This window comes from Arachis hypogaea, chromosome 8, assembly GCF_003086295.3.
Source record: "Arachis hypogaea cultivar Tifrunner chromosome 8, arahy.Tifrunner.gnm2.J5K5, whole genome shotgun sequence".
NCBI lineage: Eukaryota > Viridiplantae > Streptophyta > Magnoliopsida > Fabales > Fabaceae > Arachis > Arachis hypogaea.
Window position 1 is genome coordinate 8770095 of NC_092043.1, and position 69842 is coordinate 8839936.

General features: G+C 35.8%; 9 protein-coding genes across 18 annotated transcripts; 3 read left to right on the forward strand and 6 right to left on the reverse strand.

Annotated features, from left to right (window-relative positions):
* Positions 1–8232: 8232 nt before the first annotated feature.
* Positions 8233–10175, forward strand: LOC112705966 (glycolipid transfer protein 3). Its single transcript, XM_025757014.3, has 6 exons — positions 8233–8776; positions 8888–8943; positions 9045–9175; positions 9305–9440; positions 9588–9731; positions 9825–10175. Exons 1-6 carry the CDS (start codon positions 8581–8583, stop codon positions 9858–9860), a joined length of 699 nt encoding a protein of 232 aa, XP_025612799.1. The 5' UTR covers positions 8233–8580; the 3' UTR covers positions 9861–10175.
* A 621-nt stretch (positions 10176–10796) lies between these two features.
* Positions 10797–13527, reverse strand: LOC112705967 (endoglucanase 25-like). The gene is made up of 5 exons (XM_072200540.1): positions 13084–13527; positions 12679–12983; positions 11877–12353; positions 11669–11798; positions 10797–11582 (listed from the first exon to the last, which is right to left on the reverse strand). The coding sequence occupies exons 1-5, from the start codon at positions 13385–13387 to the stop codon at positions 11395–11397; spliced, it is 1404 nt and encodes a 467-aa protein (XP_072056641.1). The 5' UTR covers positions 13388–13527; the 3' UTR covers positions 10797–11394.
* On the reverse strand, positions 10932–11394 carry LOC140174648 (endoglucanase 9-like). The gene is made up of 2 exons (XM_072200132.1): positions 11377–11394; positions 10932–11270 (listed from the first exon to the last, which is right to left on the reverse strand). The coding sequence occupies exons 1-2, from the start codon at positions 11392–11394 to the stop codon at positions 10932–10934; spliced, it is 357 nt and encodes a 118-aa protein (XP_072056233.1).
* Positions 13528–27441: 13914 nt separating the features above from the next.
* Positions 27442–32892, reverse strand: LOC112705968 (pathogen-related protein). 2 transcript variants are annotated; one of them, XR_011864519.1, is made up of 5 exons: positions 32522–32892; positions 32315–32447; positions 31553–31854; positions 30919–31127; positions 27442–30447 (listed from the first exon to the last, which is right to left on the reverse strand). XR_011864519.1 is itself a non-coding variant. In XM_025757018.3 (4 exons), the coding sequence occupies exons 1-4, from the start codon at positions 32648–32650 to the stop codon at positions 30984–30986; spliced, it is 708 nt and encodes a 235-aa protein (XP_025612803.1). In that variant the 5' UTR covers positions 32651–32892; the 3' UTR covers positions 30813–30983. The 2 variants fall into 2 exon arrangements, 1 of the variants encoding a protein (XP_025612803.1); XM_025757018.3 differs by lacking the exon at positions 27442–30447 and having other exon boundaries at positions 30813–31127.
* An 835-nt stretch (positions 32893–33727) lies between these two features.
* Positions 33728–34447, reverse strand: LOC140174649 (uncharacterized). The gene has a single exon (XM_072200133.1). It carries the CDS (start codon positions 34445–34447, stop codon positions 33728–33730), a length of 720 nt encoding a protein of 239 aa, XP_072056234.1.
* Positions 34448–36623: 2176 nt separating this feature from the next.
* On the reverse strand, positions 36624–37340 carry LOC140174650 (uncharacterized). Its single transcript, XM_072200134.1, has 2 exons — positions 37002–37340; positions 36624–36956 (listed from the first exon to the last, which is right to left on the reverse strand). Exons 1-2 carry the CDS (start codon positions 37338–37340, stop codon positions 36624–36626), a joined length of 672 nt encoding a protein of 223 aa, XP_072056235.1.
* A 2752-nt stretch (positions 37341–40092) lies between these two features.
* On the forward strand, positions 40093–43581 carry LOC112705969 (WAT1-related protein At3g28050). 3 transcript variants are annotated; one of them, XM_025757019.3, is made up of 8 exons: positions 40093–40400; positions 40494–40758; positions 40861–40923; positions 41108–41221; positions 42254–42488; positions 42620–42778; positions 42864–43015; positions 43115–43581. In XM_025757019.3, exons 2-8 carry the CDS (start codon positions 40583–40585, stop codon positions 43251–43253), a joined length of 1038 nt encoding a protein of 345 aa, XP_025612804.1. In that variant the 5' UTR covers positions 40093–40400; positions 40494–40582; the 3' UTR covers positions 43254–43581. The 3 variants fall into 3 exon arrangements, with proteins under 3 accessions (XP_025612804.1, XP_025612807.1, XP_025612805.1); XM_025757022.2 differs by having other exon boundaries at positions 40243–40400; positions 41097–41221; XM_025757020.3 differs by lacking the exon at positions 40093–40400 and having other exon boundaries at positions 40431–40758.
* Positions 43582–45811: 2230 nt separating this feature from the next.
* On the forward strand, positions 45812–49363 carry LOC112705970 (WAT1-related protein At1g70260). The gene is made up of 7 exons (XM_025757024.3): positions 45812–46198; positions 46349–46414; positions 46510–46626; positions 47077–47347; positions 48313–48474; positions 48560–48711; positions 48889–49363. Exons 1-7 carry the CDS (start codon positions 45993–45995, stop codon positions 49034–49036), a joined length of 1122 nt encoding a protein of 373 aa, XP_025612809.1. The 5' UTR covers positions 45812–45992; the 3' UTR covers positions 49037–49363.
* Positions 49364–50552: 1189 nt separating this feature from the next.
* LOC112705971 (protein LAZ1 homolog 1) lies at positions 50553–55094 on the reverse strand. Of its 7 annotated transcripts, none has more exons than XM_025757027.2 (9): positions 54749–55094; positions 53507–53958; positions 53305–53361; positions 52594–52702; positions 52187–52371; positions 51987–52075; positions 51466–51721; positions 51055–51300; positions 50553–50952 (listed from the first exon to the last, which is right to left on the reverse strand). In XM_025757027.2, exons 2-9 carry the CDS (start codon positions 53720–53722, stop codon positions 50662–50664), a joined length of 1449 nt encoding a protein of 482 aa, XP_025612812.1. In that variant the 5' UTR covers positions 53723–53958; positions 54749–55094; the 3' UTR covers positions 50553–50661. The 7 variants fall into 7 exon arrangements, with proteins under 7 accessions (XP_025612812.1, XP_025612810.1, XP_072056643.1 ...); XM_025757025.2 differs by having other exon boundaries at positions 52172–52371; XM_072200542.1 differs by having other exon boundaries at positions 53478–53958; positions 54749–55061.
* Positions 55095–69842: the final 14748 nt, after the last annotated feature.

Consider the following 69842-nt stretch of genomic DNA (forward strand, 5'->3'; position numbering starts at 1 on the left):
ACATTCTCTCCCCCTTAAGAAATTCGCTCCCCGAATTTCAAACCCATAAACTATGATAAGTGTGATAGTTACCTTTAGACTCAAACAAATACAGATATTTGTCGCGCATTGCATCATCCACTTCCCAAGTTGCTTCTTCTACCGAATGATTCTTCCAAATAACTTTCACAAATGCTATCTCTTTAGAACGTAGTTTCTTTACTTAGCGATCTATTATAGCCACCGGTTCCTCTTCAAATGATAAATCTTCGTTTATCTCTATGGCTTGTGGTGCAAGCACATGAGATGGGTCGGGAAGGTATTTGCGCAACATTGATACATGAAAGACTGGATGAATCATAGACAACTCAGACGGCAATGCCAAGCGGTAAGCAACTGCACCTATTCTGTTCAGTATCTCAAATGGACCAATGTATCAAGGATTAAGCTTGCCTCTTTTCCCAAACCTCATCATTCCTTTCATAGGCGACACTCTCAGAAATACCTGATCACCCACTGAAAACTCTAAGTTACGTCTTCTATCATCAACATAAGCCTTCTGCCTACTCTGAGCTGCTAATAAACGTTCTCTTATTATGCAAACCTTCTCAACCGCATCTTGTACCAAATTTGGCCCCAAAAGCTTAACCTCACCAACCTCAAACCACCCAATAGGTGACCTGCATCTTCTCCCATAAAGAGCCTCAAATGGTGCCATTTGAATGCTGACTTGATAACTATTATTATAAAAGAACTTGATCAAAGATAGATAGCTGTCCCAATTTTCACCAAAATCTAGAACACAACACCTTAACATGTCTTCCAATATCTGGATCGTCCTCTCTGATTGCCCATCGGTTTGAGGGTGAAAATCTGTGCTAAGATCTAGACGAGTTCCTAACGTTTTTTGAAAAGATTTCCAAAAATGAGAGGTAAACTGGGGCCCGCGATCTGAAATAATGGACACTGGAATTTCATGTAGCTTAACTATCTCATCAACATAAAGTTGAGCATACCGAGCTGCACTGAAAGTTGTTTTCACCGGAAGAAAGTGAGCTGACTTCGTCATTCTATCCACAATTATCCAAATTAAATCAAAACCTTTAAAACTACGAGGTAAACCTGTTACAAAATCTATTGTAATCCTTTCCCACTTCCATTCAGGTATCTCAATCTGTTGTAATAACCCAGCAGGTCTTTGATGTTCAGCTTTAACTTGTTGGCAAGTTAAGCAATGAGAAACAAAAACTCCTATGTCTTTCTTCATGCCTTCCCACCAAAACAATTGTTTCAAATCTTGATACATCTTATTGGAGCCTGGATGAACGGTATACTTAGAATTGTGAGCCTCCTCCAAAATAGCTTTCTTCAAGTCGGGGTTATCTGGCACACATAAGCGTTGACCACAACGCAATACATCTTGATCAAGAGAAAAGTCTGAGTTCCTCCCATTGCGAACATCTTCCATAAGCTTTCTTAGTTTCGGATCATCACTTTGTGCAACCTTGATCTGTTCTATTAGGGAAGATTGTGCTCGAACATGTGCTAAGAAAATTCCTGATTCTCCGAGGTCAAATTGAATTTCACCGGCCTCCAATTGATGGACTTCTTCAACAATTGGTCTCCTTCCAAGAGTGATATGGACCAAGCTACCCATAGATTTTCTACTGAGGGCATCTGCTACAACATTTGCCTTTCCAGGATGATACAAAATGGTACAATCATAATCTTTTAGCAACTCTATCCATCTCTGTTGCCTCAAATTTAAATCCTTCTGTTGAAATGTATACTTCAAATTCTTGTGATTCGTATAGATTTCACAGGTCTCACCATAAAGGTAGTGTCTCTAAATCTTTAAAGCAAAGATGACCGCTGCCATTTCCAGGTCATAAGTTGGATAATTCTGCTCATGCTTCTTGAGTTGTCGCGAGGCATAGGTAATGACACGGCCATGCTGCATTAATACAGAACCAAGTCCTATCCGAGATGCATCGCAAAAGGCTGAGAATCCCCCAGACCCAGAAGGTAAAACAAGAACTGGTGCTGAGGTTAGACAAGACTTAAGTGTCTGAAAACTTCCCTCACAAGTTTCTGACCATTGAAACTTCACATTCTTCTGAGTTAACTTGGTTAATGGTGCCAAAATTCTCGAGAAGTCCTTGATGAATCACCGATAGTAGCCGGCCAACCCTAGAAAGCTACGAATTTCTGTCACTGTAGTAGGCCTTGGCCACTTTTGAACGGCTTCAACCTTCTTTGGATCCACCATGATTCCATCTTTTGATACCACATGCCCCAAGAATGTCACTTGATGAAGCCAAAACTCACATTTAGAAAACGAAGCATAGAGCTTATGATCCCTTAAGGTTTGTAATACAATCCTCAAATGATACTCATGCTCCGTAGCACTTTTCGAATACACCAAGATATCATTGATGAAGACGATAACAAAGCGATCTAAGAAAGGTTTGAAGACTCGATTCATTAAGTCCATGAAAGCTGTAGGCGCATTCGTCAGACCAAAGGACATTACTAAGAACTCATAGTGCCCATAGCGAGTACAAAAGGAAGTTTTTGGAATGTCTTCCTTTTTTATCTTTAATTGATGGTACCCTGAACGCAGGTCAATTTTTGAGAAACAGGTAGCTCCTTGAAGTTGATCAAACAAATCATCAATCCTGGGCAATGGATACTTGTTGCGAACAGTTATCTTATTGAGCTGACGATAATTCACACATAGTCACATCGTTCCATCCTTCTTCCTTACGAATAGAACAAGAGCTCCCCACGGAGAAGTGCTAGGACGAATGAATCCTTTCTCTAGCATATCTTCCAATTGAACTTTTAATTCTCGTAACTCAGTTGGAGCCATACGATAGGGAGGAATGGACACAGGTTGGACTCCCGGAGCCAATTCTATGGAAAACTCAACTTCACGGTCAGGCGGCATCCCCGGTAGCTCATCAGGGAACACGTCAGGGAATTCTCTAACAATAGGAACCTGATCAAGACTAGGCACTTTGGCATCAACATCTCTAACAACTGCCAGAAATCCTTGGTTTCCCTTATCCATCAATTGCATAGCTCTCATAGATGAGATGATGCTAGCTAAAGTGGGACAGTCATCACCCTTAAAAACAAAAGGTGAGATACCCGGTATGTCAAACTTCACAGTTTTGGAGTAATAGCCCACATCAGCATGACAAGCTGCTAACCAATCCATGCCTAAGATGACATCAATATCTTCCATTGGTTCTAAAAGGATCAAATCAGCTAAGGTTTCAACGGTATTAATTCTAACAACACAAAACTGAAATACGACTCGAACTATCGTGGAGACTCCAAGCGGAGTGCCAATATGAAATGGGTGGGATAACAGTTCAGGTTGTTTATCGAAACGAGATGCAAGATGTGGAGATACATATGAATAATGAGAACCCGTATCAAATAACACTCGAGCATCTAAAGAACAAACTTGTAAAGTACCTGCCACCACAGCATGAGAAGCTTGAGCATCTTGATGTGTTAAAGCATACACACATGCCTGACCTCTTCCTCTTTGGCTCCCTCCTCTGTTATAAGTCTGATCCCTGCCACCTGCTCCTCTGCCACTAGGACCAGAAGAATTTCCAATAGACATAGCTGAAGATGATGGCATTGGTGTTGTAGGACATGCAATTCCTAGAGCAAAGCCTCCTCTAGGATTTGGACAATCCCTCCTAAGATGACCAGATTGACCACAACCAAAACATGCACCAGTAGCCTTGAAACATATACCAGAATGGTAACTCCCACACTGAAGACAATAGGGCTGAGCTGGCCTTGTCTGATTTGAACCCTGTGCACTAGATTGAGAGGTGCTCTTAACAAAAGGTCTGGGATTCGAAACACTCATGGGAGCAGATCCAGAAGAAGCAACCCCACCAAAAGATGCTTGAGGACGAGCTCGATACCCCGAATAATCTTGCTGATTAGTTTGACCATGATGAGACTTAAATCCTCCTAAACTAGATCCACCAGAAAATTGTCCCTTCATCTTGGGCTTTTTACCAACATCCTTAAAAGCATTTCTCTCTGCTATCCCAGCTTTAATTCCATAGGCAGAGTTTAGGACATCCTTAAAAGACATGCATCAGACTTCAGGCATAAGAGTAGTGAACATAGGTTCTGCCAATCCACGAATGAAACGACGAACTTTCATCTCTTCTGAATTCACCAAGTATGGAGCACTCTTAGAAAGCCTAGTAAACTCCTTAGCATACTCAGTCACTGTTATATTCTCTTGCCTTAATCTTTCAAAGGCAATTGCATCTTCTGCTTGCTTGTTAGCTGGATAAAATCGAGCAAGAAACTCTTCAGTAAACTCTTCCCAAGAAGGAGGAGGAAGTCTAGCTGCTTCTTTGCTCTCAAGAAGAGACTCATACCAATATCTTGCTGAACCACGCAAGTTGTAGGATACTAACTCAACAGCCCATTCTTTGGTGCACTTGAGAGCTCGAATAGCTTTCTTTGCATCCTCTAGATATTGTTGTGGATCTTCATCCAATGAATCTCCATTGAAAGTGGACGAATTCAACTTCAAATACTTTTCAATTGGCGGCTCTTGATCCCCAAACAATTGATGAACCCTATGAGGCTCAGGATTTGGCGCATTAGGAAGTCTCGCTTCACCCTTATTTTGATTTGTTAGAACCTGTAACACCGTATTAAGAGTTTGATTCATTCCCCTCAATTCAGCTGCTAAGTTCGGTTGACCCTCTCTTACTGCGGGGTTCTCTTGAACTCTCTCGCGGGGTATCTCTCCTTCGTGCCTATCAGCTATCCTTTGGCTCCTTGGCCTTTGTCGAAGCGCTCCAAGTGGCGGAGAAACTGCCCTACTGGATTCAGTAGTATCAGGAGCACCAACAGCTCCACCACGTCTTTTCTTAGGTGGCATCTTCCACCTATCGAGTAAGTAGAGCGATTGAATCACCAACGACATATGTATATGGAGTTCGAAGACAATAGGACAGACAGAAAGAATTATGAGACCAAAAGATTGAGGACAACTTCCTATAGGCCTCTAGTAACATCACACTTTGTGAAAATGGGCCGGCTTCCATTTGCACAATTGTGATCTTACTGAAGGATACTTGCTCCATATTACACAGAAAAACCTAAAGCTCTGATACCACTTCGTCATGACCCGAATCAAGCCATGACTGGCGCTCAAGAGACAAGTCCCTCAGCAAGGCAAACGACCAAATTTTCAGAAAAACGGACAGAATCTCCTCTGTTTCTAGGACCTTACCAATATAAATATTAACTTCCTGTATTAATAATAAACCTCCATTTTCAAAGACAACAACAACAACGTACTCCAAATTATATCCACAACCAAATATATCCAAAATACGCATCATATATATATATATATATATATATATATATATATATATATATATATATATATATATATATATCAAGTTGATAACTAGAGTATATAGTTAAAACCATAAGTCTTACATAACCAAATCATAATCACTATCTAAACAGTTCAAGATTCAAAATAACATAACCCACACGAGGATCCTGCCTGTGACATATGGAGCATTGACATAATCTAAATTTTGAGCAAAGGTTCCATTACATAATTACTTAGTCCTTGGAAAGAAGAAGAGCTCACCAAAATGACTAAGATCTACTGAGGGGCTGGTGGAATGAAACCTGGAATGACTCCTGTATCTGAAAAATATGGGAATATAATAGGGTGAGTTTTGCAACTCAGTGAGCAAACATTACATCTATAACCCACACGAGACAATACAGAGTTTACCTTGAAAATTATATTTCTTTTCAGAGATGGGAAATTCATATTAATTAATTATACAAACAATAGATAATTACTTAAGCGGATGAACTGAAATGGGAGTTCTCATTCCAGAAGTCAAATCAAATCAAATATTACACACCTAGGGCGGCTCCACCTATAAGGGTAGTCCTTTCCTCTAGTGTGTCCGTACGGTATAACAGATCTAACGTGTGGCCTACACGTTAGACTAGCAACGCCCTTGCTAGCTGAGGTCTGAGCCAGATGCATCTAGGTTAACGTCATAACCGCCGTTAACTACGGTTTTTTAGTCAGAGTCTCCCAAACCAATCCAAACCAAATCACTTATAAAAATCTCTAGTGCTTATAACATACTACTAAATTCCATAGCAAATCAATATATATAGGATTGCATACTAAAATTTAATTAAAATTTAAATAAGGTCAAATAAGAAAACATTTATACTTTACAAAATATATAAATATCGTCTCGTGTGTATTTTTATAAAATTGTAAGTTTCACAAATCAATATTTATTTTCAAAAATTCAGAAATCACAATAATAAAATTTTTTCAAACTCCAAAATTAATTATTCAACATAGATATTGATAATAATATATTTAAAAACAATTATAGATATAATATCCACTCACAACTTGATTCCAAAGAACCGGAAGCAACTCTGACCGCGTCAACGAGCTACCAAATGATGTCCAATAATTCTACAACTCTAGAAATATGACAATAAAGATAATTGTGAGCTATTAATATTGTCAATTAACATAATCTTACTCACCTTGACAAAAGTCCCAAATTTTCTAACCGTTAATAACCCTAATTTGGATTTATATATACCCATAAATATAAAGATGAAAAAAATTGGAGATATGGCTAATTATTGAGTCAAAGAGTTACCTTGACGCCTCAATAATAACCAGGACCCAAAGTTGAATGCTTCCTTCACTCATTAAGTTGAAATTTTTTTATTTGGAGATTTTGAGAAAATGAGATTTGAATAAATGGAGATAGAATAGAGAATAAAATGAAGCAAGATGATGAAGGTGAATTTGATGATATTGAGTGGTTGGTTGCAAGGAGAAGACATTAAGAAATCTAGTTGGTAAGAGGAGAAAAATGAGGGTTTTACATTTTGATTTTTTGAAAGAAAATGAAAGAGAAGGAGAACAGAGAGGGAGGGGATGTGTCGAAGAAGATGAGAAAAGAGAAAAAAAATTTTAAGAGGGGGCATATGCCCCCCACGTGTTCTCAACCTCTTTTTCTTTTCTTTTTTTTTTCCTCACACTCTCGGTTATTACACTCCTTCTCCTCGAAGCATAAGCAGCGCTGCTATTTCTCTCATCTCTAACGGTTCGGACTGCATTGTGTCGGAAAAAAAGGAAATGGAACCTTGGGGATTCATGGGTTGAAAGTGCTCTTATGCATGATTGATTGTACCATCATGTGTTCTAAAGACATAAATTTAATCCACTAAAAAGATTTTCTAGAGAAAAAATATAAAGTTTAGGGCTGAGCGTGTGATTTACATATTTAATATAATTATTTAATAAATTATAATTTAATATAATTATTTATTTTAAAGATAACTTGTCATATAGTAAGTTATTGTTAGATACCACAAGTTCCTCTAAGAAGAAATTTCTTCTCTTCGAAGCATGAGCAGGGATATTATTTCTCTCTTCTCTAACGGTTCAGACGGCATTGTATCAGAAAAAAGAAAATGGAATTTTGGGAATTCATGAGTTGAAAGTGCTCTTATGCATCATCGATTGCACCAATGTATTCTAAAGACATAAATTTAATTTACTAAAAAAGTTTTCTAGAAAAAAAAATATAAAGCTTAGGACTAAGTGTGTGATTTGCGTTTTTATTATCATTTTGTGAAGAAAATAAAAAATATAAGATGAAAAAATATCACATCTAATTTAAAATTTTAAAATATTTAAATTAATACACTTCTTATCTTATAAATTTCTTAATTTTTTTTGTTTTTTTTACGTGAAACTAAGTTTATACGCTTTTTACACTTACAACATTACCATAAGGCACATAATAACTAAACTCCATTCTGTAATAGTTGCAATTCAGAACAATAACAATCAATGCAATTGTTGATCTGAGCCATTAATTTAATTTATTTAAACTCAAAAGATACTAATCAATAATCATGGAATATCTTAGGCTCCCAAAGTACTAGCAGACCCAATGATTAAAGTATATCATAGTACTGCTCCCAAGGCCCAATAATGAAGCTAATTACTTAACACAAATAGCAAGATCAAGCATGTATAATATCAAAGCACCACATGGTAGTTCATCACAGACGGTTAGATTGTAAAGCCCTTGTCTATTTCAAGTATGGGACCTACATGGACTTGATTTATTCAGATAACGTTTTATTGTTTTCTTTAATATAAGGTTAGATGATAAACCCAAGGTCAAATATAATGTCACAATCAAATAGTTCATTGGAGATTAAAAAAAAAAATTGATAGCTCAAGAGTTTTATTACCGTAGAAATTAAAAGAACAATGATGTAACTAGATGTGTAGAACAACAATTTAATAATTGATGGCACAGCAAGATTAGTTTAGTTCTTCTATTTCCAGCAACTTGTGATCAAAATATAGGAAGCTTCATTGCTATTCATCTCTCTTTCTATCTATCTATTTCCATATGCATATAAAGTATTTGATAAAAGTCCAAGCTTAGTTTTATATATATAAGAGAGAAGAGGAAGAGGGACAAGGAAGGAACATAGCATAGGTGAGAGATGAAGAGGAAAAGGGATATGGAGAAGAAGAGTTCAGAGATAAGCTCTGCCATTGAAGAGTTATCTATGATGGTTGTTGTTAAACCTTCTGCAGTTGGAGGGAATCATGAACATCATGAAGATGGTGCTTCTGCTACAGAACAAATCCCCACAAAGCCTTTTCTATCTATATGTCACTTGGTTCTACAAGTTCTTGGTTGGTTTTTCACTCTCTTTGTTTTCTCAAAAACATGAATAGTAGGAATGTGATGTAGCAACTAACACACACATTGTCCTTTTGCTTCTTTTTTTTTTTATGCTCTTGTAGATAAGATAGGGCCAACCATGGCTGTCTTGAGACAAGACATTCACCAGAATATTAAGGTAAAAATAGTCAATGCTTAACCTTGAAAGGAGGGAAAATCTGTTACTGTATGGTAACTTTTGGCACTATCTAAACTGTTTTAAGTTCTTTTTCACTGCAGAGATTGGAATTGATGTATGAATCAAACCCATCATTGAATTCAAATTTGGTTGAGATGTTGAAATTAGAAGCTAGTAAAGGCACTGCAAGGAAGAGGTGTAGTTGTAGTAAAGCCCTTGTTTGGCTCACAAGGTTAGCAACTACAAAATTTGCATAATCAGCTCATAAGATTGTTCAGGAAAAGAAAAAGGGTCAATTAGTTTACTTGCTTTCGATATTTTAAGTTGCGTAAGTTTTACTTAGAGAGGTGGCACTCTGCAGATCCCTTGATTTTGCCATGGCTCTGTTACAGTCACTTGCAAAAGATCCTAACAAGAGTATGGAACAAGTAGTTGAAGAATCTTATGCTGCAACTTTGACTCCATGGCATGGATGGATTTCCTCAGCTGCTTTTAGAGTAATAATTTCCATTTGTTCAATCAAAATTTTTCTTTTATGATTCTAGTTGGATTCCACAGGCTACCCTTCAATCATATAAAAGCTTGCAATTGCATAGTTTAGCATGGTGGCTAAACTTGATAGAAATGACACTATTTATTTGCAGGTGGCTATAAAACTAGTCCCAGATCGCAAAACTTTCATGAATCTCCTTAGAGAAAAAGATGAAACTTGTGAGGCCCTAAAGGAGAAAATGCAGATGTTGGTTTCTTTGCTTGTTCCTTTTCTTGAAGATATCCATTGTATTCTAGTAAGCCTCAATTTTCATTCTTCATAACATATTGTTCATATCATAGTGATACCAATTTTAGTGTTAGGTGCTTACAAATATTTATTTTTGCAGAAAGTGTATAACTTGGACAGGCTGAAGTCAACCTGAAGTCAAATAAGAATCAAGAATCCATGTATAGTTTATCTTTATCATGTAAATGGCTTGTACAGTGAAATTTGTATCCAAACAACTCTGTAGTTGCAAGTTTGCAAAAGGCTGATTAGCATAGAAAGTTTTAACAAATTATACATCAAAGTTTTGTTAGTTGAGTTTGAATCCCAATCTATTTGCTTGGTGGATCCAATTTAAGGCTATGCTACGTCCAAAAGGGGCAAACTTGATAGTTTAAATGATACGTGTCAAAATTTGTACACACAAGAGAAGAGTGAATTGTCTTATTTAAGGCTGTGTTTGGTTGCTGTCTATGCCTATCTTAGACATAAATATTTAGAAAGACACACTCACGTACAAAATACATGTATTTAGTATCTTGCTAGAAAGTTGACACAGATATTAGACATGAGACATAGTTTTTTATTACAATTTTATCCTTTCAAAATTTTTAAAATTCTACTTTCTACTCTCATCACCTTGATCACCAACAACTTCTTCCTTATTGGAGGTAAAATTGGCTTTTAATGATAAATGTGTATATATCTTCTAGTGTTATAACAACCAAACAGACTACATGTATTCATGTATGTGTTTGCGTTCATGTATGTCTGTGTCTGCATTTTTATTGTTCTGAGATAATAAGCAAATATAGCGTTAATATACATGGAAAGATTACGTTACAGTTTAATATGCATGTTTGACAAATTAAGTCCCTTACAAATTTTATTGTAAGATAATTAGGCCCACAAAAAATATCATTATAAGATGAATTACTCCTTTTTAAAATGACAGAGAACTATATATATGACGGAAGTAAGTATTGAAGACTTCTAGAGAATAAAAATTTGTTGAAGAGTAAAATCTCTAATCTAAAATTTCTTGAAGACCAATTTAAGTGTTTACTTACTATAAAACATAAAAAGCTCTCCATTGGTGAATATCTTATTTATAAAATCTTTTGCTCTGTTCTTCTCACAAAATTGGACATGAAATTTACACTAAGATCAAAAGATTGTGTAAAAATGAAACCAATTTGATCAAACATAGTATAGCAAACGGAGAAGTTCAAAATGAATCTTTCAAGCCACTTGAGTTATCAGAAAGTGCAATAAGTGCTGCAACTAAACCAGCATTGCTTGCTATGTTTGGCTCAGTGAACCTTGAATTGTTCCTTTGATCTATGAAACCATCATGCATGTCTGGCCCTCCCACCATGGCTCCAACAAGAACTTGCAGATTCGGATCCTTCGAGTTGAGCCATTTCTTGCCACCATCACAACTATAATGCTTCTTATCATCCCATGGAATTGATGCACTTCTGTGATGAACTTGCACTGGAAATTTGTCACCATGTCCCACTAAGTAACTCATCTTCAAAGGATTCTGTCCCAATATGTAGTTAACCTGAGGAGCAAGTAACACAAGGAATCAACATTATAGTATAGTTTTTAGAATTATGCTATTTTAAATGGAAAGTGTTACATGAAAAACATAATTAGAATATTTGTACTCTTTTATCTATGATCATTTAATAGGAATTTGCCTGAGAACTAGCAAATTCGCGAAGCATAGCCACCGAAAACACATTACTCTTGCATTTTGCACCAGAGAACTTGAGATGATGAAGATAATCACTATACAATTTACTGAGGAATGATGCTGTTGCAGCATACTCTAGTAATGGCCCATTATCATCTTTCATGATAATCAATCCACCTACAATTATCATGAATCATATAAATAGATAATGAACACTAATTACACACATGAAAATCTATTGATAGAGCAACTTTAGAATTTACCAGGTGTCCTGCTAAAATCATTGAACAGCAAAGAGCACATGAGGGAGTGTGTTGAGTTTGATGAGAGCCTCAAAGCATGTTCATACAATCCTCCAGGATCACGAAAATATCGAATTCTTGTTAGCAAAACCTGCCAAGAATCCAAGATCAGTACATTAGAATTTCAAGTGTAAGTAGTTTAGTCCTACATCAGTTAATTTTAGATTACCGCGAGCGCATTGAGCTTGTTGTTCCAATCAAAGGTTCCATTATCAAAATCTGATTCATTGTTCTTGGCAGATTTAAAAGTCTCAGTAGCATAATCAAGGTAAGTTAAGTTTCCAGTAGCAAGAAACAACCATGTTCCTCCCCATGCCAATTCATCTTTGTAACTTGATGATTTGTAGAAATCTCTTGCTTGTTTTCCACATGCATCAACCATTGTGTAAGTTCCTTGCTTCTTTGGATCTTCACTTGTGACTAACTTGTGTAGAGTTTCTGCTGCTTTGACTAGTTTCATTGAGTATTCTGTGTCATTTTTTAATACCATAGATGATGCAGATAATGCTGCAACAATTTCACCTCCTAAATCTGAAGCAGAACTGTCACAAATTGAAACTGGTCTTGCATAATCCATGTCTTCAGGTCTTTGCCAGCAGCTTATATCATTTTTTGGCTCTCCCTTATCACTAATGGTATTTCCAACCTAATCAAATAGAAGGTGGAAAAAAAAAGTAAATTAAGTTTTTGGTTATGTAAAATCAGCAATTCACAATTTTGGTTCACAAGTTTCCAAATGTGAAACTAGTCCTACTCCTATTGAAATACAATCATCCAATGAGTACAGTATAAATACAATCATCCAATCATATTCGTTCTTTTAGATAACAATTCATGTGATTAATGTAAAAAGTAGTTATTTTTGCTTATGTGGTGTTACGTAATTGGATCCAAGTATGAAACTGTTTTATACTGATAGTATATCAAAATTAACTTCAAGAAACAATGATACAAATTTAATATAAGTTTACCTGCGAGTATATTGTAAGGTTAGATTTAGATGAAGTTGGGAGAATGAACACCTTTAGGAGATAGTCACTTCCCCATCTGATTATGTCCCTAACATGTTGCAGCTCACCAAGATCAGCATATTTACTATGATATTCCATCACACTCCAACTCAACAAGGTTGTAGTATAAGCTGTGGTGAAAGTAAATTTAATGTTATTGCCAGAGTCATAGAATCCACCAACAAGATCAGTATCTGCTGATTTTCCATCGCCTAATCCTGAATCGCCTCGAAATTTCACTGGGCTGTTCTTCGGATAGTGTCCAGCTTCAAAGACAAAAAGTTAAAAATTAAAAACATAATGATCTGAAGAAAATATGTTACACAAAGAGAAGTAGTGTAGTGTAGTATAGTATAGTACTAGTACATTTTTGTGCATCATAAAAAGTTAGAGCATGGTTAATTGCGAGTTTGAAATTGATTGAAGTTCCTTGATGCTTGTTCTTATGGGGTAAAAAGTGCAAGATTAGAACCAATGCTATGATGGCAAGAATGATTGTTAATGAAACAAGAAGGAAATTACGGAATTGGTCCTTATCAGTGATAACAAGATTGTAGTGATAATATTTTTGGTAGTGAGAATGAGAAGGGAAAGGTTGATAGGCAGAGGAAGAATCTGAAAGTGAATGAGTATATGTAAGAGGCAGCTTCTCTAACTCAAAAGTTGCCATACTTGGTTGAAATTGAAGATGGATTTACATAGTATATGGTATTGATTGATATTCATAATTCGTAATATGGGTTGATATTCCAAAGCATAGGTTTGTCTTTGTTCTAAGTTTGCCGTCCAAAAAGAGGAGAATTTTGTTAGGCTTAATCTAATATAAAATTTGTTCTACCCTGAATTTCTAACTAACGAAAAAATATTTGTATAGTCCTCTGAGATGATTTTGGTTTCTACTTTTAGTATGAAATCCATTTCACATTTTTCTTGTGACTATCCATTGAGTATTGGTTACTAACTACAGTAATTTTTATATGGAAGTTCCCATCTTGTACTTCATTAATCATTATACTACACATAACGCATGCATGATTTGGTAACAAAGGAGGAAGGTTTCGTTATGATGAGTTTGGAAAACTCTAAACTAATATTTGTGATGACTAAATATTATTACTTTGATAAATAGTAAAAATATTAATTCACATATTGTTGTGAAATAAAAGATATATTAAATATAAAATAAAGATGTATTAATATAAGACTCTAGCATTAAAATAATTAGCTCAATAATGATTTGTATATATATAATAATATTATATATTGTAATGTATATATATATATATATATATATATATATATATATATATATATATATATATATAGAAAATAGTATAAAAAGTAAAGAGAGAGAGAATTGCATACATATATATATAAAGATAGAAAGAAGTATTAAAAGTAAGAAGAGAGAAAATTGCATTTGTTTATAATAAGAGAAAGAAAGAGAATATTATTATATTGCTGTGTGTGTAATCTATTTGCCTCGTCCATGCTTTTATAGGCAAATGAATTCAACCTTTCAAACCATATTAATTGTGCTGTCATGAGAATTTGTTTCTTTCACCATAGAAAATCAGATCTACCATCAATGAGCATCCATCCTTATCCTTGTTGTAACACTCCCCTTTGGATGCTCATTTAGGAATATGCATCATTAAAACCTTACTAAAGAAAAACCCAGTGGGAAAAAAAACTTTAGTGAAGGAAAAAGAGTACAATATCTTTTGTGACGGGGACTGCCTCATTAAAAACTTTGTCAAGAAAAATCCAATGGGAAAAAAACCTGACCAAGAAAAAAAGAGTACAGTCTCCCCCTCATACCGACATCATTTAATGTCTCGAAATTGGCGCATCCTAATCTCATGTACCAATCTCTCAAAAGAGGATTTTGGGAGTGACTTTGTAAATAAATCTGCCAGATTGTCACTTGAACGAATCTGTTGGACATCAATTGTCCCTTGATTTTGAAGATCTTGAGTGAAGAAGAATTTGTGAGAAATATGCTTTGTTCTATCACCTTTGATGTATCCACCTTTAAGTTAAGCAATGCATGCTGTATTATCTTCAAGCAGGACAGTTGGAGCTATCTTATGATCAATTAGTCCACATGATGACAGAATATATTAAATCAAACTCCTCAGCCAAAAACACTCATGACTAGCTTTATGAATCGCCAGTATTTCAGTATGATTAGAGGAGGTTGCTGCTATCGTCTGTTTCGTGGACCTCCATGATATAGCTGTACCACCATATGTGAACAGATATCCTGTTTGAGATATCCCTTTATGTGGATCAAACAAGTATCCAGCATCTGCATAGCCACTAATTGTGACTTGGATCCATAGGGATAAAACAATCCCATATCAACCGTTCCATGAAGATATCGAAAGATTTGCTTGATTCCACTCCAATGTCTTCTGGTTGGAGAGGAACTATATCTTGCTAGTAAATTCACCGCGAATCATATGTCAGGTCGCGTATTATTAGCAAGATACATTAGCGCTCCAATGGCACTAAGATATGGTACTTCAGGACCAAGGATATCTTCATTCTCTTCTTTAGGGCGGAATTGATCCTTTTCCACATCCAAAGATCTTACGATCATTGGAGTACTTAATGGATGTGACTTATCCATATAAAATCTTTTCAAGATCTTTTCTGTGTATGTTGTTTGATGAATAAAGATCCCACTTTTTATATGCTCGATTTGTAGGCCGAGACAAAACTTAGTCTTTCCAAGATCTTTCATCTCAAACTCTTCTTTTAGAGTTTTTATAATTGTTGGAATCTCTTCAGGAGTCCCAATGATATTTAAATCATCAACATACACAGCAATTATAATGAACCCAGATGTAGTTTTCTTTATGAAACACATGGGCAGATATCATCATTCTTGAATCCGTTTTTTGGCCAGATACTCAGTAAGACGATTATACCACATTCGTCCAGATTGCTTTAGACCATATAAAGATCTTTGCAATTTGACTGAGTATAACCCTTGCGAATATTCATTGGATGGTTTAGATATCTTTAGTCCTTCAGGAACTTTCATATAGATATCCCGATCTAATGAGCCGTATAAATAGGTTGTTACCACATCCATTAAATGCATATGCAGTTTATGATATGCAGCTAAAATTACCAAATAACGCAATGTTATCGCATCCACTACAGGGGAATATGTTTCTTCATAATTTATACCGGGCCTTTGTGAAAAACCTTGTGCCACAAGTCGGGCTTTATAGCGCACAACTTCATTTTTCTCATTTCGTTTTCTCACAAATACCCACTTATATCCAACAGGTTTTACATCTTCAGGTGTACGGACTACAGGTCCAAAGACTTCACGTTTTGCAAGTGAGTCTAATTCAGCCTTCATGGCTTCTTTCCATTTTGGCCAATCATTCCTTTGTCGACATTCTTCGACTGATCTTGGCTCAAGATCCTTACTTTCATGCATGATATTTAACGCCACATTATATGCAAATATTTCATTGACAATTGTCTTATTTCGGTCCCATTTCTCTCCTGTAAAGACATAATTTATTGAGATCTCGTCATTTTCACAATTTTCAGGTACCTGAACGTCTTCTGGCGTTATATCAGAATTTTGGACAACTGCAGGTGTCTCTACTATGTCTTTTTCAACAGGAATATTATTTACTTCTTTTCTCTTTCGAGGATTTTTATCTTTGGAACCGACAGGCTTGCCACACTTCTGGCGTGAATTTGCTTCAGTGGCTACTTGTCCTACTGGGACATCAATTCGAATTGGAACATTTTCCGCTGGTATATAAGATTTGGTTATCCTCTTTGTATTGGAAAATGCATCAGGCAATTCATTTGCTATTCTTTGCAAATGTATAATCTTTTGAACTTCCAATTCACATTGTCCTGTTCGAGGATCTAAATGCATCAACGATGATGCATTCCAGTTAAGTTCCTTTTCAGGAAGCTTATTCTCTCCCCCTAATGTTGGAAATTTTGATTCATCAAAATGACAATCCACAAACCGGGCTTTAAATACATCTCCAGTTTGTATCTCAAGATACCTCACTATAGAGGGAGAATCATATCCAACATATATTTCCAATTTTCTTTGGGGTCCCATTTTGGTGCGATTAGGTGGTGCAATGGGAACATATATCGCACACCCAAATATTCTTAAATGGGAAACATTTGGCTGCTGGCCAAAAGCTAGTTGCATAGGAGAGAACTGAAGGTAACTCGTTGGCCTCAAACGAATAAGTGCTGCGGCATGTAAAATAGCATGCCCCCAAACCGAGTTTGGGAGATTTGTTCTCATAAGTAAGGGTCTAGTAATTAATTGGAGGCGTTTAATAAGTGATTCTGCTAACCCATTTTGTGTGTGAACATAAGCTACTGGATGTTCAACACTTATTCCATTAGCCATACAATAAGCATCAAAGACTTGGGAAGTAAATTCACCAGCATTATCAAGACGAATTGCTTTGATTGGATTTTCTGGAAATTGTGCTTTTAATCAAATAATTTGAGCCAGTAATCTCGCAAACGGCAGGTTGCGAGAAGATAATAAGCACACATATGACCATCTCGAAGATGCGTCTATTAGGACCATAAAATATCTAAAAGATCCACATGGTGGATGAATAGGTCCACATATATCACCTTGAATCCTTTCTAGGAATTCAGGGGACTCAAATCCAACCTTTACTAATGATGGCCTTAAAATTAACTTTCCCTGAGGACATGCAGCACAACAAAATTCACTAGTTTTAAGAATCTTTTGGTTCTTTAGTGAATGTCCATGAGAGTTTTCAATAATTCTCCTCATCATGGTTGTTCCCGGATGACCCAATCAGTCGTGCCAAGTTATGAACTCATTTGAGTTAGTAAACTTCTGGTTTACAATGGCATGTGATTCAATTGCACTAATCTTGGTATAATACAACCCAGATGAAAGTGAGGGTAATTTTTCTAATATAACTTTCTTATTTGAATCATGAGTTGTGATACATAAATACTCATGATTTCCCTCATTCATCGTCTCAACATGATATCCATTTCGGCGAATATCTTTGAAACTCAACAAGTTCCTCAGAGACTTGGTAGATAATAGTGCATTATTTATTATAAATTTTGTTCCTCCAGGAAACAAAATTATAGCTCTTCCGGAGCCTTCTATCACATTGCCTGAGCCAATAATAGTATTAACATATTCCTCTTTTGGCACAAGACGGGTAAAATATATATCACTTTTGAGAATAGTGTGCAAACTTGCACTATCCGCAAGGCATACATCTTCATTACATATCCTTGCCATTCTCTTAAAAAACAAATAATAATAAAATGAGTAGTATACACAGTTAAATTGAATACTTGATCAGAATTATTTTTCTAAGAAACACTGTATATAAAATAATGTCATATACTAAAATTTTATTTTAAAATTTGACACATTTAATAATTTCAAAATTTATAAACATTAATATTTCATTATTTATGTACATCACATTTGAAACTTAAATACATAAAAAATAAAACTTAACAATAAGTTCTTTACATTATTTATTTACATAGATACTTCACAATCCCACATATTAAACTATTCCATCATTGATCAAATGACCAATATTTCCTTCAGGATCCTCAAAGAAATCAGATACATCATAATGAGTGGTGGAGTTCTCAGCATCATTTGAAACAAAATTTGTTTCCTTTCCTTTGTTGTCCTTTTTCAAAGATGCTTGGTAAAGATCGACTAGATGCCTTGGGGTACGACAGGTACGTGACCAATGACCCTTTCCACCACAACGGAAACACTTATCCCCTGTTGATTTATTGTGCCTGATATTCCTTTCTTTATCCCACTTCTGGTGAGATCCTCTCTTTTGAACATAATTCTTTTTCCTTCCATAATTTTTCTTATTATTAAAACCTTGCCATTTACCTCTTCTGGGGTAATTTGCCACATTTACTTCAGGAAATGGGGCAGCACCAGCTGGGCGCGCTTCATGATTTTTCAATAACAACTCATTGTTGCGTTCAGCAACAAGAAGGTAAGAAATTAACTCACAATATTTTTTAAACCCTTTCTCTCGATACTGCTGCTGCAGGAGCACATTCGAGGCATGGAAGGTTGAGAAAGTTTTCTCCAACATATCATGATCAGTTATTTTTTCCCCACACAATTTCACTCGTGAGGCAATTCGAAACATTGCAGAATTATATTCATTTATAGATTTAAAATCTTGTAAACGCAAATGCGTCCATTCATATCGGGCTTGAGGAAGTATCACCGTTTTCTGATGATTATACCTTTCTTCAAGGTCTTTCCAAAGATCTACAGGATCTTTTAATGTAAGATATTCATTTTTCAATCCTTCGTCAAGATGACGACGAAGAAAAATCATGGCTTTAGCTTTATCCTTCTGGGATGCATTATTTTCAGCCTTAATGGTATCTCCAAGATCCATTGAATCAAGATGGATTTCAGCATCTAGTATCCATGATAAATAATTGTTTCCAGATATATCAAGAGCATTGAATTCAAGATAAGAGAGCTTCAACATAATGAAAATTTGTTACCTGAGTCTTCCTAAAAATTTGATCAGAGTCTCATGCTGATAACGTGTTGTGAAATAAAAGATATATTAAATATAAAATAAAGATGTATTAATATAAGACTCTAGCATTAAAATAATTAGCTCAATAATAATTTGTATATATATAATAATATTATATATTGTAATGTGTATATATATATATAAAGATAGAAAATAGTATAAAAAGTAAAGAGAGAGAGAATTGCATAAATATATATATAAAGATAGAAAGAAGTATTAAAAGTAAGAAGAGAGAAAATTGCATTTGTTTATAGTAAGAGAAAGAAAGAGAATATTATTATATTGCTGTGTGTGTAATCTATTTGCCTCGTCCATGCTTTTATAGGCAAATGAATTCAACCTTTCAAACCATATTAATTGTGCTGTCATGAGAATTTGTTTCTTTCACCATAGAAAATCAGATCCACCATCAATGAGCATCCATCCTTATCCTTGTTGTAACACATATGTTAATAATTTAATTTTTGCTATGCATGTATGTTTGGGCCGAAAATAAAAGAATTCTGGTGCAAGTCCAATTATATAAAAAATATTCAGCTTTGGTATTAAGATATTGTGATTATGGTGACTGAAAACATGGTTATAATATTTGGGTCAGAAATTTTTACTTAAGCCCAATTGGTTAAATCCATCAGCATTGATGCAAGAATATATGATGAGTATGGCTGAATTGATTATTATGTTACTTGGGCCAAATTGATCCATTATTGTTACAAGCCCAAGTTAATCATTTTTTGCTATACACCCCAATGCATGATCCGAAAACAATTAATCAGAAAAGCAAATGTTGTTATTGCTTTATGCCTTCAACGGATCTCACACTTCACCATGTGATGGAATTCAAATTTTATTAGTGTGAAGTTAATAAATGCATTGGAACTATGAGAGAGAAAGTTTCATTGATTTGATTGATGGCCTTAATGAAAGGCACGCTACCAAGAAACAGAAGGGAAGTGGACATTTAATTTATTTTGTCTAAATCCTTTAGTTAATGTTCATATCTTCCCTTCTTCTTTCTCTGCTTCTAACCTTCGGTCATAACACAGAGAAACCATGGAAGCTAAGCATAGCCACCGAAGAGAAAAAGAAGCACGCTATAAGACCATCAAAATGATGGCACGAAAAAGAAAAAGAAAAGTATGCTGTGGCTAGGATTCTCATTGCTTGTGGTAAGATTTTGTGATGAGATCTTGGCTTCTTCATACCAAAAATGGCTGAAGAAGATTCGGCCAGCAAGATGAAGATTCTTGGAGGGATGGATTGTCTCTGATTCTGCTCAACCACCACAGAAGGTAGCTAGGGTGGCTACGTGATAGAAGAGGCAGAGATTAGAGTTGATGAAGCTATCATCATCATGAAGCATCAAGGGTCAGAAATTTATCTTGGAGAGCAAGCCAAGGATGGAGCGCTCGGATTGATGAAGAGTGATGATCAAGGAAGGACTAGAGGTAATTGCATGTTGGTTTTTGCATGGGTTATCTCTTCTCTCTCTCTCTGGCTGAACCAGTTTTGTTCTTGGAGAAGAAGAAGTTGGCTTGGTTTTTGGCTTCAAAGGTGGAGGCTTCCCTCTTCTATAAAAAGAGAGAACAGCCACGGGTTGAAGCAAGGAGTAAGGAAGAAGAGTAAGAGTGCAAGGCACAGAATTCTCAGAGCTACCTGAGCTAACAGATTTTCTGCTCCTTCAATGTATTCTGTTTTGTAATTTTCTGTTTAATTTTGTCATGTCTTGAGTCTCATGGAAAAAGACAAACAGTGATGTTTGTATAAAAAAAGCCATAGAGCGGAAAAAAGGCAGAGAGTGCAAAATTAAAAGAAAAAGCCATAGATGTCCTTAGAGTTCCTTTGTACATTTGTGTTGTATTTTATGATTTTGTGGGAATCCTCTTGTAAGTTGGGTTAGCACTTTACAGTCTGTAATCAAGAAGATTATAGTGAAATTCCATCATTGTTGTGATGGAGACTGGATGTAGGCTGCACTGCACTTAGCAGCTGAACCAGGATATATCTGGGTGTAATTTTCTCTCTCTTCTACCCAATTTCTATTTCTACTGCACATGAGCTAAAATTGAAAATATCTCGTGCCAAGTGACGAGACAAAAATAAAAGTCTCGTGGCTAGGAACGAGACAAAATTAAAAAGTATCCTCAAAGACCAGCAAGTGTAATCAAGCAAAAAAGGAGGCTAAGATTCAACCCCCTTCTCTTAGCCACTGAAAACCATCAATTGGTATCAGAGCTTGGTCTCAAAGAGATCAAGCTTTGCAGCTTGGAGAAAAGATCCATATGGCAGAAAGCAGTGGCTCAAATTTGGTGTCCTACAACCTTACAGAAGGACAGTCAATCAACGGACCGCCTCTTTTCAATGGAAAAAAACTATACCTATTGGAAGGAGAGAATGAAAATCTTTGTGCAAGCAGTAGACTACAGGCTTTGGAAGATCATCCTAGAGGGTCCTTAGTTTCCAACTAACACAAGTGCTGAAGGAGTAGTTACTCTTAAACCAGAAGCAAGCTGAACCAAGGAAGATAGAAAGAAGGTGGAGCTAAATGCCAAGGCTGTAAATCTACTCAATTGTGCTATCAGTTTTGAGGAATACCGACGGATATCACGATGCACAAAGGCAAAGGAAATCTGGGACAAATTGCAAATCACTCATGAAGGAACCACCATTGTGAAGAAGACTCGGATAGACATGTTAAACAGAGAGTATGAAATGTTTGCAATGAAGGAAGGAGAATCTATTGACGAACTGTTCGAACGGTTCAACACCATCATCGTTGGCTTGGATGCTATGGGAATAACACATTCTGATTCTGTGCTTGTGAGAAGAGTGTTGAGATGTCTCACTAAAGAGTAGGAAATAAAAGCTTTAATCATTTCTGAGAGCAGTAGCCTTGATTCCATGACATGTGATTATTTGAGAGGAAATCTTCTTGTTTTTGAAAACACTTATTTGAAAAAAGATTCAAAAAAGAAAGAAATTGCCTTTTCTTCTGTAACTAACCCCCTGGATGATGAATCCAGTGATAACTCCTCTAAAAATGAATTTGTGTTGTTTGCCAAAAAATTCAGGAAAATGGTGAAGTTCAAAGGCAAATGAAGAAAGACCTTAGCAAAGTAACTTATTACAACTGCAAGGAAATGGGGCACTTCAAATCTGATTGTCCCAAGTTAAAGAAGGAAGAGAAACTAAAAAGAGGAAAGAAGAAGGGACTAATGGCTTCATGGAAAGATTTGGAAAATGACTCAGATGATGATGATGAGAAATCCGAGACCAAGTCACAACCATGTCTCATGGCAGATCACATAGATTAGGTATGCCTAGCATCCAAACGGAAGAAAAATATGTGGTACATGGATAGCGGATGCTCTAGGCACATGACCGGAAAGACAACCTTCTTCATAAAGTTTGATGAATATGATGGAGGACTTGTCACTTTCGGTGATGATGGTAAAGGAAATATAGTGGCCGTTTGGAAAGTTGGTAAAAGCTATTCATCTTGTATAAATGATGTTCATCTTGTATAAATGATGTTCTTCTTGTAAATGGTTTGAAACATAATTTACTTAGTGCAAGCCAATTGTGTGATTTAGGATTTGAAGTTATTTTTAGAAAGTTTGTGTGTTTGGTTGTTTGTGAAAAAACTGGGGGATATTCTTTTTGAAGCTAAAAGATGCAACAATGTGTATGGTTTAACTCTTGAGGACTTGAAAGAACAAAATGTAACATGTTTTACTTCTCTTGAATCTGAAAAATGGCTATGGCATAGAAAGTTGGGTCATGCTAGCATGTACCAAATTTCTAAGCTAGTAAAGAAAAATCTGGTTAGAGGAATTCCTAAAATCAAATTTGATAAGGATCTTACTTGTGATGCTTGTTAACTAGTCAAACAAGTTAAATCCTTTTTTAAACCAAAAGATGAAATTTCAACCAAAAGGCCATTAGAGATGTTACACATTGATCTTTTTGGTCCAACAAGAACTCAAAGTCTAGGAGGTAAACACTATGGTTTGGTAGTGGTAGATGATTACTCTAGATTTGGTTGGGTACTTTTTCTTGCTCATAAAAATGATGCCTTTCATGCTTTCTCAACCCTTTGCAAGAAAATTCAAAATAAAAAAGATTTAAAAGTGGCCCACTTGAGAAGTGATCACGGAAAAGAATTTAAAAACCAAGACTTTGAAAAATTCTGTGATGACTTTGGAATTACTCATAATTTTTCATGCCCTAGAACACCTCAACAAAATGGGGTTGTTGAAAGAAGGAATAGAAGCCTTCAAGAAATGACTAGGGCTATGTTATGTGAGAATGAGGTTCCAAAATTTCTATGGGCTGAAGCTGTAAATACAGCATGTTATATTTTGAATAGGACCATTATTAGAAAAGGGTTAAAGAAAACTCCTTATGAGCTATGGAAAGGAACCCCTCCAAATTTTAAGTATTTTCATGTTTTTGGATGCAAGTGTTTTATGCTTAATAGCAAAGAAAATATTGGCAAATTTGATCCAAAATCATATGAGGGCATGTTTGTTGGATACTCCACTACTAGCAAAGCCTATAGAATTTACATCAAAGATCATAGAACTATAGAGGAATCCATACATGTTACTTTTTGTGATTCTAATTTAATTCTCAGTACTGTGATAGATAATAATTCAGATTGTGAAAAAGCTGGAACAAGCAAAGAAAATCCCAAGTCTACTCAAAATGAAGAATCTGTCAGTCCAGTTTTGTCTCGTCAGAATGGAGGAGACATTTCCATTTTGTCTCCTGAGCCAGCAAGAGAAACTGAAACAGTGAGACCCACAGAAGTTCATCAAAGCTCAACACCACAAAGGAAGCCTAGAGAATGGAAGTCTATGAGGGGTTACCCTCATGACTTTATCATTGGAGATCCTTCTCAAGGTGTGACCACAAGATCCTCAACCAAAAGGCAATCTGAACCAAGCAATTTTGCACTCTTGTCACAATTGGAGCCCAACAATGTCAAACAAGCTCTTGAAGATCCATCATGGGTGAAAGCCATGCAAGAGGAGCTTGCTCAATTTGACAAGAATGAGGTTTGGACACTAGTACCTCATCCGGATGGTAAGAAAGTTACGGGTACTAAGTGGGTGTTTAAAAATAAACTTGGTGAGGATGAACAAGTTGTTCGTAACAAGGCTAGATTAGTGGCCCAAGGTTACGATCAAGAAGAGGGTATAGATTTTGATGAATCTTTTGCTCCGGTAGCTAGAACGGAAGCAATTAGGTTGCTTCTTGCCTATGCTGCCCATAAGGATTTTAAAATGTTTTAAATGGATGTTAAATGTGCTTTCCTTAATGGCTTTATTGATAGAGAAGTGTATGTAGTTCAACCCCCCAGTTTTGAATATAAGGATTTTCCAAATCATGTTTTCAAACTTTCAAAGGCTCTTTATGGCCTTAGGCAAGCTCCAAGGGCTTGGTATGAAAGGCTTAGTTCCTTCCTATTAGAAAATCAATTTCAAAGGGGTGCCACGGACACAACTTTATTCATTAAAGCATCTAATGATGATATTCTCCTAGTTCAAGTTTATGTGGATGGCATTGTGTTTGGATCGGCCAATGAGTCCTTGTGTGAAGAGTTTGGAAAACTCATGACTAGTGAGTTTAATATGAGTTTAATAGGAGAGCTTACTTTCTTTCTTGGCCTCCAAATTAAACAAACTCCTAGTGGTACCTTTATTCACTAAGAAAAGTATGCAAAAGAACTTATCAAAAAGTATGGCCTAGAAAACTCTAAACCAATGGGAACACCAATGCATCCAAACACTAAACTTGAAAAGGATGATGATGGCAAAGATGTGGATGAAACACGGTATAGAGGAATGATTGGTTCACTAATGTATCTTACCTCCTCTAGACTGGATATTGTTCAAAGTGTGGGTGTATGTTCAAGATTTCAATCTCACCCAAAAGAATCTCATCTTACAGCCATTAAACGCATCATTAGATACATTAAGAGAACTAGTGATTATGGCTTATGGTATCCAAAATCTGATGATTTTTGTGCAGTAGGGTTTTGTGATACAGATTATGCAGGAGATAGAGTGGATAGACGAAGTACATCCGGCATGTGTTGCTTCCTTGGAAGTTCACTTAACATGTGGTCAAGCAAAAAAACAAGCAACCGTAGCTCTATCCACAGCTGAAGCTGAATATATTTCTGCATCTGCATGTTGCTCACAATTAATTTGGTTAAAAACGTAGTTAGAATATTACAAATTAAAGATTAATAGTATACCATTATTTTGTGATAACATGAGTGCTATAAATATTTCAAAAAATCCTATTTTGCACTCAAGAACAAAACACATTGAGATCAAATATCATTTTATTAGAGAACATGTGCAAAAGGGTACTATTGATATTCAATTTATGAAATCTGAAGACCAACTTGCTGACATTTTTACAAAATCCCTTTGTGAAGACAGATTCTGTTCACTAAGAAAAAGTTTGAGAATGATTGATCTTGTTTCTGTTGATAATTTGTGAAATTTTGATTCTTTTCAGTTTTGTCTCGTAGGAATGGACGAGATAAAAATAAAAGTGTTGGAAGGGATGTGATCAAGGGAGAGGCTACGCAGAATTTAATTTTCGTGGGCCATACCAAATATCTTTGACCCCACCATGACCGTTTTGTTAGTTCCTCATTTTTTGAAAATCACAATCTCTTTGTGGTCTTATCAAATCTTGTTGAAAGAAGCATAGTGTCAAATCAAATCTTTCCTTTCAACTAATCCCTTGATTCAAGGAAACCACTTTTTCAAATAAATGGAAACCACCTTGGTTAATAACTGTGCCCCTTGATGGTCATTAACTTCCTCCACTACCTCTTTCCAATAAGCATTTAATGTCTCTCTAACTTCCTTCCACTCACATCAACCTTCGGCCTTCTCTTCAACTTACATATCCACTCCACTTCTTCATCTTCTCTCTCACTTCCAACCAAACAGACCGAAACCATGCACACTAAGGTGATTACTCAGAAAAGTTCAAGAAAAAGTGGGAAGAACAAAGTGCCAAGCATTGAAGTAGAAGAAGAATCACTCACTTCCACCAATTCATCACCATCGCACTCACCACCAAAAAGAATCACACCCGGAAGCAGTGCTCAGAAGTCTAAAGGGTTTGCCTTGAATAATACCAAGGAGTCAGCAAACCTGGAGACGTGGAATTTCAAGAAAAAGCTCCAAAAATCACATTCTCACTATGATCCATCTAGGTTCAACTCTTGTGCATCCTATGAACTCCACAAAGAAGATATGAGAAAACGTCATCTCTGCGCTACTTACCTCGTCGATCTTAACTCACTCACCAACAAAGGAATCCATGTCTCTTCTCTGTTTGACAACCTTCAATGGACACCACTGCTTCACATTCAAAAACCGGTTTACCCCAGTTTGGTCCGTGAGTTCTATGCCAACATGCGACTAATGGATGGCATCATTCACTCCTATGTGAAGGGAGTTCACATAATCCTTGATATTGCAACCCTTGAGATGGGTCTAGGCTACAAAGAAAAGGGACTAAGGGTATACATGTCCAAGAAATGGGATTTACAGATTGTGATCACTTACCAGATGGCTTTAAATCAAACCTGCGAAAGTCTCTCTAGAATGGATGGTACGAATCCAACTCTCAAGGAACTTGGTCCAGATAAGACAATTCTTCTTTACAAACTCATATCTCATGTTCTTATACCACAAAGTAGTTTACGCCACCAGGTAACAGTTTCTGACTTTCTTGCTCTTGTTACTTCTTCTCAAATTTCCTTTGCATACCTTATGATAAGGCATATGTGGAAATCTGTAAAGGATACCAAAAAGGCTAGTCTTCCATATGGCATGTTTCTCACCAGCATTTTTGAGTATTTTGAAGTTGATTTAACAAATGAAGCTGTTGAGAATAAGGTTTCAGTCATTAAGGGAAGATGAGTTACAAGGAGGATGATGCTAGAAAATCTTGAGGACGAGTTGGGTGTTGCCAGTGAAGAAGGAGCTGAGGAATATGATTTTAATTTCTCTAATGATTAATTACTGTTTTCCTTTTTTTATTTTGATATTGGCATACTGAGGCTCAATTTGATATTCTGTTTTGTTGGGTTGGATACTGTTAGTACTATAACTCTGTGATACTTTATGGATACTTTTGGGTTATATTTTGCATACTTTGTTTTCTATGTCAAAAATTTTTTTGTAGGTGCCCCTTTGATGACAAAAGGGGGAGAATAAATGTTGAAAATTGAAACTGAAAAACATGAAAATTGAAACTAGAAAACAAGGGATGAAATTCTCTTTTGAGAGTTTATGATCACCCTTGTTAAAAGGATACACCTAATGCTTGATATTGCATACTAATAATGCTTGGTTGATTATATTTGTGATGCATTTGTTTTGATATTATGGCTGCCTGGTTGTTAATTGGTTGTTAACATGTATTCTTGTGATAGTTTTATCTTGATGAATATGCTTGCTACTAGTGGAATAGGAATATTCTGATTTATCTTGGTAAACATATTTGCTGAATACTTTATTTTTGGCAGTTTCTTTAAGCATTGGGTATGAAAATAAATGTTGAAAATTGCTGTGATCATGCTGTGATTAAAAATATTTTCTTACTATAAGTATGTTGCTCTGATTTAAATGAAAAATATTTTAAACATCAATTTATTTTCAAAAGATTTTTTGGTTGATCATAGTTTGAGCAGAAAATCAAATTATTGATAACAAACGAGTTTTGATTATCATCCAATTCTGCTCATAAATCAAGCATTCAACATTTCAAAATTTTTATATGTTGAATAACATAGTTGCCTCAAGCTTGATTTGAAAAGTTACAGGTATAAAGCTTCCCTTGGTAAAATAGCATATATTAAGGGGGAGCCATGTAACAATTTGAAAAGGGAAGAAATACAAATCTTCAAAGGGAGTATTCTTTACTCAATCTTAAATTTCTTTCCATTTTAATTTTAATAATGTTTGTTATCAAGGGGGAGATTGATGAGTTTGGAAAACTCTAAGCTAATATTTGTGGTGACTAAACATTATTACTTTGATAAATAGCAAAAATATTAATTCACATATGTTAATAATTTAATTTTTGCTATGTAGGTATGTTTGGGCCGAAAATAAAATAATTCTGGTGCAAGCCCAATTGTATCAAAAATATTCAGCCTTGGTATTAAGATATTGTGATTATGGTGGCTGAAAACATGGTTATGATATTTGGGCCAGAAATTTTTACTTAAGCCCAATTGGTTAAATCCATCAGCATTGATGCAAGAATATATAATGAATATGGCTGAATTGATTATTATGTTACTTGGGCCAAATTGATCCATTATTGTTACAAGCCCAAGTTAATCATTTTTTGCTATACACCCCAATACATGATCTGAAAACAATTAATTAGGAAAGAAAATGTTGTTATTGCTTTATGCCTTCAACGGATCTCACACTTCACCATGTGATGGAATTCAAATTTTATTAGTGTGAAGTTAATAAATGCATTGGAACTATGAGAGAGAAAGTTTCATTGATTTGATTGATGGCCTTAATGAAAGGTACACTACCAAGAAACAAAAGGGAAGTGGACATTTAATTTATTTTGTCTAAATCCTTTAGTTAATGTTCATATCTTTCCTTCTTCTCTCTCTGCTTCTAACCCTCGGTCATAACACAGAGAAACCATGGAAGCTAAGCATAGCCAACGAAGAGAAAAAGAAGCACGCTACATGACCATCAAAATGATGGCACGAAAAAGAAAAAGAAAAGTATGCTGTGGCTAAGATTCTCATTGCTTGTGGTAAGATTTTGTGATGAGATCTTGGCTTCTTCATATCAAAAATAGTTGAAGAAGATTCGGCCAGCAAGATGAAGATTCTTGGAGGGATGGCTTGTCTCTGATTCTTCTCAACCACCACAGAAGGTAGCTAGGGTGGCTACATGATGAAAGAGGCAGAGATTAGAGCAGATGAAGCTATCATCATCATGAAGCATCAAGGGCCAGAAATTCATCTTGGAGAGCAAGCCAAGGATGGAGTGCTCGGATTGATGAAGAGTGATGACCAAGGAAGGACTAGAGGTAATTGCATGTTGGGTTTTGCATGGGTTATCTCTTCTCTTTCTCTGGCCGAACCAGTTTTGTTCTTGGAGAAGAAGAAGTTGGCTTGGTTTTTGGCTTCAAAGGTGGAGGCTTCCCTCTTCTATAAAAAGAGAGAACAGCCACGGGTTGAAGCAAGGAGTAAGGAAGAAGAGTGAGGGTGCAAGGCACAAATTCTCAGAGCTACTTGAGCTAACAGATTTTTTTTTCTCCTTCAATGTATTCTGTTTTGTAATTTTCTGTTTGATTTTGTCATGTCTCTAGTCTCATAGAAAAAGGCAAACAATGAGGTTTGTATAAAAAAAACCATGGAGTGGAAAAAGGCAGAGAGTGCAAAATTAAAAGAAAAAGCCATAGATGTCCTTAGAGTTTCTTTGTACATCTGTGTTGTGTTTCATGATTCTGTGGAAATCCCCTTGTAAGTTGGGTTAGCACTTTACAGTCTGTAATCAAGAAGATTATAGTGAAATTCTATCATTATTGTGATGGAGACTGGATGTAGACTGCACTGCACTTAGCAGCTGAACCAGGATATATCTGGGTGTAATTTTCTCTCTCTTCTACCCCATTTCTGTTTCTACTGTACAAGAGCTAAAACTGAAAATATCTTGTGCCAAGTGACGAGACAAAAATAAAAGTCTCGTAGCTAGGGACGAGACAAAATTAAAAAGTATCCTCAAAGACCAGCAAGTGTAATCAAGCAAAAAAGGAGGCTAAGATTCAACCCCTCTTCTCTTAGCTACTGAAAATCATCACCTTAAAAGGGGGCGGCATCACAGGTAGGGATGGCAAAACTTCCCGAGGCGCGGAGATTTCTGTGGAGACCGCTTGGAATGGGAATCCAATTGTGAAGAATGTTTTTTTCTCTGTTCGCGGCGTTCTTTCTCCTTTTAAAAGTACGTCTGTTCTCTTCTTTGCAACTCTCGTGTCCGTTCTCGTCTTTGCTGCTGGATCTCACACCTCGTTCACTGCTCTATGTTCTGCCTCGCCATTGCATCTGTCCACCGCGTCAGTTCGAGAATGTAATGAATGCAATGCTATTATCAAAAGCTTATTCATAATTTTGGCTTACTCAAGTAATATGTCTAGCCTCTAAAATGTTTTGTATCTTCAAACAAATCTATGCAAACCCAAAGAGAATTAGCCCTTTATTTTCTCTCTAATTTATTAATTGTAGAATTAGAAAAAGAAAATATTTCAGATATATTATTCTTAGGTTGATAATATATATCATATATATATATAGATACTTATTATTATTGTTGGATTATTCAAGTGGTTAGTTCGCTCGTCTACTTAAATAAGTTTTAAAAGTTTGAATTTCGTTTTGTATATGCAGTAATTCATTAGGTAGCAACAAACTTTTAAATGTAATTATGATAGTAGTGGATTAGTTATTAAACTACTGGGTTGAGAGATATCAATGGAAAAAAAAAATAATAAATAGGCACTACAATGGCACAAGAACCTTTATTTGCCTGTAACCCTGTATTACAATCTGAGTCTTAAGGTTAGGGTTGTGCTATCTATTCCTTAGCCAGTGTTCCTGAGTACAGGACAGCTTGAAATAGCATCTTCACCACTTGCATCAATGGCAGGACCTTTCAGGAGTCCACCAAGGAGTTCAGCAGGATCATAAAAGAACTCCACCTTCACTATCTTCGAGGCCTCATCCAACTGTAACCATAACAAAAACCACGACTTACTAAAAATTGAATTTATTCCATAAATGTATGGAAAGCATAGTATAAATAATAAGTGTTAACATCAAAGCAATGCTATATATGTTGCTGCATACAGTTAGATTCAGATTCTTAATTGAAGCAAATATCTTTTTTTTGGTTGTCCACGGTAGACTCCAACTCCATAAGTCAAGGACTAAATAACTAATCTATCACGGATCTGAGCTTTATTTAAAGGTCTGCCGCTGGTCGATGGATTGCTGTTTGCACAAGGCGAGATTCGACCCTCAACACTTGTTTAAGCGGACGAGTGAGCTGACCACTCGACCATCCCAAGCTAATTTTCTAATGTTCTTTCTAATATCATGCATATATGGATATTACTATTTCGAAAATGGAGCAAGCAATGATATAATATACCGTGAAAATGGCGATTCCAAAAAGTTCAACTTTTTGACCAGTTGGGGCATGGCCCTTGAAAGGACCCTCCATGAATCCCCAGTGTCTGAACTTGTAAATAATAACGGGTGGTCCAGAATAGACATGAAGAATCTCCAGAGCAAAACCACGTGGGAAAGTGGTGGTGAAAATGTTGTGAGATGAATCTGCTGTTTCTTCATTTGGGTCGTATACCCTTAGTTCTTGTGGCATCGATGTTTGCAGCAGTGCATTATACCCACCTCCAAGCTTCTTTTTCTCTTCCAACGTCATAGCATTCCTTCCTATCACCATTAATTCTCAAAAGCTTAAGAACAACTTTTCGCTTTCAACTTATAATCTGTCCAAACTTTAGAATAAATAATTTCGTTACATGATATCAGAACTAATATTCCAACCAATATAAGGCAAAAATGGAGATATGCTAATTCCTTATTGCCTGAAGTGTGGTATTAGGCGATAGTTTAGTTAAATATATCAAATCTTCTAACAATTCTTAATCATCAATTTTACAAACACTGGCACGTGAGTTTATGAGTTTATAATACATGGTTAGATATATAACGTGATGAAAAGTGAAAACTCACACACAATTATTTTTATGTAAAGTTAATAATTGAAAATCGTTAGATGATAACTTAACTAAATATATGTCCAATTATTTAACAATTTTTAACTATCAACTTTACGAAAATAAGTGCATGTGAGTCTCTGCCATATAATACATGGTTAACTTATTATTACCATTGAGGCTGAAAGTGTATTTCTGTGGATCCAGTGATCTGTATTGATTTACATCAACTTTATGGAAAACTTCCATTTCCCAATTCTTGACTAGAGTCTGCACCTGCTCTTCAAGAGATCCAGGAGGCCATTTCTGCAATCAAGAATATAAATACTAGTGTATTATATATATTACTTAGTAGTAGTTATTCTAAAGTGTGGGGGTACCTTGGTTCTGCCCTCTTCAAAAAGCTTGTTGACAACATCATAATTAGGAGGGGCACCAAATCTCCATTTGGTGTTCTTCTCTTGCTCTTGATGCAAAAACGTGCGGTATTTGTCCTCTGATGAACCCATCAATCTCTTGCTGCCATATAACTCAATATCTTATTAGCTTTGTGATGATATCTATATATATAATTGAAGAGGTAAGATGACTTTTCATACTTATTCCAGCAGAAAACAATGGCTTTATTATTATATTGTAATAATGAGGAAAATAATATCATGGTCAATTTTATAGGAGAGAATAATGCCACAATAACTATAATGGACTAGCATATCACCTAACCAAAAAATTAAACAGGACAATTTCTCTTAATTATGTGGCAGTAGTTTGTTTGATTTTTCAAGTGGTGATAGATGAGTGGATAAGGCCATATGTATCTATGAAATAAAAAATGACAATTACTTAAATGTTACAAAATTACTTGTTGTCAAAGGTGGCAACTCAAATGCATTGAAATAATTTAGGTGCAGTAACTATTATAAACATCACATAAGAAGAAGAAGAAGCATCATAATAGTATATTTCCTTTGTGATATTGGTTGACAGCCTTGTTATTTTTAGTTACTTTTATTTGTGAGGAGTTTTGAATTATGCACTAGTTAATTAGTTTAGGATCCTGAATTATTTTGAAATCTTTTGAAATTTGAGTTTGTGTGTTATTGGTTACTATTTTAGTATCTTATTAGTGATTTGATTTAAGTGAAACTATTATCTATTTTGTACGTTCCTCATATTTTATAGGAAAATATTTGTTTGTCATATTTGTATATAAATGTTAAAATGAACTACTTAAATTTTCTTGTGTCAATTTTATTATTCTACTTCTACTCTAGTGCACGTCTTGCCTATTTCCTAACCAATCAACCACTCACAGCTTACTATTTTGTTAAATATATTAAACTTGACCAAAATATTATTTAGGGTAAAATATTAAGTTGGTTTCTTATGTTTGAGCGTAATCTTGTTTTTTTTTTCCAAAGGCAATCATTTACTTTTATTCACCAATAAAAAAAAAGGAAGGTATTGTCCCAATTGAAAGACATAACCGTAAAAACATAAGAAAGGGGTTCTCCCAAAAGTTTCACTTCACGCGCAGGTGAGTAAACGAACAGTAAGCCACTAAATGGAAAAGGGGAAGAGAAAAACTAATCTATTCTTGAGGGGCGCAGGGGGCGGACAAGAATTTCTTGGTGAGCTCTAATAACGCTAGTGGCAATCTCTTCCGGAGGGGTAGCACCAGCACCTTGCTCAAACACTCTTCGGTTCCGGTCTTTCCATATATGCCATAATAAAATTGCTACAAGAAGAACCTTGCTACTCCCATTTGGTTGCTTATCCAGGAGGCTTGTTGTTGAACTCCACCAATCGAAGAAGGTGGTTGAGTTAGAGAAAGGTACACATGCTTCCATTTCTATCTTCCTCCATGTTAATTTTGCATTTTGACATAGAAATAGGCAGTGAGTTATTGTTTCGCTCTCTTCTTGACACAGTGGACATGTTGCAGGCGTATTGGGGAATCTCTGATGGATCAGTTGCATGATTGGAATTCTTCCGTGAAGATATTTCCAAAGAAAAATTGTAATCTTCTGGGGTGTGAGCAGGTTCCATAGCTGGGCCCAAATTCCTCTTTGTTGCATATAAGCTGGGCATAGATCAATTGGTTCATGAAAGAACAGGTAAGAAATTCGGTATCCGGATGCAACGTCGTAGCATTTGGAGTTATTAAATAGCCACTGAACTTTGTCTGGTCCTTCTCCTGGGGATATTGTTAGAATTTGTTGTGCTACCTCAGTGGGAAAGACCTCGGAGACAAGCCTTTGGTTCCATTCTTTATTTTCAGAGAAAAGGTCCTTGACTAGTGTCATTTGATTTGATGTTTGGCTGGAATTGATGTCGCAGGAAACTCTATATGGGAAGGTTGAAGGAAGCCAGGGGTCTCTAAAGATCCGAATGGACTCGCCGTCCCCCACTTTCCAGATTGTGCCTTTTTCTGTCACACTCCGTCCGTGGAGAAGACTCTGTCATCCCCAGGAAGGTAATACTCCTCTATCTGCACTTAGTAAATCCCCATACCTGTAATACCTGCCCTTTAAAATTCTGGCTAGGAGAGAGTTAGGATGGGTTATGAGTCTCCAACATTGCTTGCCTAGTAAAGCTAGATTATGTGCTCGCAGGTCTTTCACTCCCAAACCTCCCTCGCTCTTCGGCCTTGTCATCTTATCCCAGCTAATCCAGACCATGCGTCTTTCCTCTCCATGCTGCCCCCACCAAAATTGAGTCAAGATACTATGAATGTCCTTCAGCAACGTATCTGGGAGCCTAAAACAAGATAAGGTATAGATGGGTACTGCTTCCCCTACTGCCCGAATCAAAATCTGACGACCTCCACTTGATAGTAAACTTTTTTTCCAGCCTTGCACCTTCTTGAATACCCTGTCTTTAATGGCACTGAAGGTGGATCGTTTTGATCTATTTATTACTGAAGGGAGCCCCAAGTACTTGTCTTGTGCTCCAATATGAGTAATGTTCATCCTTGTTGCCAGGAGTTCCCGAGTAGCATCCGGAGTATTGTTACTAAAGAAAATGGCTGACTTAGATAGATTAATTTTCTCTCCGCTAAAACTTTCATATGACTCCAAAAGCTCTAGGATTCTATCACAACCTTCCTCGGAGGCCTTGCAAAATAAAATTGAGTCGTCAGAAAATAACAAGTGACTAACTGTAGGACATCTTCGTGTTACCTGAATACCGTGAATTAAACCGTTTTGCTCTGCCTTGTGTAGCAGGAAGGATAGACCTTCCGCACAAAAAAGAAAAAGATATGGTGATAGAGGATCTCCTTGTCGGATCCCTCTATTTGGTTTGAAAAAACCAAAAGGTTGGCCTTCCACAACAACAGAGTAAGAAACTGTGGTAACTAATTCTCGGATCCAGCTAATCCATCGCGTGCCAAATCCCAGTTTTTCCATTATGTACCAAAGAAATTTCCATTCGACCCTATCATACGCTTTACTCATATCAAGCTTAATAGCCATTTCATGATTCAGCCCCCGTTTCCTAGTTTTAAGATAGTGCATGCACTCATGAGCAATTAAGATGTTATCAGAGATCAGCCGTCCCTTCAGAAAAGCGCTCTGATTAGGGCCTATTAACTTATTCATACAACTTTGTAATCTATGCACCAACACCTTAGAGATAATTTTGTACATTGTTGTAGATAAGCTAATGGGTCTAACTTGGGACATGTTGCTAGCGTCAGGAACTTTCGGTATTAGGCAAATATTTGTATGATTAAAGCTTTTTAATATTCTCCCGCCTCCAAAGAAACTTTTAATGGCTCGTGTTACATCCTCCTTTACAATGTTCCAATAGAACTGAAAGAATTTTGCTGTCATTCCGTCATCTCCTGGGGCGCTTTGAGGATGAACACTGAAGGCAGCCCTCTTAATTTCCTTGTCTGACACTGGTTTTTGTAGCCTCTGATTCATGAGAGATGTAACCTTAGGCTCAAAGTCAGCAAGAAAAGGCTCCGGAACTGCTTGATTGGTAGATGAAAAAATGCCTGTAAAATATTCCTCAGCCACTCTTGCAATGTCAGCTTGAGAGGATACTACTTCCCCGTTTCCGTTCACTAGTCGCCAGATTTTATTCCCCATTGTACGCATTTTGAACTTCCTATGAAAGAAGGCAGTGTTCCTGTCCCCTTCCTTAAGCCACTTAACCCGGGACTTCTCCTTCCAATACAATTCTTCATTTAGGTATGCCTTTTCAAGCTTCGATTCGACCTCGTGGATCTCAGTTCCACCGCAGATCCCTGCTGCCCTTATTTCCTCCAGTCGGGCCTTAAGTGTCTCAATTTCCTTTTTTGAATTTGACCGGTTACTTTGTTGCCACTGCACAAGCTTGTGGCGGCACAACTTTAATTTTTGAGCGATGATATACATCGGAGAACCTTCAAATGAAGAGGCCCAGGCTTCTCTAACAATATTCCTTATCTCCTCTATACCACACCACCTCTCTTGGAACTTAAATCTTTTTTTTTTATTTTTCCATCCGAGGAGTAGTGTCCAGCAGTAAAGGGGCATGATCTGAACCATTTTCGGCAAGCCTGAGAACGGTTGGTTGACAAAAGGATTGCAGTAGCTCCGCGTTTACTAATACTCTGTCCAAACGTTCCTGGATCAATGCATTCCCTGCCCTCCTATTACTCCAAGTGTATTGTCTTCCGATCATACCTAGATCCACCAAATCATTGTCTCCAATGAATAGATTGAAAGCTGTCATAGATGATAAAGGCGTGTCGCCACCCCCATCTTTTTCCTCTGGTGTAGTGATTGAGTTAAAATCGCCCAAGATAGCTATTCCTCCCTGATTCTACTCCATCATCACCGAGATCTCTTGAAATTGGGCTGATCTTACTTGTTCACTGCAACTGAGGTGAACTCCAATTATACTCCATTCCACATCGTTGGCTGCATCTTTCACTATAGCTTGTATATAGAAACTGGAGCTGCTGGTAACTTTAATATCGCACCCATCTTTCCACGCCATGGCCAGGCCTCCGGCAATGGCATTTGGATTAACAATATGCCACTTATTAAAACCACACGACCTCAACTTCGCTTCCACATTTCGAGTTTGGTTTTTGGTTTCACAAATAAAAACCAACTCGGGGGAGTGGGATTGAGATATCCCTTTGAGGTTATGGATTGTCAGGGGTCTCCCCAAACCCCGACAATTCCATGTAAGAATCCTCATGGTATTTGGGGTGCCATTTGACGGCTGGCACCCTCCACCTTCTCCTTATCTGCATTCCTTTCCTCCAAACATACCTTTTTCTGTTTTGTTTCATTCTCCATATCTGCTGGCCTCCTTTTGTTGCCACTAACATGCAAGAAGTTTTCCCCTCGTTGCCTAGCAATCTGTTTGATCTTCTTCTTTCCTGACTCCTCTTTACTCGTATCATCCTTCTCCAGGTGTACTTCCTTAGAATATGCTGCTGGATTAGCATCATCCAACAGGATCAGAGATCTATTTTCCTCCCTGGGCTTCCCTTCTTTCTCAGGTATCTGAGTCGGCGCTACTCTCGTCCACTTGTTCAAAGATTCTGGTGCCCCTTTTTCTGTGTCTCTATTGTCATGCATACTCATTCCAGCAAAATCTTCTATTAGCCATGTGGGAGGTGGTTTCTTCTTTGGTTGTGCAGGTCTTAAATGAGAAGTTTTATCCCCTCCTGTGTCAGCACCCCCTGTATCCTCTCTCTTGCCAACTTGATCCGCTTTAACCCACTCTCCAATGTTGTCCTGTGTGTTCTGATGCGCCGTCAAGTCTGTGATCAGCCTGTTACAGTGTTTTGCCTCATGCCCTAGGTACGCACAATAGGTGCAGACTTTACCCAAGCGCTCATATCTCACACCAATCTCCATTACCTTCTGCTTTGGACCAGCGAGCCGCAGGCTGTCTCTAGCCTTTTTTCCTCCATCAAGTTGGATTTTTGCCTTCACAATTCTGGATTCTTTGCCTCTAACACTAAAGAATCCTACTTCAATAACCTCTCCAATCTTATCACCCAATTTTCTCCCTACCTCCAATGTTTTGTATTCCTCCGGAAGACCCCAGAATTGAGCCCAAACTGGAAAGTACCGGAGTCTTTCTTCCACTTCGTTCTCATCCTCATTCCATCTCTGGACGTGCAGCACATAATCTTTAAAGAGCCATGGCCCTCCTCTCTCAATTCTTATTGCATCTTGTTCAGAGTCAAAAAAGAATTGAAATCTATTATTTCCTCTCTCCACCGTGCGAAATCCCATTGGTCTTCCCCAAATCACCCTGAGAGCATTGTCCAATGTTCCTTGGGAGAATGGTTTATCTGCGAACAATCTCCCAAGAAGACTTTTGGAACATGCCTCAGTTCCTTTAGCAATTTTCTCATCCCCTAACTGTACCAAATCCTCATTTTCCTCCTCTCTATCTGAACTGGATTGTTTATTGCCTCTTCCTTCTGTCTCCATGATGGCCAGAGTATATGTTCCAGCTTGAGTCAACGATCAGGAATTCAGTGGTTTTGAATCTGAATTGAAAGTAAAGAAAAGAAGAGAAGAAGAAGAAGAGACCCTAGAAGGGCACTTGTCAAAACCCTAGCAGAGCACTTGTCAAAACCCTAGCAGAGCACTTGTCAATACTCCTCTTGCTCCCTAAGCGTAATCTTGTTTTGATTCTTAAGGTTTAAAGTGTTTTATTTGAATTTAAAAAGGTTTCATTTAACTTCAATATAGTCTCATCTGAAGTCAAAGTTAAATAATTAACGGAATGTCCTACATGACAGTAGTGTATGAACAAAATCGATAATTTAAAGAACAAATACAAGTTCTAAAGGTACAAAATCAACAATAATGCATTAATACATTTATTTATTATTCTCCTTAGTTTTGTAAAAAATATTTCATTTAAATTGTAAGAAGAATGATAAATAAATATATTGATGCATCTATTGTTGATTTTGTGCCTTTGAAATTTGTACTTGTTCTCTAGATTATCAACATTATTCTTGCACTGTTGTCATGCATTCCGTTAATTATTTAACTTTGACCTTAGAGTAAAACTACATTGAAACTAAATGAAACTTTTTTGAATTCAAATAAGATACTTTAAACCTTAAAAATCAAAACAGGATTATATCCAAATATAAGGATTAATTTTATACTTTACTCATATTATTTATTAAAAGAGCACGGACATTTTAAAAATGAGTAAATTGTAAAATTAGTTTCAAAATTTTTACTAAATCAAATTGGCTTTTTGAATTTACAAACATTAATTAAATCGATTGATTATGCATGAAGTCTTGATCGATTTAGACTATTGAAAACTTTAGTGTTTCACATTAACTAAATTATGTAGGATATTTTGTTTTAGGTAGGGTTTTTAAAGTTATTATCAAAAATTGATTTTGAGGTGAAGATTATGACAAAATTAAAATTATTTTTTATTTGTTTACAATTGTGCATGTTGATGAATGATAAATATACATATTATTAAAAGTCGTATTAGTCACAAAATTTGACTATATTCAAAAGTCAAAAGAAAATTAATAGATTTCAAGTTAAGGGTTAGCAACAACTCAGAAACTGTGTTTACAAGTTAATAATAGGATAGTTAAGTTGCAGAAAATCTTATTATAAAAAATCAAATATCCAATATAAAACTTTTTAAGAATCAATTCAAATATTTATTCTATATTAAAAAGTTTTAAAATTAATCATTGAGAATTTTAATTTATCCTCCAAATATTCTAAACATTTAAAGGAGTAAAAATTAAATATATATGTCCTTTTCTAAAAACATCAAAACTAAAAAATTCAAAAAAAAATATTTAAAAATTAGAAGAATAATTAGAAAATAAGTTATCACTCCCAATCATTTTTCAAGTTTTAAATTGCTGTATTCTTAATTAGTCTCCACAAGACAGCAATAAACTATTAAACTCACGAATATTGTTATTTCATTACTCATTGGTTAATGGTTAGAAATGGATTTTTTTAATTTTTTTTAATAATTGAAGAAGTAAAATATAATTTTTAATTCTTTAATTTTTTTTATATTTTTATTTGATTTTAATTATAAAATTAATTATAAAATATCACATTTTATTTTTTTAATTGTTAAAAAAATTGAGAGTTGAGAGTATCTATTCGCATGAATGGTGAGGTCATAGGTGGCTAAGAAAAGTGACCCGAGAGAATGAACTTGAGCAAGAAAAGCGGCTTCATCCAATAGCATCCACTATTTTCTCACACAAGTTTATTACTACAATCCAAAGTATGCTTTGACTCAGCAAAAGCAAGTAATTGAATCCTAAATAGTATATAATCTTTGGGATGTGCTAACGTTTTTATTTGTGTGCTTGAGGAGTTAGGAGAATGGAGGATAGCATATAGGAATGGAATAGGATAGCATACAAAGCTGCACTCAAGGTGTTTGTGTATTTGTCTGTGTGAGAAATGGGGAAGTTGACACTCCCATTTGTGGGGATGATCATGGCCGAACTTGCTCAAGTTGGATTAATCATACTCAGCAAGCAAGTCATGGCAAAAGGAATGTCCAGCTTCATCTTCATTTTTTACTCCAATTCCCTTGCTTCCCTTATTCTTCTCCCTTCCTCCTTCTTCATCCACAGGTAAAACATACTATTGCAATTGCTTTCTTGTTTTGCAGCTGAAGAACTTCACTATGTATTAATCTTTCCAATAATTGGCTTCTGAATTCTCATTCTTGCAAGATTTAACCGCCCTCCAATTACCTTCTCCACCATTATTGGATGCTTCTTCCTTGGACTACTCGGGCAAGTTTAATTTTGCCTTATTATACTCCATCATCCATATTGTGCAATATCAAGTTCAAAGAAGAATAATTGTGTTCTAAAAGTTCGATTTTTTTTTGTTGGACCACTTGGAATTAATTGTGTGGATTGAATTCTAATACTCTCAATTGTGTTTTTTTTTTTTTTGGTTTTAGATTGTCTTCAGTTTTATGGCACAGGCTTTTGGGTATGCTGGTATTAACTACAGTTCAGCTACACTCAGCACTGCAATGCTCAACCTTGTTCCTGGCTTTACCTTTGTACTTGCCGTTCTTTTCAGGTTGATAATCTCATCTCCTCTTTGTTGCTAATAGCCACTTTTTATTAATTATATCTATGGTCGATGTTGTCATTAACTCATTTTTGACATAGTGGTGGGGGTAAAATAAAAAAAGAAAGTATCTCTTCTGTGGTAACTTCAAAGATGTTGTAATTATGTACACAATAAAAATTATTGATGGCATTCCACTAATATCAATGGAGATGGAAATATTGTTTTGTTGGATTAACTGTTTTTTAAAATTTAATAGCTTGTCAATCAACATGGCTTAAGATGAGACACAATGGTATCGTCAAATCCATATAGTTGGCCCCACCTAGTGTGAAAAATATTCTGTTGTTATAATCATTTGATTAATTTCCACAACGTAAAGGTTCATTTTAAATTACATTATGTCTTGAGCGATGGCTTGCAGAGTCGCAGTAGTTCATCATCTTACTAGATTTCTCCCCATCTGTTTAGTAGTTGCATTTATGAATAAATTGTTCCTTTAAATAACTCTGTTGAATCAAGTCATGCCAATTTACAGGATTAGCTTTTTGTATCCTGAAGTCCATTTGTGTATGTAATTAGTACACTTTAAATGGCATATAACATCTGCAAGTGGTCCTTATTTCCTAGATTTTCCTTAAATCATATTATAAGTGATGTTAACACCTGAACAATAAATCTTGTACTACTAAAAAAAACCTCTGAAGTTGTATCCGGAAAACGAATATACAAATATGCCATTTTGGAGTAGGACATCTGATCCCTACATATGAATTTGGATTCAACATTTGCATAAACATATATCCAGATCACCATATGTGAACTTAGTTTGATTGGTCAATTGAAAAATCTTTAGAAACTCTTATGAGAAAAAAAAGGCTAATAAACTAACTCATCCAAGTTTTGAAAAATTTTCTATTGCTTCTGGGTGTGTCTATCCTTCTTTCAATTATATATAGAAGGCTCAAACTAAATATGCACTTGGGGACTATAGTTCACTGCTACATACTCTGTGTAGCTTATCCATCTCGCTGGTTTCAGGTTGGAACAATTTGATTGGAAAAACTCTAGCAGTGTAGCTAAATCATTGGGAACAATAGTATCAATTGCTGGTGCATTCATTGCCACTTTGTACAAGGGCCCTGCAATTCTGATGGGACTATCACCTGCTAACTCATCTCTGCAGCCACTTTCATCACAAGATCCCAACTGGATACTCGGAGGATTATTTCTTGCACTGGATTGTGTGATGGCTTCGGCATTTTTAATCGTACAGGTGAAGTTACCAGCTTGTAATATGGCTTGTATAATATGCAATTTCAACTTGCTTGGTGAAAAAAAATACAAGGAACTTAACTTTTCTTGAAAAATTACTTTAACTGATTAACCATAACTGGATGTTTTCAGGCTTATGTTCTTAAGAAATATCCAGCAGAGTTCATTGTTGTATTCTTTTATTGCTTCTTTGTGGCCATTCAATCTGCTGTGACCTGTTTGGTTGTGGAAAGAGACATCGATGCTTGGAGCTTGGAACCGATGCAAAGATTGCTCACAGTTCTATACTCGGTAATCAAAATAATAATGAATCGAAGCACAACTAGTAACAGCTATTCACCTATAATTCAAGCTTCATCTGTGTAAACATTTTCAGGCAGTCTTTGGTTCTGTCTTTCAAGTTGGTGTTGCTACTTGGTGTTTACACCAGACAGGACCTGTTTTTGTTTGCATGTTCAAGCCTGTAGGAATCATCATATCGGTGGTCATAGGCGTTGTTTTCCTCGGCGATGCATTCTATCTTGGAAGGTACATTTTGTGTTTCTCTTGTAGACTGTGTTTGGTCATAGTAATGATAAGATTTGTTTCATGTAGCACAATTTCATTTGCTGTGTTTTATCCATGCAGTTTGGTTGGTGCTACTGTGATTGTTGTTGGGTTTTATTCTGTACTGTGGGGAAAAGCCAGAGATATTGAACAAGTTAGCTTGGAATCAAGGGGGAAACAAACCCCTCTTTTGAAAGAAAACAACATTGAAGAGATATAAATGTGTTGGATGGTTCATTCTAAAGGATGCTACAATTCTGCCACCAAATTAGGCATTTTCTATTTTTTTAGTCACAGCAAGTGGCTATCATACTGCCATAACCCTTTAAATCTGTGACAAATTCTGTTACAAAATATTGGAAGAAAATTATTATGGTAGTATTTATGTCGGATATTTGTACCATTGGCTTTAAATAAGGGGGGTATGTTAATCCATGTATGTATAAATAATACTGGATAAATGGGGAAGTCTTTGAAAGTTCTCTAATACACTGGAATGTTTCTCCTTAATTTGCAACTTTTTTCTATTACATATCAAAATTTGTGTACTCTTCACACTTTTTTTTTTAATTTTAGTTTCTAATTTTATTAGTATTATTTTGTTGTTTTTATGAAGCAAGAAATTCCCATGTTAGAAGCAGACTATCATATTCTAGGCACTTGGAATTAGCTAGCTTTCTTTCTTTCAATGTTCAATTAATTTTGGTCCAAAATGAGAGAGTATATATCCAAATTTAGCTAAGAAATTTTATTATACATTTACATATTCAATATTGAAGTAACTAAAATCTAAAAATACAGTTAGCAAACTGGTATTGTAATAAGAATTTAGCTAATTTATATCTTAAGGACATATTTTAAGAAGATAATAATAAAATTTTTAAAGTTTTTGATATATTTAATATATTAGAAATATATAAAAAATAACTATTTTCAGTAACTTTTAGTAAGGATGGATTTGTAAACATGAAAATAGAGCTTTTATATAATATAATTCGTGACTTCGAATTAAAGTAAAATATTCTTCTAAACAAGTCAATGTTTTAAGGCACCTTGTCCATTTTTATGAGTGAACTAAGTTTATCAAAATTTGTTTTCTCTTCACACCATTTATCTATCTTTTATTTTTATCTCTCATTTTTTTTTCTTTTTCCTCCTTACTCTTTCAAATTAATGGTTATGATGATGAGATGGATGGTGACATGGTGTATATAAAAATGACTCTTAAAAATACTTGCATTCTAAACACTTCTGAGCATTTCATTTCGTTTCATTATTATATCAATGAAAAATAGGCCGAATGGCCCATCAAATTGATGACGATCTCATTAATACAGCCAAGTTGAGACTGCAGATCTGGTCCATTCGGGTCTTGACAAAACTGGTGAAAAGATTCACAAAAAATTATTCCACAGGAAAACATTTTATTCAGATTCCAATATAGTCTTTCTTAATCACACGCAAATTAGGCAGGTTATATCAATAAACACTATTGTAAAGAAAAATCTTCTCTAATGGTAGGGCCACAAAACATGCCAGCCACTAAAGGATTCCAAACCATACTAGAAACTCTTCACTCATTTGTCCACATTTATTCATTAAATATCCTCTATACCTGCGTCATCAACTTTATAAAACCATGTACACATCATAATAGGATTAGTTAATAACAAGCCATAGAGTAAGACTAAACCAACCTCATTGGCACATCTTTTTAATTTATAGGGTTGCAATATGCATACCTAACTTTTGATAGTTAACGTAAGACTAGAAAATGAAATAATAAGAATAATTACAATAGTATTAAAACAAAGATTTTACCGCAAATTAAAATAGTAGTCAAGTATATTATGTATCAAGACTACTGTCTACACTCTATAGATAATTAGATGTTCAAAAAACATTTTTCTATTCAATATTAGAGAATCAATTGTTTTCAGTGAATGTCAGTTAATTTTTTTAGAATGGTTGAAAAAAGATAAATCGATTCTGACCTTTTAATTCGTGGATGAAAATATAAAAATACATTTAAATTTCTGATTTTTTTTTTAAATTTGGATATATCGATTTTTGGGCCTAATTTGTTTCATTTTAAAAATTCTCTTACGTATGCATCCGTATCAACTAGGTCAATACAACGACAACTAGGTCAGTACAACGAGAGTCACATTTGATTTTTCTGATAAGTCTAACAGGCCCAGGTGAATATGAGAAATCAATATGTCCAGATTTTGAAAAGGTCAAAGACTTAAAAATACTTTTAAAAAATTCTCGAGAACTTAAATGTCTGTGGATCAAAAGATCAAGGACCTATTTGTCATTCTTTCTAAAATTATTTTATTTATCTTATATTTTAGATCTCAAATTATAAATTTTTATTTTAAATTCTAAATTAAAATTTTAAATAAGATTAACATTAATTAATTAAAAATTAATTCCATGTATTTTTTATTTTACACATATAATATATATTTTACCTTTGGTTAATTAAAATTTAGAAAGATGGCAAAATGGGCCAAAAAGAAGAGTAATAATGAAAGAATAAATAGGTAACATGTGTACAACTTCCATCCAATAAAGAAAAAAGTATGAATGATTTAACACCACATGACACGTCATCATTTGGCCCCTTGTTTAAGAATTAGGGACAACTCGAGTTGCAGCTTCTCTTCACAAAGTAGCTCCCTTATTCTATGAAGGGTTAATTAAATAATGGCCCCATTCTCTTCCTTTACCATTGATTCCTTCTTATATATACAAGCTAAGCTTTTCAATTCCATACCTTATAATAATTAGCAAGCTTTATTTATGTATGATATTGTATATAGTGTTCAATAGTATCACACCATAATAATAATTATTAACTTGTGGTGCATATCATATACTTCTCAAATTAAAAAAAAAAAAAAACTTTCATTTATTGCGCATTACAACTATATAACATAAATTTGATTCATCAATGGAGTCTAAGATCACAAAGATATGGGAAATCATGCCATTCATAGTGATGGTGATGATGGAAGGGTGCACCATAGCACTTACAATTTTTGCAAAAACTGAATTGAATAATGGAATGAGTCCTTTTGTGTTCATTGTTTATACCAACGCTCTTGCTACCATAATACTCTTTCCTTCTTCATTTTTATTACACAACAACGGTGGCAGGTCCTTCAATTTCTCTTCTCCCTTTAATTAATTTAATTCACTCTATCTTAGCTTGTTCCACTTACAGATTTTTTTTTTTTTTTTGCGTGAATTTGTTTGCATGGTTCATTCATTTGAGTTCTGATGTTCATTACAATCCCGTTTGAACAGAAAGGAGCCAACACCATCTTTTACTTTCTCTTTGTTCATGAGATTCTTGCTTCTTGGTTTTACCGGGTAATATATATATAATAATAATGTTTAATCAAATTTATTAACTTATGTTTTTTATTTCACATTATATTGATGGATTATTAATTTTAAATTTGTAGGATAACAATGACTCAGAGCTTTTCATTCTTGGGTCTAAGTTATAGTTCACCAATACTTGTATGTGCTATGGGACTCTTGATTCCAACCTTTAATTTCCTCCTCTCACTCATTTCCAGGTTATTCTTCTTTAATTTAAGTTTTAATTATTCTGTGGAATTTTATAATTTTACTTAATTTTTATTATATTTTTATACATTTTTTTAATTGAATTCCTCTATTAATAAAAACGTTAGAGTTAATAGAATATTCTATTAAATAAAACGAATATGTCTAACACTTAAATAAATATTCTATTTTGTTTAATAGAATATTCAGTTGATTCCAATATTTTTGTAACGGCAGAGATTTAGTTACAAAATTTAATATGTTATAGGAATCTTAAAAATATATATATAGAAAGATCTTAATTGAAAATTCGGTAAAACTATAAAAATCAGTGAAATAATTATACCTTAATTTAATTACCTTTACTTTATATATGTATATATAACATTATTAATTTAATTTCTTAGATTCATTATTTAATTATAGAAATGAAATTTAATAAAAAAAAAATAAAAAACCAGGGAGAGAGAGTTGAATTTGAGAAGCAGTGGATTCCAAGTGGAAGTGATTGGTGTGATGGTATCGATAATTGGAGGAGTGGAAGCTGAATTCTTCAAGGGTCCACTAATAAGACCAACTTCTTCTGATGACAAACTTCAATTCACTAACACTAATAATAATAATAATAATAAGCCACTTTTTGTGTTCTCTTCGGTCCCTGAATTTTGGGTTCTTGGTGGCATTTTGCTTGCTTCAGCTTCCTTATCAGTTGCACTTTGGAACTTTATTCAGGTAAAATCTATAACTGTTATATACTTATATTTCTTATTCTTTAAACATTAATTAAACTATAATCATTTTTATATTTATTGTATTATATAAAAAATAAAAAGTAGTACCTAAAAAAAAACTAGTATTAATAATACCTTTTTGGCTAATCTATTCAAATAATACTCGAAAAACAAAAATAATTTCAAAAAATACCAATAATATAAATAAGTCTTGAAAAAATTTAAAAATGTAACAAAAGTAATATAAATTATTAAAAAGATTTTATTGATAAAATTTTGACGTGATTTTTTTCAAATATTATTAGAAAAACCAGACATTTTAATTTTACGGCAAATGAATTTTTTTAAAAAATGAAAAAGTCTGAATATTAAATTTTGCTACAATTTTTGCATGCATCTTTATCTAAATATTTCTATAAAAAATTTTAATTATATACACAAGTCATTTGCTAAATATAAATCCATTGCTATTTATAATTAAAAAATATTTTTATTTTTATCATTTTTGTTACATTCTTAAATTAATCCAAGTTTATTTGTGAGAATTTAATTTTGATGCACTATCCGTGTAAAATAATTTTACACTGCATCCAATTATATTAACCGCGTAAATGGTCATTCAAAAAGAAGCCACTCAGATAAAAAATTTTAAAAATGTCTCTTTTTTAAAAATATTTTTTACAATACCCTTATTATAAAAAATTACTAAAATACTCCTATTTTATATATATATATATATATATATATATATATATATATAAATTTCGAAAACTCTAAATCATAATCCTACGACAACGGTAAAGAAGTAAAATGCTAGAATTTAAAATTCTTAAAAGTATATATATAATAGGAGTATTTTAATCTGCCCATGAAAATTAAACTCTTATTTGTGATTGGTAACTTTAGAATTACTTTTGTATTGGAAATGGATCATTCATCATAAATCCTTTTTGTTCTGTTAAATAGAAGAAGACAGTAAAGGAATATTCGGAACCAATGAAGGCGGTTGCATATTATTCCTTAATTGGGACAATTCTGAGTGCCATAGTCGCTTGGATTGTGGAAAGGGATGATGCAACTGCTTGGAAGCTCAATCATGACATGCAACTCATTCTCATTCTTCTTACTGTAAGCCTCAACACTTCTATAACATTTTTTTTTTCAAACAGTATATATTGATGATTAAGGTGCTATATACATTATTATGGTGCAGGCACTATTTGGAGGTGTGATTCGTCCAAATATTCAAATTTGGTTCACTCGAATGAAGGGACCATTTTATGTGCCATTGTTCAAGCCCTTTGGTATTGCATTTGCCACAACTTTTGGTGTTTGCATCTTCCCTAACAGCCTCCACTATGGAAGGTACTTGTATTTATTTATCTATTTTTCTAATATGTAAAATATTTTACACAATCGTCTAATTGTATATGTTATTTTATATGGCCATTTATATGTTAAATGCAAAAGATAGTTAGTTTTTTAGCGTCACATTACGTAACTGGATTCACGTGTAAAACTGTTTTATGCAAAATTGTGCAGTGTGTTAGGAGCAGCTATAATTGGAATGGGGTACTATACAATAATGTGGGGACAAATGAAAGGAGAAGAAGAAAAAAGATCTGATGAAAGTTCAGATAACTTGGACAAGAAGATACCTCTTTTGCAAGAAAAGATGGAAGAAGTGTAAAAAGAAGGGGTTCAAAATTTCATTGATGCGATGCAGGGGAAGCCACCTTACCTATTATCAAGAAGCTTTCTCAAAATTCTCTTGTACAAAGGAGCTCTCAATATCCTTGCAAACTCTGTTAGAATTTTTTCCCAAGTTGCAAATCTTTTTCGTTATGAACTGCAACTTTTGTGTAAATACAGTTATATAATTTGCAAAAAAAAAAGTAAGTTGTAACTGTAAATATAATATGTATTGAATGTTGTATATATTACGTCTTAATAGGTATTATGCCTCTTAAGCCGCATTTTTTATTTTTATTTGTTTGAATACTAAAATAATTTAAGACTTGCATGCTTTATGTAAATTATTAGGTAAAGTAGCAAATATAAGATTTATAAATATTGTACCATAATATGCCTTTAATAGTAAAAGTTATTCTAGGGTTGGATGGGTAATATATGGGGGATATAATATTGCAGATTTTCATAACCAAAAAAAAAAATTTATCAGATAGAAGAAAGAACAAAATATAGCCTCATTGCACCTCTTCCAATGACAATATTTTTTTTCTTCTAAATTTGCTTCGTCCAGTCAATATATTTTTAAGAATTCTTGTATGATTTTGTCTTGGAACAAACCGTTCTCTCTTTAATTAATTTATTTAAACATGGAACCTACTCCTCTAAAGTTGTATTGTCATTTTAGAGAAAAAAATACACCATTAATTAGCATTGAATTAAGATAATAGGACTCACAGATAATAAATGTTACAAATTCAAATATGATTAAAGCATCATTTTATCACTTTACTAACTTTACTAAGGATCTTTTTCATTTAAATATTTCACAATGTTGTGTGCTATCCTTGACGTGTCCTACAAAACTCATCACTCTCCCAACTTCTATACTAATGGATCTTACTAAATAACCCCAAAAGTAATTACTATTTCATTTTACCACTTTGCAAGTTTTCTCACTTTTTTTGTTATTATTGTTTGCAGAATCTAAATTCAATTTATTGATATAATTGATTCAAGTAGTACTGCATAATTCTATTACAGGAGATCTTCAGAAAAAAGAGCCACTTCTACTACGATAGGGACTATTATTCTCAACTCCAATAGAATTGCCTCCACCACTCTGGTATATAACTATGATAATGATACCTTAGTGGCATCACCGACACACTAAGTTCAAGCAATTTTCCTTTCTTGTATGGATTGAAATGTCAGCTTCACTTCCTTTCAGCATTTTTTGAATGGTTGTTTGCTTTTCTTCACAAACCATCACATCTTTGTGGCTCAATTTCTTCTCAATTTCTCAATCCATTACTTTCGGGTCACACAATGGTTACGCCATCACCATAAGGGTGGACCAAACGTTAGACATTCCAACCCCTCTCAATTCTTTTTTCGTATGTTATACGCTATCATGTATATCTATTCAACCAATGTAATTGTTTTTTCTTTTTTAAAAAAAGAAAAAGCTATTTTACATTTTCCCTTTCCCGAAAGCACATGAGACTAAGCAAGACTTGGGTTGAGAATATGCATGACTATGCTATTACATGTCAAAATCCTTGTGAGAAAATTTTTCCCTATGTAATATGTGCAAAAACTATATACAAAGTAAAATGGTGAATACTATCTTTTCATCCTGGAGGCCGAGTCTTTGGAGTGTTGTTGTCTCTTCCCACTGGGCATACCACTATCACTCACACTTCCTTCCACAAGTCCATCATGAACATCAGAGTACTCTGTTCTCCATGAACGCATCGGAACGACATAACTGTCGTCCTTTGTGCTTCTCCTCCGCTCCTCATCGTGGCGTTTCACATTTTCTGATATCTGATGGAAGGTTTTGTTTATCTTTGCAATGCTCCTTTCAACTGGTTCTACCACATGTGATACTGTGAATTTCATGTCATCAACAATCTGAAACACAAGGGATAAGCAGAAACAGCACAGATGAGTTTTACAGAGTGATGAGTGAAAAACTTTAAAAGGTTTGAAACTATTGGAGTGTTGATATCTCACAATTTCACCGCTCCCAACAACCACATCACGAACATTATGGGTGAACTTCACACGCCTCTCTTTCTCATCTTGTCGACCCAGATGCACTCTGGGTGTTCGCTCGGCGTCTCGGACCTCTGCTGGATCTGGAGGTGATCCTAGGGATGCATACTCAGCCATGACCGCTACATTGCGTACACACCTCTCTCCCCTCTTGTATGGTGTCGCAGGAAAGACATAAAGATGCACAACAGCAGCAATGCCCATCTGTTAACAAATTACAAAATAGAGAATCATATTTTTAATAAAAAGTCTTTCCTGGAACATACCATAACACGCTTAAATAAATAGGAATCTAACTTAACATATACGTGTGTGAGTGCGCGCGTGCACGCGTGTCACAGCAACCTCCACAACATAAAAATAGCATACCTCTATACAGATTATATAGTCTTGTATACGTGTTTTCAGCTCTTGAGCAAGTGCCCCTTTAAATGCTCCCATGGAAAAAAGAAAAGCAACAGCCACACCTTGCCACCATGTCAGAAAGATAATTGACTTGAAAGTTAGAAACTTTGCCAATGGTTTGATAGGCTCCAGTTTATCTTTAGTGACAGTATAGAACTGTACAAGGCAATATAGGGCCCACGTCTGACTGAAATTAAGAATACTTGCCAAGTATGGATACCTACAAAGCAACAGATGACAGGCTACAATGAGGATAATAATACTCACCCCCAACCCCCTAAATTTTCTTTCAAGAACCCAAAATACAAGTAATTAGAAAATGTAGAAATAGTTTAACCAGTATTCATCTTTTCAATTGCTTTTCAATGGAACAGAGTGCAGTCAAGATAAGGAACAATCTTTGTAATTGAGAATTTAGATTATATACTTGTGGTGTGCATTTTACATAAGCAGACAAAATCAAAGACAGAGCAATATAATCTTACCCATATTTCCATTCAAACTTCCCCTCTCCATAAACCCCGAAAGCCTGGAGGATCATTGCCAGCAATGCACAGATCATTTTTAGTATCATCTGAAATGTAGGTTTTAGTCAGCAACAAAAAGGCATGGATTGTTCTTGCCCAAACTTGGAATGGGGAAGGGAAGGAATGGGGAAAAAACATTTTACCAAAATCCTACATACATATTGTACAATGCCAATTTTCACAGACTGATAGAAGTCGGGGCCAAGATACCAATCTCTTAAACAGCAGTTTAATGGAAATGGATGCTCTACGACTCCATATGCATATTCTTCTTTCAGGAGAGGACTGTTGGAATCTGTTGGGCTTTTACCTTCCATAAATTCAATTGTTTTGTCCTCACCACCTAAAGGCAGGCATAAACAGTTTTCCATCTAAGAACATGAGAAGTTCACATAATTCAAGGTTTGAGTAGACCTATGATATCTTGAGGGATTGGAGAAGCAGGTTACAGTAACTTCTATTAGAAAACCTTGATTGTTATCCTTGACATTTATGGGAACTATATATACATGAATAATAACTACAATGTTGAAAATCATACTGGTAACCAATCTGTTCAACATACCTAAGCTAGCAATCAAGTATCTTTCAAAGCAATATAATGCAAATGCCTCGTAGCAATCCCTTATAATTTCACAGTTAAATGCTGCGCTGGAATCCAATAGTGACAAAAACTGCATCATGTAAACACCAGAACTCAACAATGTACAATTAGATATATCAAAAGAAACTATCATAAAATCACACACGTGCATCAGAAAGCAGACATGCAGATTCTAATGTTCAATGCAACTTACTACATTTGGGTTTTTAGAAAATAGCAACCAAGTTTTTCCACTTATCGGTCAAACAAGAATCAAATCTAAGTATATCATAAAAACATACAAAGCAGTCATTCTTTTAAATATCAATATTTAATTTAGATACCATAAAGATCAATGGAATTTAAAAAAACAAATTAACCTTGTATAAAGATGCATGTTAAGAAGCTATAAAAGCAGCATTTTAATCTAACAGTGAAAGACACTGGAACATGAATCCTTTGATGATCAAATGCACAATTAGTCATTTTAGTAGAGGTAAAGCTGAAAAACAAACGAAACAAACAAGTATTGGTAAACCCCAATGGATTCCCAGAAGAAAACAACTTAAGAAAATAGTGTAGAGAGCTGCAAGAACAATGGCAAACAGTGATTTTCCTCAGAATGAATTTAATTAAGACAACAAGAGATGCTATGCAAAGATAACATAGTATTTGGCCATTGGTGTCTCTTACCGATTCCAATGAATAAACAGGAACCATTAAAATGAGACCAATCAAAAACTTCTGTTCCTGTAATTAAAAATAATATTAATAATAATGAATTAGACAATATTATGAAAGGAAAGGAAAACATAATACAGGGGACAAATAGCCAAGTCAGACAAATGGGCAGAGTTATAAGAAACCTAAAAAGTAAAGGCGCACAAGGAGAAACCTCAGGCTGATTATAGGCAGCTAAATGCTCAAATATCAGATACGTTGAGAGAACAAGAGCAACAAGTACAAATATACTTGCAGTGAAGACTGTCCAGCTTACTGTTCCCGTGGACTCAGCACCAACATTGAGGGGCCAGATATTCCCTGATCTGCTGGTGGCCTCAACCAGTGTAAACAGAAATACAGAAGAACACAGAATATCCAGCAAACCCATTAATGGAAGCTCTATTGTTTACTATGTGAAGTGAGTGCACTTCCCAAGAGCTATTTCGTTTAATTTTCCCTCCAGCTGTCTCTTTTGAATGGCAACAAACAGTAAGATATGCTATATATTGCAAGAAAAACACTATTTTGGAGCAACTTGTAGAACTAGCATATGCCATCAACAATAGACAACGATGTCTGCTTTTGATTTACATAGGAAACCCGAACTGAAATATGACAACAATCCTGCAAAGACAATTAGATTTGTTTAACAAATAATGTACACTGATAATAAAAAAACAGAAGACCTAGTAATGATAAATCTTAAAATTACCAGAGGACAAAAAAAGAGACTCATATTTGCATTTGGACCAGAAAAACTAAACTATGAAGAATCAGTCCTACCTTACACCTCAAGATGTTAACAAGTATAGTAACAGTTGAACATGTACGCTCAGTTTATTGAAAGTGTTAACAACTTAGGTATTGGTAGCTCCTAATGTAGGAACACTTCTAACTCAACCATCAAAGAACATAGCAATCAGAATAAATAATTCTACTCCCCACTAGAATTTAAAGCTGACAAGAATTAACAACTTTTAAAACCCATTTCCACTCTCCCAAACCCTTATTAGCTCAATCACAGATAATTACAGTACAAATTGGGATATAACAAGTAGATAACTTGAGAAAAGAAGAGAGATTTCACATTTCATGTAACACAATGCTCTGCCGACAACAACGTCCCTCAATTCTCAATTAACAGAAACAGTGAGGTGCAAACCACCCATCAGTTTCAATCAAGCACCATATATATTCGTCGGGGAACATAATATATGTAAAGAAAGAAATAAAGAAATATAGACAATGCAAAACGCAAAAACCCTAGAGCATATGCAGATGGGGTAAAAGTAAATACGACAATGCGAGGGAACGAAAATCAATGCAAGAAGAAGAAAACAAGTGATGGCGAGGATGTCAACTACGACTTTGCAGCAGGGGTGCAAAGGAAAATATGAGGAGAGAGAGTTCAAACCTGCGTTCAGCATTTTCTCTGCATTTTCCGGGAAAATCCAGACTGGGATATTATTTTCCGGGAAAATAGAAAGCAAGAAAGGAGGAGCAGAAATCGCATAGAAGAGGAAGAATTTTAAAAAAGAAAATTAAAAAAGGGGCACGAAAAATGAAAAAGAGACAACTGAATTTTGCTTCGGCGGTTGGGAAAAGATAAATCGGGAAATTATATTAAATGTTTTTCATAAATTCGAAAAAGATAAAAAAAATGAAAAAGAAAAAAAAGGAAGGGGTGAAGGTTCTAAACTTACCAAGAGGGGAAAATGTTTTTTGGTGACAGGTGCAATCGGGGACGTTGGTTTTGGGTGGGTTTGTGATTTGGCATTTAAGTGTAGGGTTGTGACAGTGAAGTATGTTACTGCTTTGTAACAGTGAGAGACTGTGATTGGCCCACGTCAGCTGTGTGTTCGTGGCGAGTGAAGAAGAGGGCTGAATGTTAACTTAGATTTCAACGAAACACGTCAATACGTGGAAAAAATTTGGAGCTTCTTAAACTTTAGATACGTGATCAGATTTATGAGGGTTTGTCCTTATTGTTTTACATTATTTGGTAATTAAGTATTGCTACTAGACGTTTAAAAATTAATTGAAAAACTAGATATACAAGTTTTTTTCCTGTCAAAATCTTAGTCAAGTTAACCAAAAAATGGCTGTATTTTTTCTTTCTCCCTGTTACACGTGTAGCAATACGTAAATGTATCTTAGTCAAGTTACCCAAAATCTTAGTCCTATTATGAAATATTCAGCAAGTAATAATCATTTCGATTTTCCTTAATTCATTTGGCACTAGTTAGAAAAACCTACTAAATGTATCTTATTTATTTATTTCTGGCGGCGGCACTACTCGTTTGCCAAACGGTCAAAGCGTAATGTTTGGTCCAAGCTTTGTCTTCTGTATAAGAATTGAACGCCCGTAACTTAGCTATTAAGAATTTATTTAAGATTTCTTAATTTTTCCCGTCCAAAAAAATAAAAAGATTTCTTAATTTTTATATTAGCTCGTTAAGAACTAACTAGGAGTATAATAAAGGATAATCAACTAGTTGAAAAATAGAAAATTTGTTATAAACAAAAAAATTACTATCTTAATTTTTCAATTTTTAAAATTAAAAATATATAAAATTGACTTAAAGTAGTTTATGTTATAGTTAGTTGGCTCAAGAATTTTGTTAAAAAATAAAGGGAGGGGTTTTATTTGGAAATAGATATAGAGAGTGTATTTATATTTGGATAGACGTGTCAGATGAAAGATCTAACACATAAGAGGTATGTTACATGCAGCATGTGGGGGGCGTGAAAAATACGTGGCAAAGCCTGGTTGGTTGAAGCAGGCAACACGTGAAGGGCGTGTTGAGTCAGCACATAGGGGACGTGTTGAGTCAGCACGCAGGGACATGCTGACACGTGGCGAAAGCTGGTTGGTTGAAGCAGGCAGCACGTGGAGGGCGTGCTGATTCAGCACGCAGGAGGCGTCTGGTTGGTTGAAGCAGGCAGCACGTGGGAGGCGTGTTGAATGCTCACCTCTATATAAGACAAAGTTCAGTACCATTTTCATTCCGAAGAAGAGTGTGCTTTGAGTGTTTTTTTTTTTTTATTGTTGGTAGTGTAATAGAGGGTACCGCAAACTTGATAGTGTATCGCAACGGTGAGATAATAGGGAATACTCATGAGAGAGTGAGATTTGTTTGCGAGAATCCATTTTCGTTTGTGGTTCCATGCACCATGATGTTAGTGGAGTTTCAGAATGGTCTCTGTCAAAGTATGAAGAACAGTGTGTTAATGAGAGTGAGCATAATTCTGTACTAGAATCCGGTTGTAGTTTTTGGTGGTCTAATATAGTTTGATATCATGCCAATCACTGACGAAGCGAGTATGCAGAATATGTTCCAAATTCACTAGCAGACTTAGATGCGACAACCACAAATTGAGCTATATGTTGAGTTTGAAAATGTAAAAGTAGAAGGGATTCAAAATTATTTAGATATAGAGGATGATAGAGCTGCAGTGTACGAAGGAATGAATAGTGACAGCGAAGAGGACTTTGAAGCCACTTATGAAGCCTGCGACAAAGACGAGGATGGTGATGTGAGAGTTGAGGTAGCAACGAAGAATGTAGTGGTTCATCCCTCGAGCAGTCAACCGATGAACGTTCCACCTTTTATGCGTGACTTGGATCTCGACGCCATGCATGCACTGGAATTTTCCGAATATACAAACATAGGTACGTGATGACTGAATAATACGTTTTTGTTAATTTATACTTTAGATTGATTAATGAACGATGATTTTTGCTTTCTGTAAGCATTGCTGATCCTGAGGACGGAAAGTTCCGGATTGGAATGGAATACAGTCCTAGAAAGTCAGTCGTCGCAGCAATTAGAAGTTACACTATCTCTAAAGGAGTTGACTACAATGTGTATCAATCTGAGGCATAGACGTTCTATGCAAAAGGCAAGATGTATGGGCGTGGGTGCGACTGACTTATCCGAGCCATTTTGATACGGAAAAAAAAAGTTGTTCTGGCCTCCACCTTTCAACCAGGGCAGCTAATAAGGGGTGAAATCCTCTTATCACCCCAATCCTAAAAACGTGGTAGAATCCCGTGACGCGTAAGTAGTTTTCGACCATCGAATTCCACGTCTGTGGCGGATCCAATTTACATACCAACAAATTTCTGTTAGACTGCATCAACAAAATTATATTTATTAGTTTAAATAAATAATAATTTTTACAAACAATAAATCAACGTCAATATAAATATTTTAATAAATATTCACATATTTATTTCAATATTTTATTTATTAAAATATTTAACAAATATTAGCATATTATTTATTTTCAACGAAAAAATTATTTATTTATTTATTAATATTCAAATTGTTTGTTAAACATATAGAGAAATACGTCTATTTTAACAAAAATAATTAAAAAATTATATATTAACATTTATTTATTTAATTAACATTTATTTATCTATTTCTTTAAATAAATATTATAAATAAATATTTATATTTACACTCCTTTTTTTAAATAAATAAATATAAATGATTTTTTTCTGAAATTAAATAAAATATTTAATAAATATATTTTATATATATTTACATATTTATTATAATATTTATTTACTAATATTTTAAAAATACATGTTCGCATAGTTATTTTTAAAAAAGCAAAATATTTATTTATTCATTAGTGTATATTCATAACAAAAATTATAAAATATATATTTATTATAGTATTTTTATAACAAAATTAATCCCATTATAACAAAAAAAAATTTATACATTCACTATTTCTACTGTATATTTATACGATACTAACAATGACAAAATCTAAAAGATTTAAATACATAAAAAAATAAAATTTATCAACTTACATAAATTAGATGATCCAAATAATTGATAATATGTTTTTCGGGCGCCGTATAATTACGTAATTTTTTAATCACTACAAACTAATAATAATTTCTTTTCAATTTTTTTTTCTAAACCACTGCTCATACTATACTGCACACTATTATCACTACTGCTACCAATACTCTCTTCTTCTTCTTCTAACACGCTAACACGCTACTCACACTACACACTCTTTTTTTTTTCTCTCATGGTTGCTTCAGTGTATACTTCAATGGTAGGGAAGAAGATTGTATTTATAAAGGGGTGTGGGCTGGTCGCTGTTTATCGGAGGGGAGCTGTTCCCTGCATGCAGACAGGCCTGCAACACGCCCTCCCGTGCTGCTGCTGTAATATTGGAACCCAGCAAAAACTTGCACTGCTTCACGGGTTCCACAGCACCACGCCCCCGGCGTGTTGACAGGAGTCTGCCACTCGTCTCTGCTCGCCACTTCACCACGCCCCCCTGCGTGTTGACGGGGTGCTGACACGCCACTGACGGACTCAGGCACCACGCCCCCAGCATGTTGAATCAGACACCACACTTCGACAAAACACATCCTTCACCAATATTCAGCCAATACACCAAAAGGAGTTCCACAAGAAAAAAAATTTCTGTAGTTAGTTCTCTAGACTTTTTTCTTTCTATATATAGACATAAGAAAGTTTTAGCCTTTTAGCCATGAAATTATCATATTTGCATAAAAAGCAAGGGATTTTTTTTGTAATAAATTAAAAAATATATTATTTAAAAAAAAGATATTTTAACTTTAAATATCATGATACATTTTTTTTGTGTAATTTAGAGGAAGTTCCCTGCACCTCCGACGAACTCTATAATATTAATAGAGTTTGCCGTAACCCCCGGCGAACTTCATACTGCACCCCCGGCGAACTTCACGCTGAGTTCGTCGCACTATAAACACCCGTGGGGACCTTCATTTGTCGCTTTCATATTCACCTTCATTTGTCGCTTTCATCCTATCTTCTTTCCCGAATCTTCTTTCTTCTGATGTTTTTAAAGTTTTTGATATGTTCTGTTGTCAGTTTCAGGTGAGTATATTCTTCTATTTTTATTTTCAATTAAGTTGTTATTTATAACATATTTTTCTATAGTTAGAGTAAGTTATTAGTTAACTATTAGTTAGTTTAATCAGAATGGTTAATTTAAGTTGTGAGTTAAATGTTAATTAGTTGAATATGTAGTTAGCTTGGAATATGCATGCTAGTTAGTTAAATTAAATTATCAGTTAATTATAAATTAGCATAATTATGGAGTTAGTTTATATGATCATGTAGTTAGTTTACATGTTAGTTAGTAAGTTTATAAACTAATTAAGATGTAAGATAGACAATTAGTTTAAATATGTCTGATAAAAATTTAGTTAATGTGAAAGTAACTAAATTTAGTTTATTTTATTCTATTAGAGTGTAGTTTAATGGAGCAACAGCTGTTGGGGTACGAACATATCCTCTATAGACAGGATTAGGTTGACCACATAGTAGGCAGACTTGATCAAGCGGGACACTTTTATAACTCAAGTTTATTATATTGTAATGAAATGTGAATTTGTGATTTTATGTGTTGACCTTCTTTTCTTTAACTTATTTATTTTGTTCGGTAGGCACCTTGGATCTTATGCACTAGACGTAATTCGATGAGACGTCCGTCTAAGCAAATTAGTCCATATCTTAGACGAGTTGGGTTTGAACATGTTGCTTACATGGTAGAGTTTGAGCATGACTGGCCGTTGGCATCAGCTTTGATTGAGAGATAGAGACCTGAGTCCTATATGTTTCATCTTCCATGTGGGGAGATGATTATCACCTTGCATGACGTGGCGTACCAGTTGGGACTCAAGATTGATCGTGATCCCTTCAGTGGCTGCATTGGTGGGTGGGAGTAGCACCATGAGGGATGATCCATTGAGGACTTCTGCCAGCGGCTACTGGGTGCTATTCTGGGCCCACAGGATAGTCAGACAAAGTGGATTGTGAAATTTAACTGGTTTCAGAATACGGTTTGTAGAGATCTAAAGGAGGACACGACTGAGGAGTGCCTGTTTCACTACACCAGAGAGTATATCATGCAAGTGATCGGAGATATCCTATTTTCGGACGCCTCTGACTCTCGGGTGCACATCAGGTGGCTGCCTTTGCTAGAGGACCTTGACACATGTGGCAGGTTATCATGGGGCTCGGTTGTGTTGGCATGGCTGTACCGTCAGATGTGTCGTGTCACGGAGCACAGTCAGCACAATTTGAGTGGTTGCGTCAGTTTGCTACTCTGCTAGGCATATCATCATATTCGACTGCTACGACCGAATGGATTTGAGACTCGTCGGTTTGCACTAGTTAAGAGGTATTATTCATTTTTGCAATTTTTTTCGTTAGTTATGGAAATAAAGTTGTGATGTTTAATCATTTGCGGTATATTAGGTGGGTTGAGTACCATCCAGATAATGACAGAGGCAAGAACATGCTTAGATATTACAGGCGTACGCTGAATGGGATCAGCATCCTCTATGTAAGTGATAAAGATTTAAGAATTATAATTTTATATTAATTAACTTTGAAACTTGTATATGATGGCTCTTGGATTTTGTGAACAAGTTGACTAGACATTGTACACTGACCTACAGTTGCAGGATGTAGTTCCACCAGGGATAGCTCTGTAGCGGTTGTATGTCCTCTTCTTTACTTCGCTATCATCGAGTGCCATCAGGTTGACCGGGTTGTGCATCAGTTTGGTGGCCTACAGTATATGCCGACCAAGCCATTGAACATCGATGAGATGCATAGTCACGATGGAAGGTTTGGGCGAGGCGAGTGGTTCCCGCATTTTCTGGGTAGCTCGCCTGAGATGTGGGATGCTCGTTGATAAACCCATATTTTATGATATATTTTGTGCTTAATCTGAGTTACTTATTCAATCCTACACCCACTTATTCATATTAATTGTATGGTTTTATTTTCCCTTCCTTATTATGTGATGTATCTGAAAAACATGTTTCCTATGCTTTAAAATTAATTATTTTAATTACCGTTATTTCCATTCGATGCCGTGATTAGTGTGTTGAGTAGTTTCAGATCTTCTAAGGCAGAATGACTTAAAGGATGGAAAAGGAAACGACAAAAATGGAAGGAAAGTGCAAAATGGAGTTTTGAAGAAACTGGCATCCACGCGATCGCATGGACGACGCGATCGCGTGCCAAGAGCGAAGAAGCATCGATGCGGCCGCATGGCTGACGCGACCGCGCGACTTGAGCGAATCGCATACGATGCAGACGCATGATCGACGCGACCGCGTGATAAGAAGAACTCCAGATGACGCGACCGCGTGACCCACGCGGACGTGTGACAGAGGCCACGCACCAGAAATTGCAGAAAATGCTCATAGCGGATTCTGAAGCCTTTTTGGCCCAAATCCAAGTCCAGAAGTCGTAGACCAGAGGTTATGAAGTGGAGAAATGCATCCATTGAGAGAGTCTTCGAATTTTTAGTCACTTTCGATGATTTAGGTTTAGTTTTGAGAGAGGTTCTCTCCTCTCTCTCTCTTTAGGATTTAGGATTTAGGACTTCTCTTAGTTTTAGGAGTGACTCTCAATCCCAGGTTCTTTGTATTTATTTATTTTCAATGTTCCATGTTTAGATTGATTTTCTTAATTAATGTTATTTGAGATATTTCAGATTGATGATTGCTGTCTTTTATTTATATAAATAATTTGGATTTTCCTGTTGCCCAATTGGCATATGAATATTTTCCATGTTAGATTTTACTGCTTTGAATGAATTGAAGGTATTCCAGATATTTATGATTTTAGTTTAGCTTTTTACATTCTTGGCCGTGGTTGATTAAATGGTGACTCTAGAGTTATCAGCTCCATTGTTGATTGAAAATTGGATTTCTTCATTTCATTAATTCAAGTTCCAATAACTCTAGCCTTTCCCAAGGAAAGACTAGGACCTGAGGAATCAAAATTAATTCATCTACTTAACTTACCTTCATAGTTAGAGGTTAACAAAGTGGGAGAAAAATCCAATTCTCATCACAATTGATAAGGATAACTAGGATAGGACTTCCAGTTCTTATACCTTGCCAAGAGTTTATTTTACAGTTATGTATTTATTTTTATTACTTTGAAAATATACCTGTGCCCATTGCCCAAATTCCAAAAACCCCAATTTTACCTTTTTCATAGCCAATAATAAGAACATACCTCCCTGCAATTCCTTGAGAAGACGACCCGAGGTTTAAATACTCGGTTATCAATTTTAAAAAGGGGTTTGTTACTTGTGACAACCAAAACGTTTGTACGAAAGGACTCTTGTTGCTTTAGAAGCTATACTTGCAACGGAAATTTATTCTAAATTCTAGATCACACAAAAGTTCTCTCATCAAAATGGTGCCGTTGCCGGGAAATTGCAAACGTGTGCCTTATTATTGGTTATTGTAAATATTTTTCAAAAAAAATATTTTTCTTTTACTTGTTTATTTGTTTCTCCTTTTTCCCCCCTTATTTCTAATAACCATTATGAATTCTCACCCTTCTCGCTTTGAGTTTAGTTCTAACTTTGTTCAAGGAAATAGAAACCACAGCAGGAATATGTATCAAGGTCAGACCAATCAAGGATGGATGGAGCCAAGAGGATCTAATCAACCCTTTAGGCGACAACACCCTCCAAGATATCATGGACAACGACCATTCTACAATGCATACCCAGCTGAAAGATATGGTGGACAACCTTGTAACTACCAACAAGCCCCACCCCGTGCTTATAGACCATCCTCTCAACATAACCTCGAACCACCACGCTCACAAGCTTCTTTTCACCATTCGGCACCGTACGATCCTTATCCACCCCAACACCAATCCAATTACTCCCAAGAACCACCACTCCCCCATACACCATACCCATATCCATCAAAGCCAGAATCACAGGTTCACCTCGAAAAATCAGTAAAACAATTTACTGCAACCCTTCATCAACTAGAGCAAGCAATAATTCAATTATATTCAAGACGTTCAGCCCCTCAACAGACTCCCATGGCTTTATGTGGAGAATCCAATGAAGAACGCAGTACAAAGAAGACGCTAGAAGCTCCAGTGAACAGCATAGAGCACAACTTCGTACTAGAACAAGTAGAGGAAGCTGTCATTGCAGAAGAAGAAGAGTTGGTTGAAGATTCAGGAGATGCCGAACTGCCACTTGAATCCAGAATTGTGGAGAACTCCGTCAAGGATGTTACAATTGACGCTGAGGAGGATTTTGCACCGCCTCCACTGCAAATATCTTATGAAGAACTGAACGGAATAACCTAGGACACAGGCTTCCTTGATGATGATGATCACGAGTCCTGTTCTCTTAGTGACGACCTCGCATCCGCAAGTGATTTCTCTGAGACAGAAGAATCTTCCCTGAGTGAACATGAAGATGATGCTAAGGTAGATTTTTCTCAACCTCCAATATATGACTCGAGCGATGATGAGGGAGAAATTGAAGACTCTGATCAAGATATGGTTGAAGTGGAAGAATTCACAGAAGATTATAAGGGAGTAGAACTTATAGAACCACTGGAAACACCTACCCCAAGGCCATTACCACCAAACACAAGTTACAAGTGGGTAATACCTTTGCCTTTTATCTTTACTTTTCCACTTGAATATGGTTTACTTGAAACAGATGGCCAGCTTAGAGCTCTCTGCGGTTTTAAGAGGAAAAGGGATATGACTCGCACTCAGCGCTGGTGTGCAAGATTCAATAAGGGTTCGCACTTCAACTTGAGGTGCAAGAATTGGTGTCAAGCTCAATTTAAAGGATCTCGGAAGCCGTTTGGTCACTGCAGTGAGAATTCGGATTACTCATCACCCAACTGGACTAATGTAGATCAAGACAAAGACGGGTGTAGAAGAAAAGTTTGGGATCCTGGAATCTATTCTGACATTCAATACTCCGGGAGCCTACAAGCATGTTTGAACTTACACAAGGGCTTCGCGTACTTTGTTTGGGACCCCGGAGGATGCTGGTATTCCAAACACTGGTGGAGATTTCTAGACGAATTCAAACATAAGCCACCATAGCAGGAAGCTCATCCAATGTCCAACTTAAGGACTTTAACTAAAAGTGCTAGGTGGGAGACAACCCACCATGGTATGATCGTCCCTTTTTCAGTTTTCACTTTTGTCTATTTTGTTTGTCCTTAAGTTTTGATTGAACCTGGAAACTTACATAACATTCATTGCATCTGCATTCATATTAGCATTGCATTTTGCATTCCTGCATAAAAAAAACACCCACGCGTATAAAACACCCTCCACGCGTCCGCGTCACCCACGCGGCTACGTGCTCTGGAGATCGGCGTATAAACCAACGTCCAGAAAGTTGGGCTGGAATCGTGCGGCCCTTGTGCGTTTTGCACAAAATGGCCCACGCGATCGCATACCCCATGCGTTCGCATCACATGCACATAATCAATCCCACGCGACCGCGTGTAGGACGCGATCGCGTCGCGAGGATTGCACAAATCCCAAAAGGAGACAGAGAGTTGCGCTGAAACGATGCTGGAATCGTGCGGCTAGCACAAATTCCAGCGACGTGATCGCATGACCCACGCGATCGCGTCATCCCCTCTTCTATCCCTCCCATGCGATCGCGCGACCCATGCGATCGCGTGGATTTGAAAATATAACCCCCTAAAACGCGAACCCTATCAGTCGCGCCACCCCCCCAAACCCTCTCCTCCCTCTCTTCTCCCAAACCCACACAACCACCACCCACACACCACCACCGGCCACCACCGCAACCGCCGACCACCCAGAACCCGCCGCCACACCACCCACCTCCCTCCTACCCCCTCTTTCTTCTTCTTCTTTCCATCTTCTCCCACCACCGCCGCTGCCCCCCACCCCTCTGCGATCGCCGCCGCGCCACCACAGCAGCCGCGCCACCTCCAACCACCACCACCCTCACCCCCGTCCCAACCCCCCTACCCCTAACCCGCTGCCACCGCCGCCGCGCCATCCTCCGCTGTCGCGTCGAACGCCACCACCGCCACCCCCAGCCGCCTCTCTGCCCCATTCTCCTTCTTAGCCTACCAGGTTCCGCATCACGTCCCATTCTATCCATTCGTAGTTCGTTCATATTTTTCTGTTTTTTTTGTTCCTCATTAGGATAGATAGATATGCATGCTGTAGTGGATTTTTAGGTTGTTAGGTAGCTTAGGCTATGGTTAGTGGATTTAGGCCTGATAATTGCACCGTTCGTGTTTATTGCTTTATGTTTTTGCAATCCTGCTGCTGCTCTGATGTTAGTTCATATGTTGCAAATTCTTATTTCATGCTGCTCTTTACACTGAATTTTCATGCTTATATTTCTTATATGTAATTGCAAGCTTTAATTTTAATTCATATGAACTATTTGATTGCTGTTTATTTTCCGGGAATATACAATTTTAAGCTGGAATGCTGCCCAATTTTCTGTAAAACAATCTCATTCATGTTTTGGTTTGGCATTTTGAACTCTGTTTTCCTCTGCTTTACCCAAACCATTTCATGAATGCCACGGCAAGCTTCGTTATTTTTTTTTGATTTCCTGGTTCATACACTGCATCTGTGATGTTTGATTCCAATTTTTACTTCCTTTATATCTACTTGAATCAGCATCAATCTGTTTTCCTTGTTTGGTTATAAGTTCCTTATAGTTCCTACCTGTGAATCCTTGTTACTTGGAATTTTCATTATGTCACTTACCTTAACCCAATTTTTATCCCACTGACTTACTAATTCTAATTTCATGAAAACTTTTTCAACACTAACCACACTAACCTTTTAATACATTTTTTCTAACTTTTCACTTTCTTTTAACCTTCTAACCATGGCATAATGATAATTTTTCTATTTAACATGAATTCAATTATATTTTCTTATTTTATTTCTTCCTTGCCACTTTGTGTTTTCTTTGACTATATACCTATTTGCCTTCCTATTTTTATATATCCTGGGTTTCCATTTTTCAGGATGTTTGCCCCCCAGAGGAAAAGTAAAGGCAAGGCTACTACTGGCAAGCGTAAAAGAGGAGAATCCTCCATGTCCATCATCGATCTGATGCATGACTCCTCTTGGAGGGAGAAGAACTTTACCCAACAGGAGAAAGCTGACCAGCTGCTCCCTGCCAATGATCCAGTGAAATTTGCAAACCGGTACTGTAAGCTGAAGTATTCGGTGTTTGCAACCTCCAGGAACCTATACCTGGAGAGGACTCTAAAGATCCCAGGAGAACTCCAGCAATACACCACTGAGCAAATCAAACAAAGAGGCTGGTTCTTTCTGGAGAGAAATTTGGCTGAGGTGAACGCATCTTGGGTAAGGGAATTCTACTGCAACTACTTCTTGACTTCCCTGGATGCAGTACACCTAAGGGGCAAGCAGATTCTGGTCACTGAAGAGGCCATAGAGAACATTCTACAGCTCCCACCTAAGTCCGATAAGCCTGATGGCTACAAAAAGGCTGAGGAGGACATGCGCTTGATGAAGTTTGATTGGGATGCTGTTAAGGCGATGATAGCCTTGGACTCGACTGTTCCTTGGGAGATGGGTCAGGACACCACCTTGCCCAAGGGAATCAAGAGGGCGTACTTAAATGACGAGGCTCGGTTATGGCATCAGATCCTGAGTAATTATGTGATGCCGAGTACTCATGAGACAGAGATTTCAGCTGCTATGATCACCCTCCTATGGTGTGTGATGGAGGGTAAAGACCTGTACTTGCCACGATTTATCCAGACCTACATGGCCAGGGTCCACGTCTGAGGCACTCTTCCCTTTCCCTATTTGGTTACACAGATGGGTCGTCGTGCTGACGTGCCTTGGGAGGATGCCAATGAGAGACCACCGGCTGCGGACTGTAGGAAGATCATTCCTCATAGTAGAAACTTCCTAGCTTTAGGCTACAGACCACCACCTTTCACTGCTACTGATGAGACAGCCCCACCGTCCGCCGGACCCTCTTCCTCCACAGCTGCCCCTGCTGCCCCCACTGCACCTCCACCTGCCTCAGAGCCAGTGTACCGCCTCGTACACCGATTGTTCCGACAGCTAGATCAGATGGAGCGCCGTAACTGGCGCCGGTACGAGAGATCAGAGCGTCGCAGCAAGCGACGCTATGAGCATCTGAAGCTGATGATCCGACAGGGCAGTGACATCCCCTCCGAGCCTGACTCACCATCAGAGCCATTAGAGGAGGAGGTAGATGAGCACGAGAAGGAGACTCATTCCCAAGAGGAGACCCATCCGCAGGTAGGCACAGAGCATGATGCTCCCCAGGCAGAGGTTCCACATCAGATTGAGGCTGCAGATCCTGAGATCCCGATCCAGTCAGCACCTCCTCTACAGCAGCCAGATCCTCAGCCCACCACCACCGAGACTCCAGCTACCATTCCTACTAGTGATGACACCCCTTCACACCCAGCTTGAGTGTGCATCGAGGACGATGCTCTATTTTAAGTGTGGGGAGGTCGCCATCTCTGGCGTATTATCTTGGTGAACCACTACAGACTCTTTTCTTTTATTTTGGATATTTTTCTGTATTTTTCTCTTTATTTTCATTTTTCTTTTTATTTTCTGAGTACTTATACATTGCTACTTTCATGTATTTTTACTCTATTTCTGCATTTTGCACTTTAGTTCATATTTTAGCCATTTAGTTTAGTTTGCAGTTCTAATTTATTAGCTATAGAGTAGGTGGATTAATTAAGTATAGTTTACCCTTTTTAGTATATTATAGTTGACTTAATTAAAAAATAAAAAGGAAGTAAGCTAGAGACTTTAAACAAGATCAACACAATCCACACACTTTGTATATAAAGTATTACATCATGTAGTTAAGTTAACAACATTACATCAAGGAAGAACACTAGAACTTTAGCCATCTAATATATTTTACATTGAGAATAATGGGAAATTTTAACTAAACCTCCATGACATACATGAGTGATATATGATTTATGAGTTTGAGAGCATACAGCCTGTGAGTTTTGAGCTCAATTGTATGGTTACATTTAAACCATAATATTTTATTCCTGTGTGTTCTACTCTTTTTTTTATTCTGGTGTTCTTTGCTTTGTTTTAATCTATATGTCCAGTTATAAAATATAGATACATACCAAGAGAGTGATTGAGGCCTTGTTTGATTTTAACTCACTATCCCAAATAAAGCCTACCTTTTATGCCATCCTTGTTAGCCCCTTTGAATCTTTTAATCCCCTCTTGTTCTATAACTACATTGCTAGCCTTAAGCAGAAAAACAAATAAAAAAAATCCCAAGTTGAATCCTTGGTTAGTTTAAGATAGAAATTGTGTAATTAATTAAGTGTGGGGAAACTTTATGGGAACATGGATAACAGAAACAAGGGTAGAAAAAAAATTGAAAAGAAATTAAGAATTTTTGGGAAACATGCTCATGTGAAATTAAAATGATTAATTACCATGTGCATTAAAAAAAAGTTTTTGTTTTCAATAAAAGGGATACAAAAGAATTCCCAAAAAAAAAACAAAAATGCAAATTAAAGCAAATGCACATGGTATAAGAACAAAATATGAGCATGTGACATAAAAAGTGGGAATTATGGAAAAATGGGTAAAGAAGCTTTACTTTAGAAATTATGTGTGTTAGGTGAGATCTTAGACTAATTAAGGATTCACTTATTAGCTCACTTAGCCTTATACATATACCCTTACCTTTATCTTGGCCCCATTACAACCTTAATTAAAGACCTCATGATTTTTGGTATGTCTATATTTTATAATTGTTGATTGGTTAGATGAAAAATAAAGTTATAGAAAGTAAGGATAAAAAGAAGAATAGAGTGATTAACCCAATAAACACTGAGTGACTAGAGAGTAAACACAAAATTCAGTGAGGGTTCACTAACTCATTAACATATATCTCTGCTTAAATTACTAATTGTCTTGCAAGTTTATTAAATGTTTTTCTCTCCTATCTCAATTGCAAAAGTGCTTTATCATTATCTAAGGTTGGCTATATATATATGAATCCTTGAGAATGTGAATTGATTTAACTACATGTAAGCTTTATATATGAGTGAATAAAATTAGAATTGCATCATGCATTTAGTTAGTTGCATTTAGATTAGAATTGCATTGCATGGCATTCAACCACTTCAACCTTACTTTTTACCTTGGACATAGCATGAGGACATGCTATTACTTAAGTGTAGGGAGGTTGATAAACCCATATTTTATGATATATTTTGTGCTTAATCTGAGTGATTTATTCAATCCTACACCCACTTATTCATATTAATTGTATGGTTTTATTTTTCCTTCCTTATTATGTGCTGTATGTGAAAAACATGTTTCCCATGCTTTAAAATTAATTATTTTAATTACCTTTATTTCCATTTGATGCCGTGATTAGTGTGTTGAGTAGTTTCAGATCTTCTAAGGCAGAATGACTTAAAGGATGGAAAAGGAAATGTACAAAAATGGAAGGAAAGTGCAAAATGGAGTTTTGAAGAAACTGACATCCACGCGATCGCATGGACGACGCGATCGCGTGCCAAGAGCGAAGAAGCATCGACGCGGCCGCATGGATGACGCGACCGCGCGACTTGAGCGAATCGCATACGACACGGACGCGTGATC

Excerpts from the sequence above, each read along its gene's own strand:
- LOC112705971 (XM_025757025.2), bottom strand. The coding sequence starts at position 53,722 with ATGGGTTTGCTGGATATTCTGTGTTCTTCTGTATTTCTGTTTACACTG. Across the intron at positions 52,372-52,593 it reads ATACTTGATTGCTAGCTTAG|GTGGTGAGGACAAAACAATT; the intron begins GTATGTTGAACA and ends GCCTGCCTTTAG. Across the intron at positions 51,301-51,465 it reads ACTATATAATCTGTATAGAG|ATGGGCATTGCTGCTGTTGT; the intron begins GTATGCTATTTT and ends ATTTGTTAACAG.
- LOC140174649 (XM_072200133.1), bottom strand. The coding sequence starts at position 34,447 with ATGACACTAGTCAAGGACCTTTTCTCTGAAAATAAAGAATGGAACCAA.
- LOC112705967 (XM_072200540.1), bottom strand. The coding sequence starts at position 13,387 with ATGGCAACTTTTGAGTTAGAGAAGCTGCCTCTTACATATACTCATTCA. Across the intron at positions 12,354-12,678 it reads ACCTTACAATATACTCGCAG|GTTGGAAATACCATTAGTGA; the intron begins GTAAACTTATAT and ends CTATTTGATTAG. Across the intron at positions 11,583-11,668 it reads TGATTTTAGCAGGACACCTG|GTGGATTGATTATCATGAAA; the intron begins GTAAATTCTAAA and ends TGATAATTGTAG.
- LOC140174650 (XM_072200134.1), bottom strand. The coding sequence starts at position 37,340 with ATGAGGATTCTTACATGGAATTGTCGGGGTTTGGGGAGACCCCTGACA. Across the intron at positions 36,957-37,001 it reads ACCTCAGTTGCAGTGAACAA|AATCAGGGAGGAATAGCTAT; the intron begins GTAAGATCAGCC and ends ATGATGGAGTAG.
- LOC112705970 (XM_025757024.3), top strand. The coding sequence starts at position 45,993 with ATGGAGTCTAAGATCACAAAGATATGGGAAATCATGCCATTCATAGTG. Across the intron at positions 48,475-48,559 it reads TCATTCTCATTCTTCTTACT|GCACTATTTGGAGGTGTGAT; the intron begins GTAAGCCTCAAC and ends ATTATGGTGCAG. Across the intron at positions 48,712-48,888 it reads AACAGCCTCCACTATGGAAG|TGTGTTAGGAGCAGCTATAA; the intron begins GTACTTGTATTT and ends AAAATTGTGCAG.
- LOC112705969 (XM_025757019.3), top strand. The coding sequence starts at position 40,583 with ATGGGGAAGTTGACACTCCCATTTGTGGGGATGATCATGGCCGAACTT. Across the intron at positions 41,222-42,253 it reads GTACTTGCCGTTCTTTTCAG|GTTGGAACAATTTGATTGGA; the intron begins GTTGATAATCTC and ends CGCTGGTTTCAG. Across the intron at positions 42,489-42,619 it reads CGGCATTTTTAATCGTACAG|GCTTATGTTCTTAAGAAATA; the intron begins GTGAAGTTACCA and ends GGATGTTTTCAG.
- LOC112705968 (XM_025757018.3), bottom strand. The coding sequence starts at position 32,650 with ATGGGTTCATCAGAGGACAAATACCGCACGTTTTTGCATCAAGAGCAA. Across the intron at positions 32,448-32,521 it reads TTGAAGAGGGCAGAACCAAG|AAATGGCCTCCTGGATCTCT; the intron begins GTACCCCCACAC and ends TCTTGATTGCAG. Across the intron at positions 31,855-32,314 it reads ATACACTTTCAGCCTCAATG|GAAGGAATGCTATGACGTTG; the intron begins GTAATAATAAGT and ends TAATGGTGATAG.
- LOC112705966 (XM_025757014.3), top strand. The coding sequence starts at position 8,581 with ATGAAGAGGAAAAGGGATATGGAGAAGAAGAGTTCAGAGATAAGCTCT. Across the intron at positions 8,944-9,044 it reads ACATTCACCAGAATATTAAG|AGATTGGAATTGATGTATGA; the intron begins GTAAAAATAGTC and ends TTTTCACTGCAG. Across the intron at positions 9,176-9,304 it reads GCCCTTGTTTGGCTCACAAG|ATCCCTTGATTTTGCCATGG; the intron begins GTTAGCAACTAC and ends GGCACTCTGCAG.